This window comes from Oryzias latipes, chromosome 6 (assembly GCF_002234675.1).
Source record: "Oryzias latipes chromosome 6, ASM223467v1".
NCBI classification, from domain to species: Eukaryota; Metazoa; Chordata; class Actinopteri; order Beloniformes; family Adrianichthyidae; genus Oryzias; species Oryzias latipes.
Window position 1 is genome coordinate 3853038 of NC_019864.2, and position 71386 is coordinate 3924423.

The 71386-nt window shown below is 44.7% G+C and overlaps 3 protein-coding genes across 15 annotated transcripts in view; 1 reads left to right on the plus strand and 2 right to left on the minus strand.

Moving 5' to 3' along the window:
- Positions 1 to 1034: 1034 nt before the first annotated feature.
- Positions 1035 to 13574, minus strand: LOC101160391. Its single transcript, XM_004086218.4, has 3 exons — positions 13334 to 13574; positions 4603 to 5228; positions 1035 to 3164 (listed from the first exon to the last, which is right to left on the minus strand). The coding sequence occupies exons 2-3, from the start codon at positions 5131 to 5133 to the stop codon at positions 2577 to 2579; spliced, it is 1119 nt and encodes a 372-aa protein (XP_004086266.1). The 5' UTR covers positions 5134 to 5228; positions 13334 to 13574; the 3' UTR covers positions 1035 to 2576.
- Positions 13575 to 16568: 2994 nt separating this feature from the next.
- LOC101161031 (choline kinase alpha) lies at positions 16569 to 42261 on the plus strand. Of its 2 annotated transcripts, XM_023955487.1 has the most exons (12): positions 16569 to 17044; positions 17921 to 18029; positions 19118 to 19171; positions 31374 to 31487; positions 31669 to 31802; positions 32094 to 32198; positions 33197 to 33255; positions 33336 to 33423; positions 38612 to 38720; positions 38794 to 38900; positions 38977 to 39058; positions 39960 to 42261. In XM_023955487.1, exons 1-12 carry the CDS (start codon positions 16806 to 16808, stop codon positions 40017 to 40019), a joined length of 1260 nt encoding a protein of 419 aa, XP_023811255.1. In that variant the 5' UTR covers positions 16569 to 16805; the 3' UTR covers positions 40020 to 42261. The 2 variants fall into 2 exon arrangements, with proteins under 2 accessions (XP_023811255.1, XP_023811256.1); XM_023955488.1 differs by lacking the exon at positions 19118 to 19171.
- A 29094-nt stretch (positions 42262 to 71355) lies between these two features.
- Positions 71356 to 71386, minus strand: part of LOC101160145 (protein FAM169B) — an 11797-nt gene continuing 11766 nt past the window's right edge. For all 12 annotated transcript variants that reach the window (XR_002289671.2, XR_002289670.2, XR_002289669.2 and 9 more), the window contains one exon: positions 71356 to 71386. This exon is cut by the window's right edge and continues 217 nt beyond it. The gene's annotated coding sequence lies outside the window, so the exon portion shown is untranslated.

Consider the following 71386-nt stretch of genomic DNA (forward strand, 5'->3'; position numbering starts at 1 on the left):
CTGGGGTTTAATTTTGCAGCCTCACGGCTGTGAAGTGGACCCTGGTGTTGTCCCGGTCTGGGTTGGCGCTGTGGCCATGCTCCCGTGGGCGGGCTGGCTCCTGGTATGAAGAGATTCCCAAATGCCGTTTCCTCACAGCAGAGCCAAGCCTTGTTTGTTTGTTTGTTTGCTTGCTTTTTTATTTATTTATTCATTTATTTATTTATTCATTTATTTATTTATTTATTTATTTATTTTAACTTGTATTGGTAGTCAACATTCATTGTCGTGGGTCATGTGCTTTAATGGAGAGGAGTGGGAAGGGTGTAGGGTGGGTTGGGTTTTTACTGTAATGTTGTGTGTTTTTTGTTTTTAATGTTAAAGCGCTTCGAGCTGCACGAAATGCATGATAAGCGCTATTTTATAAATAAAGTTTGATTGATTGATTGATTTAAAATAAACAAATCTGATCTCTAAACATCCTCCGTGTCTTCAATGCAATGTAATGAGACACACACAGACAGAAATGGGAAGGTCTTAAAGCATCAGAATTTCAAATTGGAAAAATACCAGAAATCGTTACTGAGGGTCCAAATTAAAGGTGTGCTGAACAATTCTGTATACTTTAATTTGTTTACAATAATTTATATACAAGAAGAGTGTTCTATCCATGCATATAGCAGAAATCTTCTCTGAAGGACAAATATCTTCTTGTGTTTATCATGTATGCTGTTACCTGCTGTTGGATGAATGGTGAAATATTTAGTTCTTTCATTGTAAATCTGACTCCAGAGGAGTTGGTGCCTCACCAGCCATCAACCTCAACGCACGTCACTGATGTACAAACATAAATAATGTTTGGTTTGATTTGATTTGGAATACACTGGATTTACTAAAAAAACCTCAGGGATGAAAATCCTCCCAATCTCAGAAAACTTAGAATTAACGAAGGAAAAAAAACTGCAGCTTCAAACCACGTCTTCTCATGTTGTGCAACAACTTCCTGTTTGCACTCAGTGACCACACTCAAGCAAAAAGTAGCACACACACACAAGTGAAACAGAGAAGCCCGAGCCTTTTATTCTGTGGAGCATCTGTGTCACACGCTGGAGGTTTCACCTGAAGAGCACGCACGAGAAGTCGCACAGTTATTAACCCCACAAACCCCACCTCAGTCAGAGTTTTGGACATTCAGTGCAGTTTAAACCCAACCAGACCTAAATGGCGACAAATGTTTGAGAAGAACCCCCCCTACTGAGTGGGAGGGCAACTGCACTGAAGAACCTGGGGTCAAACAAAGCTGAAGTAACTGCAGGGATCATTTCAGCAACAAACAACTTTTAGTTAGAGCTAAGAAAATGTGCAAAAAGTTTGCAAACAAAGGAACGTTTGTGTATGACAGGCAGGTGAAGTAATGCAAACCCTCACGAGTTTACTGCTTCGGGACAATCAGCCTAAGAAATAAAAGCCCCCACCATTCAGCAAAACAGATGAAGCTGTGGAGCTCCTTGACATTTTGCATCGCTGGGAGGCTGGAATGACAGCAGTTTAGCACCGACCGTGTGGACCTCAATGATTTTCTGCATTTAAGACAGAAAGAAAAAACAAAACCCTTCACTTTTCCTCTTTTTGCTCCTGGATTATGTCTTTTTCTGCCACGGACAAACTGGCATTGAACTGTTCACTTCGGAGCCCTGGACATGACTTTAAAAAGTAATAAATTGTTCCCTTCAAATTAAGCATTTGTGGGCACATATTAACACTTATTAGCATTTTTGTGCACAAAATAGTAATTTGCTATTTTCGTTTCCTACTTAAATGCTCATTTGAGTCCACAAAATACTAATTTGTGTCCACAAAATCCTCATTCAGGGCCAGAAGTTATTAATTTGAGGGATCCTTATTTTTTAATTCCATGTTCAGGTCTCTGAAGTTTACAAGAGTGTTTTCTAAATGCAACACTTGTTGTGTGATTAATCCATCAAAGTATGCAGTGAACGTTTTTACAGATTCCTTGATTCCCACAGAACAAATCAAACGGATGATGATGCTTTCCTTTACAGTACGTGCTATTTTCCACAGTGAAGATCACGTTCTTCTAAAACCAACAAGAAAGGGAGAAACAAAACATTTCATTTCAATAGCCGACACATTAGGAAAATAAAAAAAAGCATTTTAAAGTTCTAAGAATTAAGACGCAATAAATTAAAAATATAAAAATTTCAATTGCCTCATTATTTGACAAAATTAAATCATTTTTGATTTAAACAATCATTTAAGAACACTTTTTTCAACCCTTTGATAAAACTGACTTCTGAGCTTTTGCATGTATCAGGATTTTTTTTTTGGGTACCTAAACTTTTGGGACATTTTTATCTTGGAGCGTTTTGTTGAAGACGGAAAGTCATGTTTATGTTCAGACATAAATGATGCTGTTCCTGCAGCATTCATCCACTGAAGCTGTGCCCCGTAACATGAATGAATCCCTGTGGCAGCAGATTTCCTCTGAAGCACTGGAAAGTTAGAGAGCGTCTCTGTTTATTTGTGACGTCAAAACCTTTTTCCTGGGTTCTACCCAAAGATAACTGGAGGGAGGGTCACCAAATCCAGCTGTCCAAGTGCTGAACACAGTAGCAGGACTGCTCCAGGAGGGCTTTCAGCTCCCTGTAGCTCTGCTCTCTCCATGTAGGCAGAAGCCTCTCGTTGTTGAGGGCCTGAAGCTTTGGCGTCCCCTCCCGGAGGACCTGGTACAGGCAGGGCCAGCGGCTCTGGATCTGCAACCTGGTCCTCTTGTCCAGAGTGATGCCACGCACGATCTTCTTAGCCCGGAACTCCCGCAAAGCTGGCAGGTTCAAGCAGGAGAAGACCAAGCCCCGGCTGGGTGAGACATCCAGGAACTCCAGAGACTGAGACTCCAGGGTGTAGGAGATGCCGGGGTTCCTCAGCGGCACCAGGATGTGTAACGTCAGAGACTTCAGGTTAGGCAGGGATTTGGTCAGCGCCTGCAGCGTGGAGGGAGTCACTCCTTTAAGGACCCAGAAGTATTTGAGCTCCAGGACGCGAAGCTGACGGAACTGCATGAGCATGCTGACCGACACTTCCGACCAGTCAAAATGGAGACGCATCTTGGAAATTCTGGGACAACTTTGGGTGAGCTTGCGCAGAAGTTCCTGGAAGCTGGCGACCTGTCAAATCAAAGACAAGAGTCCTTATTGATCTTTGGAGGTTTTCTGGATCTTTTTGTGATCTTTAAAGTCCCACTCTGAACATATTTTGATCTATTTTTCCCAGTGGTCCTTTCATTATATTGACACTGTTTTGAGCCAAAATCTAAAAACCTGTGCCGCTTTCTAGGACATAGTTTCTGCAGAGCGGCAGGAGTTCATTAGAAATTGACCTCTGATTGTTGACGTGGACAAACCCTGCCCCCTGACAGCGAATGCCTCAGAATTGGAGTGGAGCAGGGAGACTTTTTAAAACAAGCTTTTTCAAACAGCCTTTTTTCGTTTGCTCTTGATTCACAAATAGAAGAAATACTCAGAAATGCAGTTTTAATCTCTGGTCACTGGATCACCGGCTTCAAATGTGCTCAGTTATCTTCTCAACGTTGGGGTTCTCCACCCGTCCATCCATTTTCAGGACCACTCTTTATCGGTGACGGGGTTGCAGAAGCCTATCTCAGGTACTGTTGGGTGAAGGCGGGCTACACCCTGAACAGGTCAGCAGTCTGTCACAGAGCCACACACACACACACACATACGCCTAGGGGCCATTTAGAGTCACTAATGAACCTATGAAGCATGTTTTTGGACTGAACTGGAGAAAAGTAACTGGTACAAAAATGTTCAAGTCATTTTGGAGCGTATTCCCAGCCAGCAAGGCCAAGTGGGCCCCCAGATGGTTAAAAAGTGGGCAGAAAATGTGGGCCCCAGATGGGTTTCTCTGCAGTTTCCATGGTGGCCCCACCTGTGTTTCCCCACATTGGCTTAAGAGGGCACTAAGTGCTGTCCACTGCTGCTGTGGAGGAATGCTAGGCCCCCTGGTGAACAGCTCAGTTGTCCACCGAGCAGCTGGCTAGCGTAGTGAGCCAGCCCACTTAGTGCCCTCTTAAGCCAATGTGGGCAAACACAGGTGGGGCCACCATGGAAACTGCAGACAAACCCATCTGGGGTCCACTTGGCCTTGCTAGCTGGGATTTTCTCCCTTTTATGGTTTATTAAACCGGCTTTATTTTCATTCAAAACGGTGAGAAAAGCTTGGAAAAGGTTGTGCTGGAGACTTGAACAGTCGGGCTGACATTACTGCTGTGGCTGTGAAACACAGGAATCTGTTCACCGTCTGCTTTGGGGAAATTCTCTCAGCCCTTTAGTTCTCCATGGCAGGTAAACCTGCTGCTGTGGAGGGGCAGGAAGTAACTCCCTTCACACCCGGGGTTACAAGTGTGACGTCAAAATGTGCACTGGTCATATCTCCATAGAACTGAAGGTAATGGTTGCTCACTGTAGGTGACTGAAGGCAGAAGAAGTTTTGTTGGCGTTTTTACTGACATTTCCCTTCAAAATTAAAAAACATGCACAGTTAAAAAACTCTTGACTGAATCTTATGTCTGCTCCAAAGATTTACCTGATCCTTCTTGGTGATGTTCTCCTGGTGTGAACTGGACTTGGAGTGGACCCTGAGGTCCAGTGGCTCCAGCAGAGTGAAGGTCCAGTTCAGGTCCAGGTGACTGAGGTTTCTGCAGTGCACGTTGTCCAGCAGGTGGCTCAGCAGATCGCTCCACTTGTGGTAGCGATCCCCGAGGTCGAAGCTGGCTTTCAGAGTGAGCAGACTCGCCCGCCGGGAGATCAGGTGGTGGGTGTAATGGTGTACCCACGACTTCCACCTCTCAAACTCACGGTTGGAAACCAGCAGCCCCTCCTGACCCAGGTGGAAGACGCCGCGGCGGGAAAAGTCGGCCACTCTCCACAGCTTCCAGGAGCGGACCAGGCGGCTCCAGCTGAGGCAGACCAGAGCGCAGCTGCATTTGTCCACATCGCTCAGGAAGGACAGGATGTGCAGCTGGCACTCCACCGGCAGGAGGTTGAAGGGGAAGCATTCGTCCGCAGCTTTCCGCCGGCTGCTCACGGGGACCAGAGGTCGTTTCCGTGGAGACATGATGACCAATCACACTTCGCCTGAGGATGTCAGAATCTCCACCGGCTGGTCTTGTGGTCTGGCTTTGCCATAAACATTTCTGGCCAGCCAAACAGCTAAGGGGAGATTGAAAAAATGTTATGTTTGTATCATCAAATTGTGCTTGAAACACGACTTGTTCTACAGATACTCAGGTCCACAAATGCAAACAAACTATGAAAGGTTTCTAAAGAATATATACCATCAGAAAGTATGTTTACACTCAGAAATGAATTACTGTACACCACCCAGACATCCCTCCATCCATCCATTTTCTTATACTGCTTTAGGGGTCACGGGCTGCCGGAGCCCATCACGGCTATTGTTGGGGGAAGGAGGGGTCCCCAGCCTGTTGCAGGGCCACAAATCACACCCACATGCAGACCTATGGGCACCTTAGAGTAACCAGTTTACAGTGTTGGGGGTAACGGATTACAAAGTAAACTACTGTAATTTAACTACTTTTGTCAGTAATTGAGGAACATGATATGACATTTTCTCTCAGTTTAATGAAACGAAAATGAGGTTCATTTAAAAAAAGCAACACAACAACAACCGAGTTACTGGCGCATACGTGCAAGCAAAGGGTTGGGGATTGGTCAAAGTACAGAGATGCCTCATTGCTGCAGTCCCTTTGCTTTACAAAATGGCTCAATGATGAGACTAAAAGAGATGCTGCTAGGATTCTTTTCATCCCCGAGGAGCAGCAGGTGAGCAGCAGGTGAGCAGCAGGTGAGCAGCAGAGCATGCTGTAGTGTCGTTTGTGAGTGAAACAACTCTACAGTCGGCTCCTTCCTGGGAGTCATTTTTTTTTGCTATAATTCACCTTTCTGACTGTATTTTTCTGTCTAAGCTGCACGTGACGGCGTCTCTGGTCAATATGAGTTGGCGCTCAGTGCGCTCCGCAGAGGGGGGTAGGGGGGTAGGGGGTAGATTCGCAGCAGTACAGAACTGTGAACAAACCACAGACGTAGAGAGAGAGAATGTAATGGAAAACCTAAAGTCAGAGAAAATGAAGATGGAAGCATTAAATAGTTCTTTGTGTTTTCAAAAGACGGAGTTAGTTTCAGATTTGATAGATATGAATCTAACGTCATAGAAATCTTTTTCCACATCTCACTTTCAGCAGTGGCATTGACCACATATGTTGTCATTCTTTTTTGTGCCATTTTTCACACTGTTGTCTGAATTCAAATAAAACCAGGTCATGTCTTTAACCTTTGCACGAGTCCATTGCTTTAAAAAGAGAGTTACATGAAAGACAAAAAGATCTTTTTTTGTGCTGTTTTTCCCCTTGAGAATTTAAATATGAGGAAAAAAAGTAGAGTAGTCAATTACTTTTCAAAAAGGTAATGAGTGAAGTAACTTAATTACAATTTTGATCCAACTACTAAGTAATAAGTTATTTTTAGAAGTAATTTACTGGCAGTTAACCTGTGAAGCATGTTTTGGGGCGGAGGACCTGGAGAAAACCCCAGCATGCATGAGGAGAACGAGCAAACTCCACACAGAAAGGACCCAACTGGGATTCAAACCAGAGAAGAGCAGCCTTTCATGTTCTTTGCTTTGTAGTTAATGATAATAATAATGCATTTAATTTATATGCCGCCTTTCTGGACACCCAAGGTTGCCTTACAGATAGAGAACAATTATTAAATACAAGAATACAAGAATGAAACATTAGGTGAAAAAAACAAAACAATGCAATCATAAGTTAATTAGGGTGGATATGCTAGTCCAAAGAGGTGGGTTTAGAGATTTTTAGCTAACTGAGGGAGTGAGTCCATGATCCGTAAATCCGAGGGAAGTGAGGTCCAGAGCTGGGGGGCAGAGCGGCTGAATGCTCTGCCCCCCCATGGAGATGAGCCAAGAGGTTGGAGCGAGGAGGCAGACCTAAGGGAGCGGGTGGGAATGGCAACATGGATAAGTTCAGACGGATATGGATGGGGCGAGTTTATGGAGGGTTTTGAAGGTCAGAATAAGGATTTTAATCCGAATTAGCCCTGGTAGCCAGTGGAGCTTCTGTAGGACGGGTGTGCTGTGCATAGTGGAGGGGGGTTTGTGTTATGATCCGGGCAGCAGTTGTTAAAAAACTTTTGGACAAAACTTAGAAAACATCTGTTTTTTTGGTTTGTTACATTTTCATTTATTAATGTCAATTAATCTAATTGGATTTTACAAAATAGAAAATCTGGAAAAAAGAAAAACTTTAAAAAAAAAGCTACAATAGAGATACTAAAGTTTTCTAATGATGTTATCTTTCAAAAGAAAGTTTAAATGCAAACGTTTTGGTAAAGACGCTAAACTGAAAACACACTAAATAGCGTAAAGGAAAATCAATCCAATATTTTGTTTTTGTTTTACTTGTCCTGTCCAACAGCTGAGCAAGCAGATCAGAGCTGAGTGCCTCTTTTATTGGACAGATTTTATTGTTACAATTGGGGTTTATGGATCTTCAGACAGACTGAGAGTATATTTGTATAAACCCCTTTTGTATTTGAGGCTAAGCTTTTTTTATGAAAATTATATTTGTATGCATTCCTTGTTGGACCGGATGGAAAAATAAACAAAAGAGGAAAGAAAGAAACAGAGTGGGATGTCAGAGATGGGGGATAAGGGGTTAGAGTGGGGGGTAGTCGATATCACAAAGTTAAAACATAAAAGAAAATTAAATTACATAACTTAGTTCACACAGCAACAAAACAAACAAAACTACTTTCACAACTACTTACAGGTTAGAAGTATATTCATGCAGTAATCATAAATGATTTTTCTCCCAAGATTTCTGCACATAGACAGATACACCCAATATTCCTATTACCAATATTCATGAAGAGGGTTGTAGAAATAAATAAATAAATAAAAACAATATCCATGCCCGAATTTGTGCAAAGGTGAATAAGCGGGTGGGTTGAATGAAGGTGTGCCTCTTAGAGTGAACCTTGATCACACTGAATGCTCTAGCAAAGGCAGGGGGCCCCCCACCCCCACCCCAGAGCTAGGGGCAGACACTGCAGCAACCCTGCCGATCCAGTCATCAAAGAGCCTCACCGTCAGACAAAGATCCAGGAGCAACCCCCCTCCCGTACACCGTACCCCCACCACAGAAACGGAGACAGAGGTCAGGACCCATCAGCCTCCCGGTCGAGGAGTAGGAGGAACAGAGGACACACAGAGCCGGAGCCCCTGCCCGGCAAGGACCCGCCCCACCCCAAGGCGCACTGGGCCCATCCCCAATCCCCCGACCACTCGAGACCTACGCCGAGTTCTGCACTGCACTACGGCCAGACGAGAGGCCCGCCACCGCCCGGGAGTCCTGAGCCCCCACCTGCCCCCAACCCCAGAGGCAGGCCGGCACAGCCCATGGTCAGCCCACACTGCACACCCATGCAACCTGCCTGCCAGCCCCACCGAGGCCAAGAGGGGAGAAGCGGCAGATACTGTCCGCCCGAGTGGGAATGTGGATGCAGACGACCAGCGGAGGCCCCAGACAGGGCCAGGGGACGGTGAGCCTGAGGACCAGGCTCTTGTTGCCGTGAGCAACGCTGGAAAAGATTGGGGGCCCGGCAGCCCCAGGCAACCGGGTCCCCAATGGGAGCTTTGGTTCCCAGGCGCCTGAAACCCGGACCCATTAGACATCCCCCGCCGACCACCCCCATCCCCCCCGGGCAGCCGAGTGTTCCACCCCACACCAGCCCCGGCCAAGCCAACAAGAGGTTCCAGAAAGCAGGTTAGTTACCAAGGTAAGATGGAGGCTAAGGAATCAGATAAACTCAGCTTTCGGTTCTAGAAACAGAGGTATGTTTCAGGGTATGTCAAGTTGCCATAGCAACTCATGCTCTGAACATAACCTGGTCTGGAGCAGGTTTAGTTGAAGGTTAGTTTGTTTTCAGAGAGGTGAAGCAGCATGGCGTGTCCATTTGAAGATGATTTAGTGGATGAAGAAGCTCAGATAATACTTTTTCCACCATGAGAGGGTGATAAGACCACATATGGAAGTTGGAAAATTAAACTTTTTACATTGATCTAACTTAATTATTTGATTCAGTTAAGATAAATCATTTTTTAATTTAAGTCAGCTTAAAAATAACATGTAGTTTTCAGCGAGTTATTTTCCTTTCATTCAAATTAATTCAATTAAGTAGGTGTAACTTTGGTGCTGCTGTTAGATCGGCAACCCCAGGATTGTGGGATATCATTCTCTTTGCCTGTCTGGACGGATTTGGGTTAAGTGTGGGTTTTTGACCAAATGTGTTTAGTTGTTTAGCTGTTTTTGTGTAGTTATTTGTCCTGTTATGTTTAATTCTTTCTGCACCACGAGTGAGAGTGAAGGAGAGGAGGATGAGTTTATAGAGCACCCCTACCATGGGATACCATAATGACAATGTTGGAAAATTCCTTAAAGAATATATGTACTTTATGCATATTGTTTCATTCATTTTATTGTTATAAAAATGAGAATATCTGCCGGCTCAAACTTAGACATATAAGAGTTCAAGAATTATAATTCATTAAAAGGGAAAAAATATTAATTGAATTGGAGTAATATGATATTTAGTTAGATAAATAGGTAAATTTGAGTTGTATAAACAATTATTGAGTTTTATTGACGTAAGAAATTAGGTTGAGTAAATTTAACTCGTTTATTTAATACCAATAGAATTAATTCATTTAAGTTGGCAAAATTGGATAAGTTATATATATATGCGTCACAAGGATAATGTAAATAAGATCAGAAACTCGTGCGTTTACTTTGTCTGTTCTTCTACTACAAGCAGAAACTCTTTCTTTTGCTGATGCAGCCATATTACTTTTTTGATGGACGTATAATCTTCATACGGCGTCATTTAAATCTCAGACTCTGTCTCACTGAAGAATAGCGCTTTCTTTTTTTCTCCACGCGTTTCATTACTGACATACCCAGAGTAAGCAAGTTCAGGCGGATTTCGGCCAGAGTTCAGGCTTAAAGTCAGGCTAATTTAAAAATGCTTGAATACCCCCTGGTTATGTTCAGAGCATGAGTTGCCAGGGGGGTATTCCAGGAAGCATGTTTAAACTAGCCTGACTTTAACCCTGAACTCTGGCTGAAATCCGCCTGAACTTGTTTACTCTGGGTATGTCGGTTCCAAAAGACCGGAAATGAGTTAGCGTAATTAAGCTCGACTTGGTAACCCTGGGTTAATGCACGTGCTCAGCCACTACATAAAGACATTCTCAATGGATCGCAGATTTCTGGAGTCACCATGGAAATGCATGGAGAGAAAAAAAAGAAAACGCTGTACTTCAGTGAGACTGAGTCTGAGATTTTAATGACGGCGTAGGAAGATTATACATCCATCAAAAAGTAACAGGGCTGCATCATCAAAAGAAAGAGTTTCTGCGTGTAGAAAAAGAGCAGACAAAGTAATCGCACAAGTTTCTGATCTTGTTTCCATTTTCCTTGTGACGCGCATATATATATATATATATGCGCGTCATATATATATATATATATATAAAACGTATCCAATTTTGACAACTTAAATGAATTACTTCTATTGGTAACAAAAAATTGAGTTATTTTATTTATTCAACCTAATTTCTTACGTCTATAAAACTCAAATTTACATATTTATTTAACTAAATGTCATATTACTCCAATTCAATTAATCTTTTTTCCATCGTAATGAATTATAATTCTTGAACTCTCATATGTCTAAGTTTGAGCCGGCAGATATTCTCATTTTTATAAAAATAAAAAAGACGGGGGACAAAAAAAAAATCATTAAAGAATATTCCGTGATTGTCATTAACACAGTACACCGTAGGAGTGCTATATAAACTCATCATCCTCTCCTTCACTCTCACTCATGGTGCAGAGACGTAAGCATAGTAGGACAAAATAACTTGGCAAACCACAGTAAAACAGCTAAAACAACTAAACACATTTGGTCAAAAACCCACACTTAAACCCAAATCCGTCCAGACAGGCAAAGGGAATGATATCCCACAATTCCTTGCGGTGCCGATCTAACAGCAGCACCAAAGTTACACCTACTTAATTTAATTAATTTGAATGAAAGCAAAATAACTGTCTGGAAACTACGTGTTATTTTTAAACCGACTTACCAAAAAAAATGATTTGTCTTAACTGAAGCAAATAATTAAGTTAGATTAAAGTAAAAAAGTTTCTCTTTCCAACATCTATATGTGGTCTTATCACCCTCTCATGGTGGAAAAAGTATTATCTGAGCTTTTTCATCCACTAAATCATCTTCAAATGGACACCCCATGCTGCTTCACCTCTCTGAAAACAAACTAACCTTCAACTAAACCTGCTCCAGACCAGGGGGGTATTCCAGGAAGCATGTTTAAACTAGCCTGACTTTGAGCCTGAACTCTGGCTGAAATCCGCCTGAACTTGCTTACTCTGGGTATGTCGGTTCCAAAAGACCGGATATGAGTTGGCGTAATTACGCTCGACTTGGTAACCCTGGGATAATGCACGTGCACAGGAGGTACATAAAGACATTCTCAATGGATCGCAGATTTCTGGAGTCACCATGGAAACGCATGGAGAAAAAAAAAGAAAGCGCGACACTTGAGACAGAAGTGAGACGGAGTCTGAGATTTTAATGACGGCGGTTAAAAATTATAAGTCCATCAAAAAAGTAACACGGCTGAAAAATAATTTAAATAATTTAGTTAAATTTATTCAAACTCAATAATTGTTTATTCAACTCAAATTTACGTATTTATCTAACTAAATGTCACATTACTCCATTAATCTTTTTTCCATCTTAATTACTTATATTTCTTGAACTTTCATATGTCTAAGTTTGAGCCGGCAGATATGCTCATTTTTACAACAATAAAAAGAACGGAAAAAAAATGCACCGAGTGCAAAAACTCACTAAAGAATTTTCCGTCACTGTCATAACAGCACTAAGCGGTGGGGTGCTATATAAACTCATCATCCTATCCTTTACTCTCACTCATGGTGCAGAGACGCAAGCATAGTAGGACAAAATAGCTCGGCCAAACACGGTGAAACACAGTAAAACAGCTATTCAACTAAACACATTTGGTCAAAAACCCACACTTAAACCCAAATCCGTCCAGACGGGCAAAGGGAATGATATCCCAGAATCCCTTGCGATGCCGATCTAACAGCAGCATCAAAGTTACACCTACTTAATTGAATTAATTTGAACGAAAGGAAAACAACTGTCTGAAAACTACGTGTAATTTTTAACAAAAAAATTTCTAACAAAAAAAATGATTTATCTTAACTGAAGCAAATAATTACGTTAGATCAAAGTAAAAAAGTTTATCTTTCCAACATCCATATGTGGTCTTATCACCCTCTCATGGTGGAAAAAGTATTATCTGAGCTTTTTCATCCACTAAATCATCTTCAAATGGACACGCCATGCTGCTTCACCTCTCTGTAAACAAACTAAGCTTCAACTAAACCTGCTCCGGACCAGGTTATGTTCAGAGCATGAGTTGCCATGTTAACTTGACCTACCCTGAAACATACCTCCATTTCTGGAACCGAAAGCTGAGGTTATCAACTTTCTTAGCCTCAAACTTATCGTGGGAGCTAGCATAACCTGCTTTCTGGAATACCCCCCAGGTTATGTTCAGAGCATGAGTTGCTATGGTAACTTGACCAACCCTGAAACATACTTCCGTTTCTGGAACCGAAAGCTGAGGTTATCAACTTTCTTAGCCTCAAACTTACCGTGGGAGCTAGCATAACCCTGCTTTCTGGAATACCCCCCAGGAAAACTAAGCACACCCTGAAACACCTTTGTTTTTCTGCGGTGGTTGTAAACTTAGCCTCAAACTTAGCTAGCATAACCTGCTTTCTGGAATTCTTCCCTGGTTATGTTCAGAGCATGAGTTGCTATGGCAACTTGACATACCCTGAAACATACCTCCATTTTTGGAACTGAAAGCTGAGGATATCCGCTTTAGCCTCAAACTTACCGTGGAAGCTAGCATAACCTGCTTTCTGGAATACCCCCCAGTTACGCATGTTTTCGGACTGCAGGAAGAAATACACGCATGCACGAGGAGAACATGGAAACTCCACACAGGAAGGTCCCAGCCGGCATTTGAACCAGGGCCTTCTCGTTGTGACACGACAGTGCTGTAGTACATAACGGTAGTTTAAAAACGTAAATGTACTATTTACCTCCAGCTCCAACTGCGTCTTTGGTTTTAATGATAATGTGCTAACAGACCAAATCCTTCGAAGTGAACTGAAACGAACATAAGGGAACTTTCAGAGTAATAAAATATCTGTAAACACTAATGACGTCAGAGCTACAACTGAAACAACTCTTATATTTATAATGACTACCACTGCAGCTAGTTAGCTTCGTCAACAGCTGACCACTGTTGTTGTTTTGGTTGCGGCTCATGTTGATGTCGTCATCATCAAGCGCCCTCCAGAATGGGAAGTGCAGTTCAACGAGGCTCCGACAGATGGCGCTAGAAGCGAACTATTCTGATTATTTGTGTAAAATAAACAAAATATATCAGTAAAGTACGATCTAAAACGTTACTTCAGGCAAATCTTAAACTACGTTTGCAAATATATTATGACAAACAATGGATAAATGTCATGCACAATACTGTTAACGCTTTTTAAAAGGGTTTAAACTCATGACGTTTGAGTTGTAAGTAGTAAGTACCAGCAGGTGGCGCCCAACCTGTATCCAAAAGTTTGCTGTACATTTTTGAAGTAGTCTGTTTTAAGCAGGCCACAATTTATATGTTTTCTTTTTGGTGTCTTCTTCCTAAGTAAAAAAAATAATAATCTCACAAAATCACTGATGTCTCTAAAATTAGAGTCACAACAGACCGTCCCCACAAAGGGTTAACAATGTATTTTGTTCCGATTGAAACCTTTTTTTTAAATCTTTTTTCCCAGAAAGATGACTTGTTGCGGGAGGGGGCTTCCCGAAACCCCTCCTTCCTCAGTTGCAGCGAGCCCCGCAGATTCCTGCTTACGTGAGAGACGAGCGGGATGAGGACTCTGACATGCTGCATTCATGGACCGCTCGGAATCTCATCAAATCAGCAAGAAACCAGCTTTAGAAAAATACATAATTGTTGGCTGTTCTAATGACAATATGGGACCGGGCTTTTTTTATACTATAAAATATTTTGTTTTTGGAAAATTTGAATATTCATGAAAGGAAACGGTCGAACTCCAAACCTAATTTCCCACACATTTTGCTTTCACACTTCTGTTATGTTGTTTACAAATAACATTTATTGTAAAACCACTGATATGTTCAGTCTTCTCTAGGCACATTTGCGTTTGTTAATCAATTTGCATAACTTTGCCATTTATAGACAAGCTATAGCAACTAGGAACACAACCTGACTATAACACCAAGTTTTCTTCTGTACTTAGACTGATGAGGAACAACCAAGCAGGGCTCTCAGTCAGTATGATGGGCTGAAACACCTCTAAGACAATAAAGCTGCTGTTTGTTCATAACAGTACAAGCAAACAGCTGAATCCCTCTCAACTCAAACCCTTGACTTAGTAAAACAGTTTCTAACCGAGCGTGAGTCATGGTTTACAACCGTTTGAAAAAAATCCAAATATATAATAATGAATAATGAAATAATGGAATTTTCTTTTTTAAACTACTGAATTCCAAATGCGCACTTTAAAATTCTTTTGTATCAAAAGTTTCAAATGATAGTTTTTTTTTCCAACGATTACTTTATTAATGCAATGAAGTTCCGAGTGTCTGTAGTTACTAACTGACTTCCTGGTTCTTTTGATTTCAGAAACACGGGTTATCTTTTTTGACATACCTGACATGTTTGGACGGACACATTCCGTCTTCGTCAGAGTCATCATCAGGTGGTTGTGCGTGACATTCATAAAACTACCTGATGGCGACTTTGACGAAGACGGAATGTGTCCGTCATGTAAGGGATATTGAAAGATACCTCTGTCTGATATCAAAAGAACTAAGAAGGCAGTTACTTTATTACTTTTACTGGAGTAATAATTTAAACGAAAAGGTTATACTTCAGCTTGAAGAATCAATAAATCTAGAGCAAAGGCTGAATTGAGCAATTTTGATAATACATATAACATAAGAGTTTATAGATGAGACTCTGTCATAACATTGAACCAGGACCGGATGGCCCTTGCAGCCCGCTGGCCCCCCTAGGTGGTCCACCCCCTCCCCATTTCCTGGCCTGTTCCTTCCTCAGTCTGCATCAGGATTACATTTATTTGACCCATTGTAACCTCAGTGTAACCTTGCCAGAGACCACTGCCATCCAATTCCAGCTTGGTGGCCTCCTGTTGCTTCGAATGTGTTCCGTGCCATTGAAGCGGGACAAGGCTCCAATGACAGGTCAACTTCCATGACATCACACACATTGCAGAAAAATGATGATGTCATATTATTCAAGTCCAGCGAAGCTTCAGTGTTTGCCAGTTTTTACGGGTAATCTAGTGTAGAAGAAAACTCGGCAAACACGCCATGGCGACCCCCTTTTGGTAACTTCTGTTGGCAACTGACCCATATTGAGGCTCAAAAGGTTCCAAACTGTTGGTTAAAAGCACAACTCGACGTTAATAGCTCAGTCGTTGGCATTTATGACTTTAAAAGATCAAAGGTAAAGCAAATTAATTTCTATTGGCTACCTTACCTGGAGACCGTGTGTACCAAGTTTAGTCTCGATAAATCAAAGTTTAGTTGTGATGTCACATTTAGCCAATTGCATCCCACCGCTGGTTGTCGGTCAAACTCCACAAAACATTTAAATCTTTTTCAGGATATGCTTGACACAATTCTAATAGTTTAACATTTTAGTTCTTAGTTGAAGTTAATTTTATGAAGTATACTTAAGCTAAAGTACACCGAATTGAATTTAAGTATACAATATTAGTATAAGTATGGCACGTCTACAACAGACCATGTATGATTTTATGTGTAGTGTGGGGAAATAATTGAATACTTTTTTAGACTAAATTGGAACATTTTAAGTTTACAATAGTATATAAAAAGTCAATTTGAAGTATACTGCCTCACTTTTAGCATAGACTAAGTATATATATGTAGTGCACTTAAATTGACGACTTTTTGCTCGAACAAGCTTAACAGTGTGATTATTCAAAATTTTTAAGGGCACCAAAGGGGTCAATTTTGCTTTCAAAGAGACGAGAAGAAGTGATCTGAATAATAATCATACCGATTACTTCATGATTCCTCGCTCACTTTCTGGGCCCGCGCCTCGTGAGTTTTTCTGTCTATTGTCACCTGAAAGTTCTATGGTCCGTGAAGGCACCATTAGGATTGTTGTGATCTAATAGGGTTGTGTTTCCAATCAGCCAATCAGAGAGGAGAAGGGCTGCGCCTGTCCCCGCCCACTGCCCCGCCCACTGCCCCCTCAGATGCTGCGCATCCTCAGACGTGATTCATTCCCTGCCAGAAAACGGACGTCTTCGCGCTTCTTACCCGCCTTCAGAGCCAAACAAAAACGGAAATAAAGAGAAAAGCCACCAGCAGGAACTGAATTATTCTGCTCCGAGAACATTTACTGACAGAAACGGTCGAAATCTCATCTGCGACACAGCTGCAGTCGACGCTTTCCCCTCTTTGTTTGACACGTTCCTAAATTTAAAGATGAAAACCAAATTCATCAACGGGGTTTCCTCCTCCCCGTCTATGTCTCTGGGTCTGCTGGTGACCGAACACGCCCTGCAGGTCCAGCCCGACATCCCGGAGGACTGCAAGGAGCTGGCCCGCCCCAGCGACCAGGCGGACCAGGACACCCGCCGAAAGGCCTTCCTGTGGTGCCGGGAGTTCCTGCACGGAGCCTGGAAGGAGCTGACCGAGGAGGACTTCCAGATCACCGTCATCAGGTCAGCTTCAGGCAGCCGTGGTTCTGCTCAGCCCGGTGATCCATCCAGGCCTGGATGCTCGGTTCTGCTGGGATCTCTCCAGAACCTGCTGTTTGTCTGACGAAAGCCTCCTGTTTTGCACCGTGGGGTTGTTTGTCCTCACTGTTGTGTCTTCGAGTCACATAGAGACCTTCAGGCAAAGATTCATGTCAACATTTAGAGATTTTCACTGAAGAGCATGTGCTGTTTCTGCTCCAAAATGTCATCAATTTTTTTATACAGTTCTCTTTAAATTTGTCATAAAATCTTATTTTAAAAAGAAGATAAATTTGAAGCTATGTATCTAATAATGTCAAAATATTCTTTTAAAAACCGTCTTTTCTCTGAAATAATCTCTCAAAATGTTCTACGGTTTTCTCCAAAATGTCATCCATTCTTCTCAAACATGTCTCTCAGACCCACTGTAGAGGTTTGGATGCAGCTCCTCGGTTCTGATCCCGGCTCCAGCCTCACATTTGTCTGGAGTTCACCTGTCTTGGCCCAAATCATCACCCAGCCACTCCCATGCCTGAGAGTTGGTCTGAGGTGAAGGCTGCAGAATGTGGAATACTGCATAGCTTTGGGTTTGATCGTCCACCATGTCAGCCATTTGGCAGCTTTGGACTGCATGGGTTCATCGGGGGGGGGGGGGGGGGGGGCTTTCATCCATTTGGACCCCTCATCAGATGCTGCTGCTGCTGGGTTTAAACCAGCACGGCTACATGGGAGTGGCAGCAGCGTGGGAGTTATTCTGAAAAGAGGGGCTCTCCCTGAAGCTGCAGGCATCATAATCAGGAAGACCCTGAAGCCCGCCAGCGGGTTCTAACAGTTTGTGTGTGTGTGTGTGTTTGTCCTCAGGGGTGGTCTGAGCAACAAGCTCTTCCTGTGCAGCCTCCCTGACAGCCTGGACTCTGTCGGGGACGAGCCGCGGAGCGTCCTGCTGCGCCTCTATGGGGCCATCCTGCAGGTGGGAACCCCTTTCTTCTGCCTCACACAAGCCTGAGAAAGCAGCTCCTGCTGTTAGGGGGGATTCAGTTAGCAGCAGAGATGTTCGAGCCGTCCCGTCTGCCTTCGTCACGGAGGAGACACGCGGCTCATCGGGGTGTCACGTGTGCTGCTCATACGCTCATGCTAGAGTATGCATGCTTGAGTAGTGATGCCCTCATGTGTGTGTGTGAGTGTTAGCCATTGTTGTACATGATGTACCCCCATAGCTGTACATGCATGTGTTCTTTGCCGTAGGCTTCCCAAAGGAGCGTGCCTTGGGCACTCTTGTTCCCAGGTGAACCCGCCAAAAATCACGGTACAGTATGAGATCTCTGAAATCTCAGCCTAATGCAAAGATGTCACACACACTCACGATGCACGAACCTGGAAGACACAGTGCGGGGCAAAGCAGAGCAGGTGCTTCCGCCCTTTCAGCTTTAGCTCGCTGCTGCTGCAGCAGCATATCTTCTCATTTATCTTGTATGGTGACTTGGCTGCTGAGTGTAAAGTCCAGCCGAGGCCTGTGACCCCCCCCCCCCACTAAAGTTTCACTACCAGGAGAAAATCCGGCAGCTCATCAGCATCACGCATTCAGAGCAGGGATGTGAGCCACATAAGCCGCTGTAAAGCGATTATTGTTCAGGTGTGCACCAACAGATGCGACCTGCCTCAGGCTTTGAGGAGGGAGGGGGGGGGGGTAGCTTCTAATGGCTGTGCAAACAGCCGGAGCAGAGTCCTTCGCCACGGCAACCGGGCCATCTCTGTGGTGACGCCGCCGCCCCTCAGGAGGAATTCTCCAGGTCCGATCAGACACTAATGTGATTAAAGAATGCAGAGTAAGGTCGGAGCGCAGGGATGTTAATGATCAAACCCACTCCAACATGGAAAGAGGCGCCGTTTCTCAGCAGTGCAGACATGCAGCCAGCCACCCGCCTCTGTGTGCTGGAACCGGTACTGTCCTGTTAGGGTGTGCAGGGGGGGGGGGCATGCTCAGGTTTGCTGTTGAAGCTTCTGGATGCTTTTGGCTTTTATTCATGGTTAGGTCTTTCCTCTCTTTCTTGTTGATAGATGTCCTGTAATAAAGGAGATTCTGGGCAGTCAAACAAAGAAAATCACTTCCAAGTAAGTAACTGACGTTACTGCATCTTTGCCCCCCCCCCCCTCCCCACGCACACACACACACTCATGCACACCTGTCCTCTAACACCTTTGGAACCTCTGAGAATGTCATCCAGGACCCCCCCTCCCCACACACACACACTTTCAAAGCTGAATTAGTAAATGTCCTCATGTCCCCCCCTCATTTTAATACACGCCGTGGAGTCACTGACGCATGTATGGTGACACCCCCCCTCCCTCCCTCCCCCCAACACACACATCAGATGCTCTAAAATATTACAAATATTCACAAAATGTTTTTATCACAAATTTCCAGAGTTAAACTGGAATAAATCTTTTATTCTTAAACATGCAAGAAGAAGCGGGGGGGGTCCGTTTTCACCATTGACAGTAAACGAGAACTGGACTGAGTGGCCCCTCCCCCTTTAGGTTCTAAACAGGAAGTACCCGCTGGCCACAAGAAGCCAAAATCCCATAGACTTCTATAGAGAAATAATCAGTTATCACTCACTCATGCTCCTGGTCACAATAACCATTGTGTTTTTTTTTTTACATGTTCTTGATGATCCTTATTTATTTTCCACATTTTTGTCTGTAGCTCAAGTTCTAAACTGACCAATCAGATGCCTCAATAGAACTATGGGGTCTCACGTCAGACATTCAAAATGTTTGACAAATTTTGTGTAGCCCACTTTCGAGTGGTAGGGGTGTGGCTTTCCAACAAGCTTACTCCTGATTGGTGAGACTGGTTGCCATGGAGACTCCGAGTCAGACCCACGCGGACCAATCACTGCTTACTGACGTGTCTGGCTCCAATATGTTGGTGTCCATATCGCAAAAAAAGCTGGGGTCTGCATTGACTTCTTCTGGTTGGAGTCAGAGGTAAACCATTGTCTATGAGCGACGTCACACTCGCTCAGTCCAGGTCTCATTTACAGTCAAGGGTTGTTGGCGCATTCAAGAACCCGCGTGTTCATATTCTTGATCGCACGTCTTGTGCCCGGAGTAAACCTGTGATGCAGAAATGCTCTCAGGTTTTTCCATTAATGACGTTTATCATCTGAGAAAAGACTCGGATAAAATGCTCTGGAAAGAGAAAAGAACAAGTTTCTGCTGGATTTTACTCTCATTCTTCCTTCAAACTAATAGTTTACCCATCAACATGTCATGTGATATTGGAGCTCCATACTACAAGGATGAGTGGCTTCCTGTCACAAGGCTGGGATGAGGTCATCAGCCAGGCAGCTCATGTCTTCCTGAAGACCTGAGCTCCTCCTCACAGCTAACCCGGTCAGCAGTGAGGCTAAGCGGGCTGAGCCGGGTCAGCGCCTATGGCCTAAATTCAGCCTCCAAACAATGCCGTCTGCTTCCTGCAGATCCCACTTGATTAGCAGAACTGTCATGGGTGGACGTGTCACACATGGTTAAGTAAACACAAGAGCCAAACAGTTTTTAGCTACGGAAGACAAACAGCCAGAAAAACATTACTGATTATTTTTGTCTGTCTAATAAACTCAATAAGTAATTCATTAAGAAAAAAATACATAAAGTATAAACAGCTGATCATTGCTCAGATTTTCTCACTCAAAGCTATTTATGTTTCAAACAGTTCATCTACACCAGGGGTCGGCAACCCAAAATGTTGAAAGAGCCAAATTGGACAAAAAAAACAAATGTGTCTGGAGCCGCAAAATATTAAAAGCCCTATTTAAGCCTTATAATGAAGGCAACACATGCAATATGTATCTATATTAGCTATATTAGCCTACTATCAAAATGACTGAATTGCTACAAATACATAATGAGCATTAACGATTAAACGTTTATTTGCCATGCAGTGCATTCAGCGGAGAACGACGCTTCACGTGACTGCTCTGTTGTGAAAGTTAAACTTCATTACAATATTGAGACGACCCAGCCGGGACGTCACTTCAGCGGGGAAGATAATGCCTAACAGCAAGCGTAGTGGCTTCATTGAAAAGCTCTCCATGTGCAAAATGCTGCACGACCCCAGATAGTCTCAAGCAAAAATAAGCAGGCAGTGCATCGACATTGTTTTTCAGGATCACGCCCGTATGTGAATGCACATAAACAGCTAAAAGGCAAGGCAAGGCAAGTTTATTTGTATAGCACAATTCGTACACAAAGTAATTCAAGGTGCTTCACAAAACAGAAAAATGCATTAAAATCACAATACATCATAGAAATAATCAACATAAAATTTACTTTAAAAGAAAAGGAAAAAAAAGATTTAAAAAGAAAGGAAGGAAAGAAAAGTGCAGATAGGACCTTTCAGTCATATACACGGCTAAACAGAAATGTTTTAAGTCTAGATTTGAACATGAACACAGAAGAGGCCTGTCTCACGACTTCAGGGAGGCTGTTCCAGATTTTAGCTGCAGAATATTGAAACGCTGATTCCCCTTGTTTAGTTCTGACTCTGGGAATCAACAGGAGGCCGGTCCCTGAGGTCCTCAGAGTACGAGATGGTTCATATGGCACTAACATGTCAGAGATGTACTTTGGTGCTCGGCCATGGAGAGACTTGTACACAAGCAGAGCTGCTTTGAAGTCTATTCTTTGAGGTACAGGGAGCCAGTGCAGAGACCTGAGCACAGGACTAATGTGATCATACTTCCTGGTTCTGGTCAGGACTCGAGCAGCAGCATTCTGGATGTACTGAAGCTGTTTTACAGCTCGTTTGGAGAGGCCGGTGAGCAGGCCGTTACAGTAGTCTAACCTACTGGAGACAAATGCATGAATAAGTATCTCCAGGTCTGGCTTTAACATTATGTTTTTGATTTTTGGCAATGTTTTTCAGGTGGTAAAATGCCGCTGATGTTACTGACTTGATATGGCTGTTAAAGTTCAGGTCAGAGTCCATGATTACCCCTAGATTTCTGACTTGATTTGAGGGTTTGAGAGACAGAGAATGAAGGTAGCTGCTGACAATTTCTCTTTGTTTCTGTGGGCCAAAAACAATAACTTCGGTCTTGTCTGAGTTTAGCTGGAGAAAGTTGTTCTGCATCCACGCGCTGATCTGTTGGAGGCAGTGGTTGAGAGAATCCACCGGCCCATATTCACCTGTTGTCAGTGACACATAGATCAGGGTATCATCTGCATAGTTGTGATAAGATATGTTATTACTGCATATTAACTGCCCTAGTGGCAGCATGTAGAGGTTGAACAGAAGGGGTCCCAGGATCGATCCCTGGGGCACACCACAATTCAAGCCCATGTAGTCTGAGACACAACTCCCAATTTCAACAAAATATTTCCTGTCTTCTAGATAAGACTTGAGCCAACTTAGGGCAGATCCAGAGATGCCAACCCAGTCTTGGAGTCTGTGCAAAAGGATCCCATGATCAACAGTATCAAAGGCAGCGCTCAGGTCTAGCAGGATTAAGACAGAGACTTTTCCATCATCAGTGTTCAGGCGGATGTCATTGGTTACCTTGATAAGAGCAGTTTCTGTGCTATGATGGGGTCTAAAACCTGACTGGAAAACATCAAACGAATTGTTTAATAAGAGAAAGTCAGTGAGCTGTTGGTAGACAACTTTTTCAAGGACTTTTCCTAAAAATGGCAGATTAGAGATAGGTCTGTAATTATTCAGTACAGTGGGATCAAGACCGCTCTTTTTCAGGAGGGGTTTAATGACTGCAGTTTTTAAGGCCTCTGGAAATATTCCAGATTGAAGAGACATGTTAACTATTTGAGTAATTGATGGCAACACACTGTTCAAGACAGACTTTAGAAATCTAGTGGGTAACACATCAAGGCAGCATGTAGACAAGCTCAGACGGGTGATGGTCTCTTGGACAGTTTGGTCAGTGACAGGTATAAAGTGAGTCAGCTTAGAGTGAGTAGGTGGCCGTTCGATAGTTATATGTGTTGTGGAGTTGATGGCTTTTTTAATGCCCTGAACCTTGTCATTGAAAAATACAGCAAACTCATTACATTTAGGTGTACAAACCAATTCTATTGGTAGCTGGGTTGGAGGGTTAGTTAATCTGTTAACTGTTGTGAACAGGATACGAGAGTTGCTGCTGCAACTTCCAATTATTTCAGAGAAGTACCTTTCCCTTGTTCTGCATAAGATCTGGTTGTAAGCGTACAACTCCGCCTTATATATTCCATAATGAACCTGGAGTTTTGACTTGCGCCACTTTCGCTCGGCTCTGCGGCACTGTTGTTTCTGTGCCCTGACTAGATCATCGTTCCTCCAGGGAGCTTCCTGTCTATGTTTTCTCAATTGAACTTTCATAGGGGCAATGGCATCCAGAACGTTCAAGATGCTAGAAGTAACAGAATTCAGCATTTCATCAACATTGGCACCAGAGACGTTTTCAGGGTTTATCATTTCTACAAACTGTGCCCTAGTGCTCTCATTTATTTGTCTCCTTTGGACAACTGCAGGGCCAGGCGGTGGTTTGGGAGCAACAGACAGGTCAAAGAATACACAGAAATGATCAGAGAGGGCGACATCAACCACACTGACATTGTAAATAGTAACCCCCCTTGTGATGAGCAGGTCCAGAGTGTGCCTTCTGCTGTGGGTGGGGCAACTTACATGCTGAATTAGACCAAAGGTTTCAAGGACAGCATTGAGCTCTTTTGCATTTCTGTCATTGACATTATCAACATGAACATTAAAATCACCTGTAATGACTAGACCATCAAAGTCTGTGCACACAACTGAGAGCATTTCAGTGAAATCATCAGTGAAACTTTGGCTGTGCTGAGGAGGTTTGTACATAACTATGCAGAGTAAGGGAGGAGTTTGTTTTAGCTCAATCTTAAAGGACACATACTCAAATGATGAAAACACACCAAATGCGGGTTGCAATATTATCTCTAAACAGTGCAGAAACGCCTCCACCCTTTTTATTTTCTCGTATTTCCGATTCATGTTTGTAGTTGGGGGGAGTTGATTCGACTAGAACTATGTTTCCTGTGTTTTTGTCAAGCCATGTTTCAGTTAAAAACATAAAATCAAGATTAAAAGAAGAGATAAGATTATTGATTAAAAATGATTTGTTGCATAAAGATCTGACATTGAGTGCAACAAGTTTGAGATTAGTTTCCTTGGGACTGGTCAAAACCTTCTTGCAAGGGATGTGAACTAGATTTCTTTGATTGGACAGTCTAACTGCCCTTTTTTGCATTCTACGTGGTGCAACTACAGGTATACAGCTACAGAAGGAAGCTGTTCATCACAGGGCCCCAGTTTGACATAACCTTTCCTAGGACACTGGGGGCCCGTTTCATCCTAGCTCCGGGGAATAGCACCTCTAGAGGCGCGCAGGAGAGGTTGAGTTGAGGGTAGTTTGGGTGATGGACCGGGAGGAGTGGGAGCTGGACGGGATTTGGGTGAACGACGGAGGGGGCGTGTTGGAGGGGGTTTGGATGAAGGCCGTGTTGGAGGGACTTTGGGTGAAGGATGAGGAGGGGGCGCTGGAGGGGAAGGAGAGCTCCTGTGCGGTGTGAGGCTCACAGGTGTTAGGGGAGCCATCTTAATTCCTGACTTAATGAGGCTATCAAAATGGCTAGGTAGGGCCATGGGTGAAAGTGGGGGGGACGAAAAGGAAAGTGAGTCTTCACTGGGAGTAGATGTAGCAGGGGGCGCCCACAGCTGGTCAGATGGTGGAATTTCTGGGGCCAAATCTGGTGGTTGTTGTTGTGGTTCTGCAGCTGGGTCCTTAGCTGGCGGTAGTTGTTGTGGTGCTGGTGCAGGTGAGTCCTTAGATGGAGGTGGTTGCTGTAATGCTGGTGGAGCTGAGTCCTTAAAACGGCATGGAAGTCACTTCAATTCACAACACTCTCACTCAAGGTTTTATCCCGAAACTCCCCACTTCCCATGATCCTTAGGGGCTGAAGGCGGGGCTAACCCCCAGGTCGCTACAATATCAATGAATTATGTTTCATTGCTTTGATAAAATTAAAGAAATGTAATAAAGAAATCCGATTTTTGATGTCAGTTTTATTTTGAGGATTCGAACAAAAGAATGCTCCCCTGGCATATCTGAAGTTTAATTTGTAAATTTGTGTTTTTTATTGTACTTTCGTTTTGTACAATAAAGTAAAAAAATGTAATATTGTAGTGGCGGTCATGCGCATTTTAGGTCTGTTAGCAGCAGGGGATTGTGGGACGCCTTCTTTTGATCTAATTAGGGCTCAGCATGAGCGTTTCTGTTTGCCCACGTTTCTTTTCATATGGCAGTTTTGTTGTTCCACCTTAGTTTATTCTTCCTGTTATGTTGGTTCTTTATGTTGCACCATGAGTGTGGGAGGGGGAGTGGTTGATGACTCCTGTGCAATGTTCGATGTGGTGCGTGTTTTAAATGAAGGGGCTTGTAATGACAGTAAGGAGATTATGCTCGCAGCTAAGCTTTTTGCCTGCTCCTCTCTGAAACTGCCCGGAAACGTACTTTATATGGGTCATGGTCTTTTCCCCAGCGCAGCCAATTGATTGACAGCTCAACTTCCAGGCAGCTTGGCTCCCGTTTTGCCCTCTGCAAGCGATGTACCTGCTTGGCGTTACAACGTTTTTTCTACATTCTTACAGCATTGGAAAATGTTAAAAAAATGTTTGTGTCTTTTTTTTTTCCTCCTACAGAAACCATATTAAAACAAAAAATATATTTCTCTCCCCCATCTTTTTACATTTTCGAACATTTTTGAAAATGCTCCAAGGAGCCACTAGGGCAGCGCTAAAGAGCAACATGCGGCTCCTGGGCCGCAGGTTGCCGACCCCCGATCTACAATCAGTCACTTAATTAGGTCCACCTTTCTAGTATCGGGTTAGACCCCCTTTTGCCTTTAGAATTGCCTAAATCCTTGGTGGCACAAATTCAACAAAGTACTGGAAACATTCCTCAGAGAGTTTGGTCCATATTGACATGATGGCATCACAGCTGCTGCAGATTTCTCAGCTGAACATCCATGATGCCAATCTTCCGTTCCACCACATCCCAAAGGTTCTCTATTGGGTTGAGATCTGGTGACTCTGGAGGTCATTTGAGTCCAGAGATCTCATTGTCATGTCCAAGAAAACAGTCTGAGATGATTCCAGCTTTATGACATGCCGCCTTATCCTGCTGGAAGTAGCCATCAGAAGATATTACACTGTGGTCATGAAGGGATGGACATGGTCAGCAACATTACTCAGGTAGACTGTGGCGTTGGAACCATGTTCAGTTGGTACTAAGGGGTCTAAAGTGTTCCAAGAAAACATCCCCCACATTATTACACCACCACCAGCAGTCTGACCGTTGATACCATGCAGGATGGATCCATTCTTTCATGGCGTTGATGCCAAATTCTGACCCTACCATCTGAATATGGCATCAGAAATGGAGACTCGTCAGACCAGACAACTTTTTTAAATATTCTGTTGTCCAGTTTTGGTGAGTCTGTGTGAATTGTAGCTTCAGTTTCCTGTTCTTAGCTGACAGCAGTGACACCCAGTGTGGTCTTCTGCTGCTGTAGACCTTCTGGCTCCAGGTTGGACGTGTTCTGCATTCAGAGATGCTCTCCTGCAGACATTGGGTGTAACCAATAGTTATTGGAGTTACTAGTGTCTTTCTAATAGCTGGAACCAGTCTGGTCATTTTTCTCTGACCTTTGGCATCAACAAGACATCACCCCCACAGAACTGCTGTTTCTCTCTTTTTCTGACCATTCTCTGGAAACACTAGAGATGGTCCTGGGTGAAAATCCCAGTAGATTGGTTGATTAGACATTTGTCTTAATGAGCAGTTGGACAGGTGTGCCTCAAATAGTGGCCACTGATTGAATATTAGAATGGTAAAATATGCAGCTTCATTGGACAAAACTAAGCTTAATTAGGCCATCCTCCCATGTCCCATCCTTAAAATTCACACGTCCCGCACCTGTAGCTCACTTGTTCCATCTCAGAGTAGAAGAGCAGCTTCAGACCTGAAATCAGTGAAAGGAGGAACATTAATTGGGTTCAAATAGCGTAGGACACAGAAATCTGTGCAGGAAGTTCTGTTTCCAGTGGAAGTGAGACATTTTTCAGGAATGTTTGGGGAGCCGGATCTATCCAAATATTCAGGTTAGATTCTGAACTCCATATAAAATGTCCACCAACAAAAGGCATGCAGTTTGTGATTATAACACAAGATAATCTCTGCTTTCACGTCATTTTTCTTCATTTTCTTTCCGAATAAGCATTATTTAACATTTAAAACAAAAAAGCGAAACTTTAGAAACCAGCATGAAAACTTATAAATATAATTTTATCCGTAAGATTGGCTCACTGTCTGTGTGTGGTTGATGTAAGGTGAGTAACACTTGCATGAGGCCAGGTTTGAAGAAACATTAGAGTTCTTCTTCATGGACACAGATGAGCTGAAAGTATTTTCCTGTTTCATGGAAGAGAAAACATGGTAATCTGCACCAGAACGCTTCAGGTGTTTTCACAAAACCCAGAAAAGGCGTTTGTTTGTTTTAGACATGAACTTTGGCTTCCGTCCTGCTGCTATCGCTCTGGAATTACCACCTGACAAAACATCCAGACTGGCCTGATACAGCTCCACATCTCCGAGCCCCAACTGTGCGCTTCAGAGGTCTCAAATTCAGGGCCATTTTTCAAAATCCAGTAATTCTTGGTGTAATCGTCAACCGTAATGAATGAGAATGCTGAGTTATGTTCAAATGACTGAACCTTTGTTGAGATGTCTGCTTTTGGAGATGTGGTGCTAGAGACAGGCAGACAGAACGTTTAAGTTTTTCCTGAATAAACAGGAAACTGCATTTAAATCACAGTGCAGGGAAAAAGAAACAACTTTTTTGCGAAAAACAGAATTTCAGGAAAATTCTTATCTGAATTTGTTCTTTAGCCTCAGATTTAGTCTAAAAAATAGTCTTTATGTTAATCCTCTTTACTCTCAGAATCAATGAGAGCCCAAGTGTGTAAAGAGACAGGAAACATTGGGCAGGACTACAGGAGGTGGTTGACATGCTCGGAAAAACACTTGGGAGCATGGTGGTGGAAGCATGAGGATTTGCGTTCAAATTTTACAGTTGAAATTTGAAAGAAAAAAAAGATTTAACTGAATCATGTCTAAAGGGAAAAAAGCTAAATCAGACCCGGAGAGTCGGTAGTTTGACTTCCACAGTCTTCAGGAGTCAAAGAGCTCTACGCTTTTATTTACCTGATAAAGTGATATTTCTTGTGATTTTACCCAGAAGGAAAACCTCTTGGTCTGTGATAGTGGCCAATCAATGATCAATTTGAATGGGACACCAATTGAGCTCAAACGGTGAAGCTGAGAAGAACTGGATGAAGATAAAAAGTTAAAGGAAGTTTGGACTCAGACTTTAGACTCCTCCTTCTTTTAAGGATTAAACCTTTGTAGTGATGAATAGTGCTAATATGGATAATTCCTTTTGGAGTGTTGAGACGGTCTGATAGGCGTTCTGGGGTGTTACGTAAGCATGGGGTGAACTAATGTCAGCACTGGACTCTGTTCAGGATCTCCAAGAGTTCAGATGTTTCAAAGAAGTTTCCTGGTTTCCCAGGGAAGGTGCTGGATTTGGGAAATACATGGTGGAGCTGGGGGTTTAACTGTCAGAAACCTCTGGCCTCCAACAGGCTGCTCTTAGGTAAACCAGGAGAGGACACAGAAGTTACAGTCAAGTTCTCTGCAGAGTTCTATCAACCAAACACTGTCTGCTCACAGCTGAGGTTAGCAGCCTCCTCCCACCCATCAGAGCCGGCTCCACCTCTGCGCTACAGTGTCTGTTTGAGCCTTAGAGCTCGTGGGTTTGAGTCCACTGTTGGCTTACGGCAAAGATTCCAAAGTTGGGACCCAGTGGCTCCCTGCTGGACTTAGGGAGGGTTGAACCACCAAAGCGGTGCAGCTCAGCGTTCTCCAGGAAAGGGGGCTGTTTGGTCAGTTTGAGAGTATATTTGATCTGATTTAGCTTTAGCTGCTCATCATCTGTTTGCTTAAATACCAACTCCAATGAAAATGGTGTTTAAATTAAGCTTAGAATTGTGTTTCTGAGAATTTCTCTATTCAAATCGTGAATCAGGAGCTGATGAAAAGATGCTGTTTGATATAGATCAGATTTGTGATGATGTTGGGCAGGCCAAAGTCTCCCTGCTCCACTCCAATTCTGACTCATCCACTTTCAGTGAAATAGATCCATGAACGTCTTTGTTTTCCTGGTCTAAGCTGGAATCTGGATCTAAACTGTACAGCTGGACAGTTCTGATATTGCTTGCCATTTTTGTTGCACGGGCAATAGGGGGTGCAAGGGGCTGTAAGCTAGCAGGAGAGAGTGTAAACAGATGGATGAATGCAAGTGGGGTTGGGGTGCCGCCATGAACTCCGAGGTACATTTCTAATGAACTCCTGGTGCTCTGTAGAAACTGTGTTCTAGAAAACGACACAGGTTTTTGGATTTGATCTAAAATGGCAGAATCAGGATCAAACAACCCTGGAAACACTTTAAGAATAGATCCAAAGAGGATCAGAGTGAGTCTTTAAGAAACCACGTCTGCAGCAAAGTTCCAGTAGAAATGTGAGTTTTATAGGTAGATATGAAAGGGATTATGCTTCATCTCCAGAGGCGTGTGTCTGGATTAGGATTCATCAGCTTTTTCTGTGGCCATGTGTGTGAAATAAGGCTGGACTTGGGATCATCCAACAGATGAAGCTCCATGCTCTGAATTTCCCACAACATAGACGCCTCTGCTGCTCCTAATAAACAGTCCTTCGGTCAGCGGCCTCCTGCCTATTTGGAGCGGAGCCCACATTTCTTTCTTACAAAGGGTGGAGGTGAATCAACATCAGCGCTGCTGTGAGAGGAGGTCTCCTTGTTGGCTCAGAGTCCCCGCTGAGCTCCTCGCCAGGGTTTTTTATGTTTGCTATATACAGTGAGAAAGGTGAGGCCGTCTCCTCAGCGGCTCCAACTGAGTCGAGGAGAAAACCGAATCCTCCTCCTAAGTTCTAACCGCTCTGACAGGCAAACTCGGTGAACCCGGCCATTCCCATTCAATCCCCTCACTCGGGTTCCTCCTTCTTTCTCCTCCTTCTCCAAAGCCGTATTTGTACACGAAGGTCACTCCGTTAAAGACGCTGCCCTCCTTATTGACTCAGCAAAATCCCATTGACGTCCTGAAAGGTTCATAATAGAAAAATACCAGACAGGTTTTTTACTTTGCTTTTAAAAATGTGATGTTTTTGTTTTTCCTCTTTTCTAGAGATAATTTTTACAGCAACAAATATTTGTATTGGTAATCTAATGGTGACCCCCCCCCACCCCCAGTTCTCCCCATCCCTCAGCTAAAATAGAAGGATCTTTGTGTTTTATCTTAAATTAAGCCAAAATTAAGATTTTATATTGTTTACAGCGAAACACGGAGGTGGCAGTATCATGCTGGAAATGATGATCCTCTTCAAACGTCGTTCAGTTCTTACTGTCATTTTCATTGTTGGAAACTTTCAACACTGACCTGATTTTATTTTATTTTTATCAATAACTTTTCTTATTAGAATAACTCTAACATCTCTTGCACAGGCTTGTTGATCCTGACTAAGTTTGTGGGAAAAAGACTTTGAATTCTCTAAAACAGCAGAACATCTGTTTCCATCTTTCATCAAATCGGCTTCCTGACTGCATTGGAAGAATCTGTGATGTTGTGATAAAGGAGTTTTTTGTGAAATGTGTCATTTATTTTGTTTTTCTCATGAAGGTTTGGATAATTTAACATTTTGGTCAGTAAATTTCTTTCTGAGGATGTCTGAACTTTTTTTGGAGCTGAGTTTCTCTGACGAATTTCTGATTCCATTTACATCACAATTCAACATGGATTCATTTCAGAATCACTTTTTTTTAAGTTATTGGAAACGGTTTTCATAAAAACATGTATCTGAAAAGAACACAGGTTGAACTTTCTTTAGGAAAAGTATGAATTCTTACAGTAAAACTATCAGAAAAAGTGTTTTTGCTTAAAAAATACAAAACATTGCTTTGATGAAAAATCATTTAATGGTTTTATGAAATTATAGATACATTCTAATCATGTTTTTATACCCAGCTCCGCTTTCTTGTTTTTTAACATTTGCTTTATGTGTAAAATTAGCCATAAATAACTCATGTCTGGAGACTCAATGCAGCAGAAGCCTGTGTCATTATTGTGTGATGTATTCTAATATTGTGTTTGTAGGGTGCAGAGGCCATGGTGCTGGAGAGCGTCATGTTTGCCATCTTGGCTGAGAGGGAGCTTGGACCCAAACTCTATGGCATTTTCCCTCAAGGACGCCTGGAGCAGTATGTTCCTGTAAGTGAGCCTCTGCCCTGTGATCTCCTGTGATCACTTATGATCTCAGGAGATCCAACTCTGACTTGGACTTCTTTGTGCCTCAGACGTCACATGTATTACAGTCAGCCTCAGACGGTAACAAACAGAAACAGCCGTCCAGAATGGCGTATATTGAACCTGGAAGATGTGTCTTTAACAGAGCCGTAAACTGGACACCTGGGAGCTGAGTGAACCCAGCATCTCTGCTGAGGTCGCAGAGAAGATGGCCCGCTTCCATGCCATGAGGATGCCCTTCAACAAGGAGCCAAAGTGGCTCTTTGGAACCATGGAGAAGTAAGTGAAACCTTACCTAAACTCCACTGATAAGTTATCCATCCGCCTGTGGTCAGCTGACAGCTTATCAGGCTGCATTTCCGTTTGTCTTTGGGTTGCACAACGCGTCCTAACAGCCGTTGTAGCATTTCATTGACCTCCTCTGAAGGCTTTTCTTATTGTCTTCTGTGATGTCTATAAATGAAACCCTGGTATCTTTGGTAGCTTCATGTAATGCCGACTTATTGACTGGCATTAAAAAAGATAAAATAACCTTAAAGATCATAAGGAGAATCTATTTTGCTTCCACAGGTACCTGAGCCAAGTTATGAGGCTGAACTTCACCAGAGAGACCCACCTGCGCCGCTTTAACCGCCTGCTGGCCCTCAACCTACCACAGGAGATGGAAATGCTCAAGTACGTTCCTGCCCCTCAGCACTGCCACAGTCAGCACACATGATCATTTCCCAGAGGTCTGTTGTGTAACACATGGGACACAACCACTGCGCATTCCACATGAAAACGACATGAATGGACTTGAATGGACGACGGTCATGTGATGGTCACAGACCAAAGTCCAACAGAACTCATATTTAAGGTTCATTACCATTCAAATTCACACTTCTATCATCTTTTGATCTATTTCCAAAGTGTTCCCAGTGGCTGTTTTTAGCCAGAAAGAACTGTTCTTTTTTAGGACATATTTACTGCAGAGCGGCCGGAATTCAAATGAAATTCACCTCTGAGTTGTGGGCGGGACCAATAAGCAACCCCGCCTCACCCCCTTCCCCCTCCCTGTTGCTGAGAGCTTGGAGCAGGGAGCTTGTGGCCCCCCCAGAGTATCCTTCACATTACAAATAAGCTCTTTTTTCCAACTGCATTTTTCTATCTTCTCCCATTTCATGATTTAAAAAAGAAATACTCAGACATGGAGTTTCAGTCTTACGTTTTTTTTATAATTCTCCTCCATTGTGAGAAAAAGGAACATGTTAAAAACGCCTCCATGAGCTTAGATTTGGTCTCATTTATTATTTGCCCTTAGTCTAAAATTTCATTGAAGATTTTTTCTTTTTCTTTAGGATTTCTCACACTTTCTCACTATTTTCCATACCTTTTTATTGCTCCTTATTGTCCACCCCTCTAGAACGCTCTGTTCCTTTAAGAACAACCCCTCCCTGTCTCTCTGATAAGTCAGGTGACTTAGAAGGTCTGATCGTTTTTCGGTGCCGAAACACCACATGGCAGGTTCATAATAGTGTTGTGATCAAACCCAAGAAGAGAAGCATAAATTAAGCATTTTAGGAAACTATTTCTGTGGGCGGGCCTGACCTTGAGCACCTTTACATTAAAAAGTGTTTTCATTTTTCTATTTGATGAAGACTTGTTGAATCTGATTGGTGGATGTGTCTGCTTAGGTCACTACTGGAGTCCACCAACTCTCCTGTGGTGTTCTGTCACAACGACTGTCAAGAAGGTAAAGAAAACTCAAAAAGTGACGTTTCCCCTGAATAAAACAGCTGTTTATGCATGAATTCATATTTTTGTTGCTCTTAGGTAACATCCTGCTGTTGAAGGGCCGACAGAGTTCTGACAAACAGAAGCTGATGCTCATCGACTTTGAATACAGCAGCTACAACTACAGGTACTAGAGCCGCATTCCTCACTCTGTACACACAACAAAGCCTTTGCAGGCTGTGGGGGTGACCCACCCGGGTGACGTGGACATGCCGGGACCAAAGGGCACTTTCACACTGACCCGGTTGGTTTAGACCCGGACCGCTTTTCTTTCTGGGAAACCTCCCCTAAACTCTGAGGAGGACCGAACAGATGAAGCCTTACGGATGATTCCACGCGCGGAAGGGAAATAAAAACAGGAAATGACGTAATGTTGTGTTTGGAAAAATGTCAACACTGCAAAACTATAAGAGTAGGACTCGAGAAACAAAAAAGAAGTCCGTTTACCAGAGTGTCTGATTTTAGACACTCTGGGTAGGCATTTATAACTTGTCTACTTCTGTCCTTCTGAAAGCGTCATGTGTAAAAACAACCCAAATCAGATGGAGGTGTGAGCATTTTCAGCATTTGGCGTGTTCAAGCCGGGAGCCCAAATGAGCTGCTGAAAGTGGTTCCACATCCTTATAGACCTATTTTAACATGTTCTTGTGGCATTTTTCTGTTGATGGAGGACATGTGTAAAGAAAATTCAGCTGAAAATTGCATTTGTATGTTTTCAAATGGTTGTTAATCCAGGGGCAGATGGAAAAAACTCTATTTGAAAATAGTATTTGTATTTGTCATGTAGAAAATAGAATGGGCGTGCTACAGTCTCCCTGCTCTGCTCCATTCTGATCATCCACTGTCAGACAAATAGATCCATGAACGTCTTTGTTTTCCTGGTCTGAGCTGGAATCTGGATCAGAACTGTACGGCTGGATAGATCTGATATTGCTCTCCACTTTTGTGGCACTGGTGTTATGTTGGGGGCTATAAGCTAGTGGGAGAGCGCGTAAACAGATAGGTGACGGGAAGAGGGGGCAGGTTTACTCCACGTCAACAGTCCCACCCACAACTCAGATGTGAACTTCTAATGAACTCTTGCCGCTAGAAAACGACACAAGTTTTGGAATTTTTTTCTAAAAACAGAATCATCATGATGAAAAGAGGCCAGGGAAAGCTTTGAGAGGCGATCCAAACACAACCAGAGTGGGACTCTAGGGGTTTTGAAGACCAGATCAAGCAGAAGAGGATTCAGAATACGTTTATGGTTTTAATCCTCCTAAAGAGAAAAGAGAAGGTGATTGAAAGAAGACTGGGGCGGATCTTTCTCTGCAGTTTTATTGCCTCGATCAGATGAATTGGGGAAGTGCAACCTGAAGACAAAAGGAAGGAAGCTGACTGTTTGCTTTGGCTGCACTTCTTTTTGCCTTCACAGAAACTCAGCACGTGTTGTTGTAAGTAAGCAGTGGGACCGTAGACTGGAACTGTCTTCACGGGACTGCTTCAAAGCTTTTTCTCTGTGGCTCTCACTCTCGCAGGCATTGTAAATGTCTTTACAACTGTTTCAAGACAGATTGTCTTTGAAAGCAGGGGCATTTCGTGGTTCTCCAGCAGTCCTCAAAGCATTTTTGGATGTGGTTTTTACCAATCAGGAAGCACGGCCTTTGTATCTCACTGAGCTGCACATCCTTTGAGCCAATTGAATAAAAACAAAATGAAAGACAATAAGTTTTTGCTCAAATATTGTTCTTTTGAAAACGCATATTAATAAAGCTACATGATAATTTAGCCTAAAGTTTCAGCTTCACACATGTCTGATGAAGAATGTTAATGTGACGTTTGCACAGAGAAAGTTTCCCACTTTGCTTTTACAGCAGAAAGATTTTAGTTTGAGAGCGAACCAAGATAAAAAAAAAACCTCGTGTTTGAGACGATCTTCAGGCACTGCTTTGTTTTTCAGCTGCTCCTGTAGGGGGCGCTACAGTGAATCAGCTGTGTCTAACCTTCTCCTCTACACCCTCCTCCTTCGTTCCAACCAGCTTCCTGTCCTTCTCTGCATCCATGAGCCTCCTCTCTGTTCGTCATCTAGACCAGTGTTTTCAACCTTTTTTTTTAGCCACGGCACACTTTAACCTTGACCAAAATCCCGCGGCACACCAGCATCCAAAAATGTATAAAAAAAAAGAAAAGCTCCTAGTCTGTATTGATCTACAGTCCCTCCAATCTCACATGCATTGTTGTGATAATTGTGACAGAAAAAGCTGGAAGCTGCAGCTGTTTTTTCTAAAAGATGTAATAAAAGTTAAGTTAGAAGATTTAAAAACTGTTTGATGTGTGTTCGCTGTGGTTTCAAGACGTTAGGAGGAGAGACTCATTGTGCGCCGAGACGCTGTCACTTTAACCCAATGCATCATGGGAGATGTAGTGCTAACTTCCACAGATGGCAGACAGACTCTCTTCTCTGAGCTTCATGGTTTTGTTCACTTGTTCCACGGTCTGACACCGGACTCTGTGGAAAGCTACACCGCTAAAGACGAGATTTAGCTGGTATTTTTGTTAGAACTGAGAGACTTTATGAGCAGAATCACGACAAGGAAGTGATTAAGCCTCCAAGAATGATTGGTGGAGACAGTTGAAGGGGCGGGACTTTTCAGAAAACGTCTGTAGCTACGGCTAAGTCGCTGTACGTCATTCTTATCAAAATGTCTTTGATAGAATCAAATAAACACAAATAAAAATGTATTGATATGATCTTTCATATTCCTAACTACTCAGTGTTTTATCAGGACCTGTTTGGATGAACACAGAGCTGATATCCTGGAGATGATGAATGTTTTTAGATCAGTTAATGAGGGACATTTCCCACAGCACACTGGTTGAAAAACACTGCTCTAGACCTCTGTCCTGTTTCTTTGCCTTCATTTTTGATGACTCTCTATGGTCATACATCACCCCTAAACCTTCCCCAACCCATTTCAACCTGCTTGTAAACTCTTCTCCGCCTCTTTTCCTCACTTCCTGTTCTGGACTCTTGACCTTTATGCTACACTGCCCTCAGCGACGCGCTTTCAAGTAACCACTTTCAATGAAAAGTCTACGTAAATGCGTGATTCGGGTTTAAACTCCTGCATTCACTCATCTCTACACACGTTTTTAAGACCGTTTCTAGGCTTTGCGTACGTATCATGCAGCCATTGCATGTGCTGAAAGTTAAACCAGGTGACTTGGATTTGGTAGTGGTAAATGAATGGCGTCCTTTTCAAAACATGTTTGTAAATTGATCTTGGAGGAGAAATTAACAACTGCGGTTTGTGCCTAGCTGGAAAAAACAAGTATTTCATATATTGGAAAAAAGTTGTGAAAGAGAAAGTCTGGAGCAAGAATGAGGAGATTTGTACCACTTTGATATTTTGGACCAAGCCTCTTCTACCTGTAGGTAAATGTGCTAGTAGTGGGTAGCATCAGTCCATTGTGAACACTGTACGCTAAAAGCATGTTCAAGAACCTGTGTTCAGCGCGGTCGCAAAGGCGCCACACATGCCCAGTTTGAATGTAGCATAAGTCCTCCACCTTCTCCACCTGTTCCCTGCTCTCACCGCAGATCACAGTGTCATCTGCAAACATCATGATCAACAGAAATTCCAGGAATTCAACTCCTCTGCTTCACCTCCAGAACATCTCACCTGTGTCTTCCAGCTCTCATCCATGTCCTGAACAACTCCAACCTTCTTCTCTGTCACTGCAAACCACAGCTGCTGTCTCTGCATCATCCTGTCATAGACTTTCTCTGAAACTACAAAGACACGATGCTGCTCCTTCTGATCTTCTCCAGAAACATCTTCAAAGCAAAGAAAGCATCTGTGGTTCTCTGCATGAAATGTCACTAAATGATTCCCTGCATGTTTTTTATCTGCGTAAAAGTTCAACTCTTTTAGTGGTTGAGTTGCTGCTGCTGCTGCATCACCATCACTCATTACTTTTCCCATAATTCACCCCAATCCATACTCCCTGAACACCACATGGGGGGTGGGGGGGGGGGGTTTAAAAAAACGGAGCATTTTCTCTCTTTTGTTGTGTGGATGTTTGGGAAAGCCAGTGTGATTTATGGAGGCGGGCTGAAGGGGGGCATTCCTTAGAGGTTCATGTTTGGAAAAGAAAGCGGATCAGGATGAACACCCCCCCCCCCTCAGTTTCCTTGTGCGTGGCCCCTTTAAGTCTTTCCCAATCTCACATCCAAACATGTGACTTCAGGCTGCAGCCCCCCTCCAGCTCACACCCCCACACGTGCAGCCCTTGTTTTGGTGGGTTTTTCTTTTTTCTGCGCCGAAGTTGATTGGCTGCAGGGGGAACAAATGAGGGGGCAAGCCCAGGGTGCAGCCCCCCCCTTCCAGACACAGGGAGGGTTTTGTTGAAAACAGTCTGCAGTAACTGATAAACGGTGTGGGAAACTCCCCCTCCCGATGTTACTCCAGGACAACAGATGTAGTCCCCGTTTAGGAGCTGCAGCACCTTACTGCAGACTCTACGGCGACCTTTGAACCCCCTTCAGACAGAGAGAACTTTCAGCATGTTTCACATGAAGTTGGTCCGTCTAAATGATGGTGGTTTCTCACATGGAGACGGGAAAAGATGTGGCTGAACGTACAAGGAGGAGGAGAAAAACATCAGAATCGTCCAGGAAGTCATTAAAAAAGCAGAAGCAGGTGGAAAGAAGGTCAGGGCTCAGCTGACATAGGTCAAAGTTCACCATCCAAGCGCCAGATAGAGACTTTAGGACAATCATGGATCCATGAGAGAATTCAATGAGAAAGATGCTGCTGAGCAACAAAAACACAGAGGAACATCTGGATGATCCACAACAGAAAAAAAATCACTTTTTGTGTCTAAACAACTAAAGTCAAAAATCTGATCTGTTGCATAAATGTCTGTTTAACATTTCTACCTGTAGATGAACTTTAGGTAGAAATGCTGTTTGGGGTTTTCTTCCCATTCTGTACTTTTATCAGTCATCTGTGGATCTTTATTGAAGGTAATAAACAATAGAATAGAAATCACCATCATTCTTCACACAGGAGTTTGATTCTCAGCAAACACAATGAAGTACGCATGTGACTGCTGAATGTTGCTCAGAGGAGTCGGCCTCACATGAGTTTGTGTTTGTGCGTTTCGCTGTGCTAACATGAAGGAGGCAGTACAGCCATAAACGGGGGAAATGATGGCTTATATAACCAGTTGTTGTACACATTAATAACTGTGGACAGTAAAGGGTTTAATAACTGAAATCAATAAAGAGATTCCATCCAACTGGAATTTGTTCTGTGTTTTTTTTTTAGGGGCTTCGACATCGGCAACCATTTCTGTGAGTGGATGTATGACTACAGCTGTGAGGAGCACCCCTTCTTCAGAGCTGATGCTCAGAAGTACCCCTCAAAGACCCAGCAGGTGAGCACCGGCACGTCCCTTAGAGCCCCCCTCCCAACCAACCCATCAGTAACCACCACATGTCTGTGTGCAGCTTCACTTCATTGAAAGCTACCTGCGGGAGTCTGACGGCGGCTTCGACAACCTGAGCTCCGCCGACCAAATGAAGCTGAAGGAGGAGTTGTTTGTGGAGGTGAACAGGTGAGTTCAGGTGCAGCGGCGACTCCAGCGGCACTCGGAGGACATGCAGGCTAACAGCTTTGTGTTTGTGGTGCAGGTTTGCCATGGCGTCCCACTTCTTCTGGGGCTTGTGGTCCCTCATCCAGGCCCGTCTGTCCACCATCGAGTTTGGATACCTGGTGAGCTTCCTGTTTTCAGTCTCTTCATTCACGTCAGGATGCAGAGTCAATATTTGGTCCCGGGTCAAAGGTTGATGGAGGTTAGGCTGACATGACCAGAGCGCAGATTAAACCAGCCGGAGAACTTTCACTGATACCTGTCCTGCTGAAAAGACACAGGGACTTGTTTCTTTTGGATCAGTGATTTTGAGAAGGAGGGGCTTACTGGAACGACAAACAAAGTGTCCCCGCCCCCAAAACACAGATGTCATACCTCAGGACTGTCAGAATCCAGGCCTCGAGGATCGGTGTCCTTCATGTTTTCCAACCAACCTGCCATTGAAGCTCCTTATTGGCTACCTGATCCAGGTAACCCGCAGCAGATGGGGCAGAATTTCTGACGAACCAGCAGGAGGCCGGCCCTCCAGGCCTGGAGTCTGACACCCCTGTCACGGGTGCTCTGCAGCAAACAACACAAAAACGGTCCAGATTCAGGACTTAAAGTACTGCTCCGGTCATCTTTTGATCCATTGAAAGTAAATCATCTTGTAAAGTCAGTTTATTATAAATGTGGCTGCAGTGCGTTAACATGTATAACATGCCTGGCAATGTTTATGACAAAAAACCAGCTGCAGCTCTATAGTAGTTCACAGAAACCTGGAAGTCCACACAGAAAAAAAGGCTGCTAAATAAACCTAAATGCGACTTAAATTTTGATGTAACAGCATATAAATACGCTATTTTAGCAGCATCCCACACTAATAAGAGTCTAAACTCATAATTTTCTTATCACATTTCAAAATAAAAGCCTGTCCTTGGAGGTAACTGGGTTATACTTTCCGCGTTTGTACCAAACATTTCAGCTTTGCAATAACATTTTCTGCATTTTTGCACCGTTTGAACTTGTGAAACTGTTTTGCAGGAGTACGCCAAAGCCAGGTTTGAGGCTTACTTCCAGCAGAAAAAGATCTGGGCGGCCTAAAGGACCAGGAGCATCGGCTGGTTTGACATTGAGCCCACACGTCTTGAAGCGGGACGTAGAGGCCAAAAACCATTCCGCCATCCATGCTTTCCTTCCACACCCCCTTCAGGGGATTTGCTGTCTGCTGCTGACAGCTAAACTGGGTGCTTAAAGGATGCGCCTCTGTCCGCTGCAGCTCAGAGTTTTCTCTGTGCCAGCACAGACTTTTACTAACCTTCATCAGCAGCCAGAAGCGCTCTGCTTCTGCTTTGTTCAAACCACACGGCTAACACGATGCTTTAGTGGGACCGCTGTGCAAAACGCTGCTAGATTGGAAACTGACATTGCATCGATGTGTGTCTGTAGATCCTCTGTCTATTGGAAACCAACCAAAATGAATCTTTGGGTCGTCTCACTCGCGGTTCGCCGTGTATGTAGCAAACACGCGTCAGGGAGGCCGCCCTGCCTGTTGGCGACCGGCTGATTCTGTAAACATCTTTAAAAAAACTTTTAAAAAAAAATTTTAAAGGAGGGCTTTGACACATTCAGGCCAAGGACGAAACAAATTTTTTAAATGACAAAAATGTGATTATTTTTCAGGGTGGCTTCACTAAATGACATGGAATAGCAAAGAAAAGCCGTCCTGGATAAATTAATGATGATGTATTGATTGTGAGCACTGTGAAGAGCTACACCAGGCCACGCTTCTGAATGGGACAAGTCTCCCATTGACTCTGAATAGGCGATGGTTGGAAATGGTGGATGTCACCTGTGCCTCACTATGACCATGACCCCAGCCATCACTCAGCACGATTGAGTTTTACAAAGTTGTAATTGCAGTAAAACTCTGACTTAGGGTTCAAACGTGGGATCCAGCTTGGTGATGGAAAATGTTTACATTTTTAAAATGAGAGAAGAAAGCTGTGACCTATTCAACATTCAGACAACGAAGCACCAAAAACAAGACATCAAAATTCCCTAATTATCACCTCCAGTTTCAATGCAGTAAATTACCTAAATTATTTAAAGCTAAAAGATAATTTCCCTTCATGGTTCAACCCATTCAACAACGACAGCACTAGAACCCTTTTTACTTCAAACTTGGTTTAGTTAATCAATTGACTCCTATAAATATTCCGTTTTAAAGCTTATTTGACATCTTTGAAGGTGTGGTTTCATCTAATCATGTTTCAGAGTAACACACTTGCTAACTAGCCTCACAAACTAAAGCTGTAATCTTTGTACATTTTAAGTTTCTGTCACACTAAATATTTATTTCATCGTGTTTTTTTTAAATTAAATCTAGATTCATCATCAGTGTTAATGTTTGCCTAAAAATGCAGCTGGAGAACTCGTACTGCTGTGAAGACTGCATTACAAGTAACCACTGCTTCAGTTCTGCACTTATTGGTTCTTTTATCAGGTCAGAGTGCCATACGCACACACACACACACACACACACACACACACACACACACACACACACACATATGTCAGTGCACTGCTGTGAATAAAAGCTGTGTAAACCCGTCAGAGGCACATGAAGGCTGGTTTCCTCTGTGGTCATATGGGTCTTATGTGAGCTGCTGCTTCAGCTGTGAAACCTCTTCAGTACTGAGCAGGACCGCCTGAAACTGGTCCCTGAACCGGGTCCTGATCTGGAACCACTTTTAGGTGTTTGAATGTGACACTTTTGCAGACTGAAAATGGATGAAAGGGTGTTAGAACTGTGACTATGACCTTCCTGAAAGTGTTACTTTAACTGCACATGCTGGTGAAGCCTATTTATGTGAAGTTTTGTCTGTGGTGGACTGAAGGGCCATCAGCAGCTTTTACTGCAGACGGTTAGCTTCTCTGGTACATCTCTACAGGCTGGATTTTTCTTTTTGTACTTATTGAGGTCATTTTTGTAATGCTGTTTTTTTATTTGTCATCTGTTCATTTTTGATCCTTTGTTTCTGAGTAATGACCTCCTTCCAGCCTGTTGGACCGAGAAGCTCCAGCAGAATTGTATTCCCCATTTGGAACAAACACATCCTGTTTCTGTTCGATGCTAAACTCACTAACAGACCTGTAGAAGAAGTTCTCGTCAAATAAAGTCATAGCAGATGTTCTTTTTGTTGAGTTGATGCTGCGTTGGGTCAGAAATGCTCGGCAGTGACGGCTTTGCAGAAGGCGGAGCTTGTACTCGTCGAGGTGCTGGATGATCCTGGCTGTAAATGTATCGCTTTGCACAAATAAAACATTGAAAGTTATAAAACTCCTTTCTGTCTTGATGTGTTCTGCGTGATTGTAGATCTGGAGGGCAAACAGACTCTTTCCAAAACATTGGAAAACCATGTTTAAGTGGATTCACTTCTATAACTCTATTTAAAAGAAATAAACGTTCATAGAATATAGATTCAGGGCCCACTGTCTGATTGATTTCAAGTATTTGTTTACTTTTACATACAAGGTTTATTTATGTAATCATTTGTTTTTTGTTCTTGTTTTAAATATATTTAAATTTTTATTGTATTTGTTTTCCATTTTAGTTGTAACTCCAGTGTTTTCCTCAGAGGGATCCTCCACATCAGTGACTGACCTTCTCAGTGAACGGGGTCACTGCAGTGGGATCTACCGGGTCTGATCTGTTGATCAGACATGGGGGGTCACTGATGTGGACATGTCCCCAAAATATCGTTTCCCCAATTCCGTACAAAGCCAGATTTCTACATTGCATCATTTTATCACTTTTTTATCATGGTGTGTGTGTGTGGTGTGTGTGTGGGGGGGGGGGGCAGCATTGTGCAGGTTTAAAACAAAACATTTGTTGGTCCTGTCATTTTGTTTTTAAATTTGACTATTTTTTTGCAAAGCACTTTGAGTGACCCATGTTTTAAAACTGCTAAATAAATAACCCTTGTGCTATCTTAGATGACCCCCCCCCCTTACTTTGACGTGTTCTCCCTACCATGACAAAGGTGGATAAAGGTGGAAAGATTTCATGTAATCCATGGACACCAGTGAAGATCACAAATCATTGAAGAAAAAGGGTTCAGAGCACTGTCTAGTGGGTCTAGATGACCCAACTCCCAATGTTACAGTGCCTAGGATAACACAAGGGATAAATAAAGTTTTTTTGTTTTTTTTTTTAACTTGTCCTGTCCAACAGCTGGGCAGACAGATGAGAGCTGAGGGCCTCTTGTGTTGGACATATTTTACTTTAACAAGAGGGGTTATTAATCTTCTGACAAACCAAAGGTATGTCTGAATAAACCCCTTTTGTAATCGAGGCCAAACTTTATTAATTTCAATCATGTCTGAAAATCTTTGGTGATGGACCGGACGGAAAAGGAAAGAGGGGAAGAAGAGAGAGGGATGTTAGAGAGAGGGGGGGTAGGGGGTGATAATAGGAGGGGAAGGGGGATAAGACCATGAAGCAGCATAAAGCAACAAGTTTACTGGTTGTTAATCATTATGGTAAGGTTCAAATGCAGTACAAAAAGGGCGGGGCCTGTCCACACACACACTCAAATGTTATAAACACACCTGCTAGCTGCAAAAATGTCCACCTGTCGACATGTACACAAAACAGATAGTGTTCACACACGCATACTTATGCCTTAAAACCAACTAGTGTGAAATATTTCAGTCATTCAGTCATGCAAACTGTTAGTGCAAAGGTGAGCTAACACCAGTGCTCAGGTGAGTGTTTATGTTCTTCTAAAATGGATGGTGGAACATGAAAAGGAGGAGGGAGAGTGCCCAGCCATCCCCACCCCAAGACCCCCACCGCAGCAGCAGCGGCAGCCGGAATCCCCCCAACGCCACACGGGAACCGGCAGGGAACAACCGCCGCCCGGGCGACCAAGCCCGCCACCCAGGCCAGGGCCAGCAGGGCCGCCGCAAGGCCCCCAGAGCCAGAGAGCAGGGAGGCACGGAGGGAAAGAGAGCGCCGCCCCAGCCCAACCAGGAGAGCAGCCCCCCCGCCGCGCCGGGAGAACCCAACGCAGGGCCCCACCGGAGAAGGACGCCCACAGCCCCAGACGAGCACCCCACCACCACCCAGGAGTTCCGGGCATCCCCCCGCCCCAACCCCAGGTACGAGCCAGGACCCCCCAAGGGAGACCCGCTCCGCACTCCAGGCAGCCATCCGCCCGGCCCACGGTTGGTCCAGGGAGGAGCGAGGCAGGGGCCCGCCGCCCCCGCCCAGGAGGGGGGAACCCCGGGGAAAAAAGAGGGCCCACAAGGGGTGTTGTAAATATGGCCCGACCAGGCTCGGCCACAGTTGGAAATTTGGCGGGGCCCAGCACTCAGGAGCAAGGACCAGAACCCACCCCACAGGGACACGAACACCCCCGGCTCAGATGTAATGTGAACCCCCCCACCGCGCGGAGAGAGCACCGCTGGGCCCAGGAAGCCGGCACCCCGGGGACACGGCCGCCGTTGCAAAGGGGCCCGTACCCCCCACCAGGGAAGAGGCAGGGGACAGATGGTCCTAGGTCCCACCTTCCTTGCAAAATGTGTGTGCGTGTATGTGTGTTTGAGAGGATGTGTGTGTGTTTATGTTGGGATGTATATATTGAGGGGGGAGGGTTTGTGTGTACTAAGGGGGGTGCAGTTAAAATTGGCGGGTAGGGCACTAAGGGGACATCTCCTGATTACTCACAGTGACGTCCCCTCACCCTCCCCACCAAGGGGCCCTAAATGTCTAAGGTGCGGTTAAAATTGGCGGGTAGGGTGCTAGGAGGACATCCGCTGCTTGCTGGCAGTGATGTCCAATCACCCCCCCTACCAAGGGCCCTACATGTCTAAGGTGCAAATAAAACGAGGGGGGGCCCACTCCATACGGCAACCATAGGAGGGGGACCACTGCCTAGTAAACCCCCCCCCAAGGCTCATCGCAGGCTAAGCCCCCCACCCCCTCACCCTATTATGAGGTTATATGAGGAAGGGGGTAAGTTGGGGACAGCTGATAGACTGTCCCCCGGTGGTCAAACAGCTGTCCCCCGCCCCCCCCCCAACAAGGGGGCCAGGCCCACCCAGCCCAGGGGCCCCACCCCCGGAGGCGCCGACACCCCAGGCCCAGCACCACCACCCCCACACAGAGAGAGAGGAGCCAGAAAGCGTTGGCCCCCCCCGGAGCAAGCCCAGGCCCCCACCCCCAAACGCCGGCCCTAGAAGAGCTCTGGTCAGGCCTCGACGGGACCGAGGCAGCCAACCGGCCGGGGAAACCGCCGATGGCCTCAGTGGAGACCCAGACCCGTCAACCCCCCCTGCCCCGTACCAATAGTGCCCCCCCCCCTCCCCAGAATGCCCCCCCACAGGACAGGGTCTAAAAGCAGATATAGCTCTACTGCAGGAGACCCATTTATCAAATTCTTTGGATCACCTTATGTGCTGCTTACAATTTCCAGTTATATACTCTGCCAGTTACAACTCCAAACAACGAGGAGTTGCTGTTTTAATTAATAAAAATCTTAATTTTACTCATAAGGATACAGTTACTGACCCAGAAGGCAGATTTGTAATCATTAATATATCCATTCAGAATAAGGACTTTTGTATAGTGAGTATTTATGGTCCCAATGTTGACGACTCTTCCTTCTTTCACAGATTCTTCACCTCACTCTCAGTTCACTCTGACTCCACAATCATTATAGGAGGAGACTTCAACCTTGTTTTGGACCCTGAACTTGACAGACTCAGCACAGCAGCAAATCAGCGTACATGGCGATCTGCAAGTATTCTAAAGCAGTACATGAATGATCTGGGTCTCTGCGACGCGTGGCGCTCATGTCACCCAAACACTAAAGGGTTCACCTTTTTTTCTCCAGTTCACTATTCACACTCCCGTTTGGACTATTTATTAATCAGTAACTCTCTTTTAAAAAATACTCAAAGCTCCAATATCCATCCAATTATTATCAGTGATCATGCACCAGTCTCTGTAAACATTTCTAGGGAAAAATCCACACCCTCTGGTACAACCTGGAGGGTTAATACGTCTCTGTTAAAGGACCAGGAATTTCTTGAATTCTTTAAAAAAGAGTGGGCAACCTTCTTAGACTTCAACAATACTCCAGACATCCCACCGTGCGTTCTTTGGGAAACAGCAAAGGCAGTCATGAGAGGGAAAATCATTTCTTATTCAACGCACAAAAAACGCAAAGAGAAAGCAGATTTATTAGAATTAGAAAATAAAATCAAAACCCTGGAGACTGCTTATGCTGCTTCTGCACAGGAACGCATTCTGGGAGATCTGAAAAATTTAAAGCTGCAGTTAAATGACATCATCAATAAACAAACACAATTTCAAATACAAAGGCTACGACTTGAAAGATTTGAAAACTCTAATAAATCTGGCAAATTTCTGGCTAATCAGCTTAAAATTAACAGAGAAAAATCATCAATCACCTCTATTATGGACCAAACAGGAAATGTCACCCATGACCCGGTCAAAATTAATAACGCATTTGAAAACTTTTATAAAAACCTGTACACACCGCAGATCAATCCGTCAGAGCAAAGTATTGACTCATTTCTTACTAATGTAAACCTACCCAGGCTAAATGAGGATCAAATCACAAACTTAGATTCTCCGCTCTCGCCGTCTGAACTTCATGAAGCTCTGTTACTTATGCCCAATGGTAAAGCACCAGGGCCTGACGGCTTTCCTGCTGAGTTTTATAAAGAATTCTGGGAACAACTGGCACCAACATTTTATAAAACTGTCACATCTATTAATGAGAGCCAATCAATGCCACCTAACATGAACTCAGCCAACATAATTGTTCTTCTAAAACCAGACAAAGATCCCACTAGTCCTTCAAGCTATCGCCCTATTTCTCTAATCAATGCAGATGTAAAAATTATCTGCAAAGCACTAGCACAGAGAATAGAAAAAAATCACTCCTCACATAATTCACTTCGACCAGACTGGATTCATCAAAGGCAGACACTCGGATGATAATGTCCGTAGACTAGTTAATATAATAGACTTTGCCACCATTAAAAACCAGGAAATGACGGTACTATCGCTGGATGCTGAAAAAGCCTTTGACAGAGTTAATTGGAAGTTCCTTATTGCTGCCCTCCAGAAGTTTGGTTTTGGAGAAGCATTCATCAATTGGATCAAAATATTATATCACAACCCCAATGCATCAGTTAGAACTAATAAACAGACTTCAAACAGGTTTTTTCTTGGAAGAGGAACCAGACAGGGCTGCCCACTCTCTCCTTCTCTTTTTGCTATATTCATTGAGCCTTTAGCTGCAGCAATAAGACAGAATGAGAGCATTATAGGAATAAAAACCAAACACAGCCATCATAAAATTAGTCTTTATGCGGATGACATATTACTGTTTTTAAGGAATTTACATTCTGTAAATGAAACAGCAATGATCATAAATGAATTCTCCTCCATATCAGACTATTCCATTAATTGGAATAAGTCTGTTTTATTACCACTCAACAGGAATATGGAACAAAGACTCACAATTCCAGTTAAAACAGGAAATATCAAATATCTGGGTATCTACTTTTCCCCCAAACTATCAGAATTGGTGCAGCTAAACCACACCCCATTACTGAAAAGCATACAGGACGATCTAACACGCTGGACCAACCTGCCTTTGTCCCTTATGGGCAAGGTAGCCACGGTTAAAATGAAAATCTTACCCAAGGTTAATTATCTCTTCTCAATGATTCCCACACAACCGCCATTAAAATGGTTCAAAACATTAGACTCATCCATATCAAGCTTTCTATGGAACAACAAACCTGCAAGAATTAGTCTAAAAACTTTAAAATCTGCAAAAAACTGTGGAGGATTAGAATTACCTAACTTCCACAAATACTTTCTTGCAAATAGATTACAATACATCTTAAAATGGTTAAAAAATAATCCAGAAACCAACTCATGGTTAGACTTGGAACAGGCGTTATGTGGAAAGATCAACCTGTCACAGCTACCATTTATTAGCCAAACAGTTAAAAAACAGGATTGTTTCAAAAGCATTAATATAAATGCCACCTTAACAGCCTGGTGGGAATTTCTCAAAATATCAAAATCATCAATTCAACCGTGCAAAATGACACCCATCTGGAACAACCCGGACATCCTTATTAACAAAAAAATGATTCACTTCCCAGCTTGGCAAGCAGGGGGCATAAAACAACTAGAGCACGTAATTATTGATAGAAGATTCATAACCCCCCAGGAACTTCAAGACAAACATGGAATAAATAACTTCTTGGAATATCAGCAACTTAAATCAAGTATTACTAAAAAGTATAAAATTAAAGACGACGATTTAAAGCTACCAGATGTAGTTACCACTCTGATTAATTTTTCAATGAATAGAACTCTCTCCAAAATATACAAACTTTTATGTAATTTAGATAACAATATTGCCCTTCCAACAAAAAAATGGGATGCAGATTTGAGCATCAGCACAGATGAAAGCTTCTGGTCAGAACTTTGTCTAAACACCTTTAAACTGACAAAAAGTCCAAATCTGCAGCTAATCCATCTCAAAACTCTTCACAGAATTTACTACACTGGACAGAGGATGTTCAAGATGGGTCTCAGTAACTCAGACATTTGCGAGCACTGTGATAATAATCTACCCGACAGCTACATGCACGCACTGTGGTTCTGCACGCCTGTCCAGGCTCTCTGGCAGCAGGTATGTGCCGATTTATCAGTCTGGCTTAAGGTTTCAATCACTGCCTCACCGTCACTTTGTGTGCTTGGTGACATGAGTGCCATCGATATAGAAGAAGGATTAGCTTCTATCATTTTCATAACTCTTTGTATTGCCAAAAAAACTATTTTAATAAATTGGAAAAACAAGAAAAATATAAACATAAGTCAACACAGAAATCTGCTGTTTGATCATATCAGCTTGGAAAAAATGTCAGCCCAAAGCTCAAGTAACTTTGAAAGAATTCAGTCTCTCTGGTCTCCTGTGGTTGACTCCATGACTTAGGGGGTGGGGGGCTTGGTCGTCGCTGCTCCTTGCCCTTCTGCCGTGGTTTGGGGTGGGGGTCGGGGCTTCCGGTGCCTGGCGGGGGCGGTGGGGGGCTCCGTTGGTCGGGGGGTCGGGTCCGGTGCCTGGGTGGGGCGGGCTGGGGCGCTGCGTGGTCCTCTGGGCTTGGGTGTGGGGGTGCGTGGTGGGGGGGTGGTCTGGCTTGGCTTGGGGGGGTGGTCCCTTTGCCTGTGCTGGGGGGGGTTGGCGGGGGGCCCTGCTCGGGTGGGGGGGGCCCAGCGGCGCCGGATGGGCTGCCCATCTGCACCTGGGGCTGGGATCGGCCCTTCCCTGGCTCTGGGGCGGGACGGGACAACCCTCTCGGGGCCCCCGGTCGCTCTGGGTGTCGCCCGCTTCGGCTGCGGGGTCTGGGGTGGGGTGGGGTGGGGGGCTTGTCGGGGGGCCCATTATTAGTACGGGTCGGGGGGGCTAGCGGGTCGGGGTCTCCGCTGAGGCAATCAGTGGTTGCCTCGGCCGGTTGGCCTCCTCGGTCCCGTCGAGGCCTGACCAGAGCTCTTCTAGGGCCGGCGTCTGGGGGTGGGGGCCTGGGCTTGCTCCGGGGGGGGGCGACGCTTTCTGGCTCCTCTCTCTCTGTGTGGGGTGGGTGGTGCCGGGCCTGGGGTGTCGGCGCCTCCGGGGGTGGGCCCCTGGGCTGGGTGGCCCTGGCCCCTTTGCTGGGGGTGGGCTGGGGGACGGCTGTTTGACCACCGGGGGACAGTCTACCAGCTGTCCCCAACTTACCCCCTTCCTTATATAACCTCATATTAGGGTGAGGGGGTGGGGGGTCTAGCCTGCGATGCGCCTTGGGGGGGGGCTACTTGGGAGTGGCCCCCCTCCTATGGTTGCCGTATGGAGTGGGCCCCCCCTCTTTCGGTTTTATTTGCACCTTAGACATGTAGGGTCCTTGGTAGGGGGGGTGCTTGGACATCACTGCAAGCAAGCAGCTGATGTCCTCCTGGCACCCTACCCGCCAATTTTAACCGCACCTTAGACATTTAGGGCCCCTTGGTGTGGAGGGTGAGGGGACATCACTGTGAGTAATCAGGAGATGTCCCCTTAGTGCCCTACTCGCCAATTTTAACTGCACCCCCCTTAGTACACACACCCCTCCCCCTTCAATATATACATTCAAACATAAACACACACACATGCACACAAACACCCTCTCAAACACCCATACACGCACACACATTTTACAAGGAAGGTGGGACCTGGGTCCATCTGTCCCCTACCCCTTCCCTGGTGGGGGGTGTGGGCCCCTTGGCGATGGCGGCCGTGTCCCTTGGGTGCCGGCTCCCTGGGCCCGGCGGTGCTCTCTCCGCACGGTGGGGGGGTTCATATTACACCTGAGCCGGGGGTGTTCGTGTCCCTGGGGGGTGGGTCCTGGTCCTTGCCCCTGGGCGCTGGGCCCCGCCAAACTTCCAACATGGCCGAGCCTGGTCGGGCCATATTTATAACATCCCTTGTGGGCCGCCCTTTTTTCCCCGGGGTTCCCCCCTCCTGGGCGGGGGCGGCGGGCCCCTGCCTTGCTCCTACCTGGACCAACCGTGGGCCGGGTGGGTGGCTGCCTGGAGTGCGGAACGGGTCTCCCTTGGGGGGTCCTGGCTCGTACCTGGGGTCGGGGCGGGGGGATGCCCGGAACTCCTGGGTGGTGGTGGGGTGCTCGTCTGGGGCTGTGGGCGTCCCTCTCCGGTGGGGCCCTGCGTTGGGCTCTTCCGGCGCGGCGGGGGGCTGCTTTCCTGGCTGGGCTGGGGCGGCGCTCTCTTTCCCTCTGCGCCTCCCTGCTCTCTGGCTCTGGGGGCCTCGCGGCGGTCCGGCTGGCCCTGGCCTGGGTGGCGGTCTTGGTCGCCCGGGGGGCGGTTGTTCCCTGCCTGTTCCCGTGTGGCGTTGGTGGAATTCCGGCTGCCGCTGCTGCTGCGGCGGGGGTATGGGTGTGGGGGTGGCTGGGCGCTCCTCCTCCTTCTTTTCACATTCCACCATCCATTTTAGAAGAACATAAACACTCACCTGAGCACAGGTGTTAGCTCACCTTTGCACTAATAGTTTGCATGATTGAATGAATGAAAGATTTCACACTAGTTGGTTTAAAGGCATAGGTATGCGTTCGTGAACACTATCTGTTTTGTGTGCATGTTGACATGTGGACATTTTTGCGGCTAGCAGGTGTGTTGATAATATTTGAGTGTGTGTGAACAGGCCCCGCCCTTTTTGTACTACATTTGAACCGTACCGTAACGATAAACAACCAGTAAACCTGTCTGCTCTATGCTGCTTCATGGTCTTACCCCCCTTCCCCTCCTATTATCACCCTCCTACCCCCCCCTCTCTCTAACGTCCCTCTCTCTTCTTCCCCTCTTTCCTTTTCCGTCCGGTCCAACACCAAAGATTTTCAAACATGATTGAAATTAATAAATTTTGGCCTCAATTACAAAAGGGGTTTATTCAGACATACCTTTGGTTTGTCTGAAGATGAATAACCCCTCTTGTTAAAATAAAATATGTCCAACACAAGAGGCCCTCAGCTCTCATCTGTTTGCCTAGCTGTTGGACAGGACAAGTTAAAAAAAAAAAAAAAAAAAAAAAAAAAAAAAAGGACAGGGCCGACAAGACCCCCCACCCCACCCCCCCCAGACCCCGCAACCGAAGCGGATGACACCCAGAGCGACCGGGGGCCCCAAGAGGGTTGTCCCGTCCCGCCCCAGAGCCAGGGAAGGGCCGATCCCAGCCCCAGGCGCAGATGGGAAGCCCATCCAGCGCCGCTGGGCCCCCCCCGAGCAGCGCCCCCCGCCAACCCCCCCCAGCACAGGCAAAGGGACCACCCCCCCAAGCCAAGCCAGACCACCCCCCCCCCCCCACCACGCACCCCCACACCCAAGCCCAGAGGACCACGCAGCGCCCCAGCCCGCCCCACCCAGGCGCCGGACCCGACCCCCCGACCAACGGAGCCCCCGCCAGGCACCGGAGGCCCCGACCCCCACCCCAAACCACGGCAGAAGGGCAAGGAGCAGCGACGACCAGCCCCCCCCCACCCCCCCCCCCCACCCCCTAAGTCACGGAGTTAGCTATGGGAGACCAGAGAGACCGAATTCTTTCAAAGTTACTTGAACTTTGGGCTGACATTTTTTCCAAGCTGATATGATCAAGCAGCAGATTTCTGTGTTGACTTATATTTATATTTTTTTTGCTTTTCCAATTTATTAAAATAGTTTTTTTAGCAAAGAGTTATGAAAATGATAGAGCCTAATCCTCCTTCAACATCGATGGCACTCATGTCACCAAGCACACAAAGTGACGGTGAAGCTGTGATTGAAACCTTAAGCCAGACTGATAGATCGGCACATACCTGCTGCCAGAGAGCCTGGACAGGTGTGCAGAACCACAGTGCGTGCATGTAGCTGTCGGGTAGATTACTGTCACAGTGCTCGCAAATGTCTGAGTTACTGAAACCCATCTTGAACATCCTCTGTCCAGTGTAGTAAATTCTGTGTAGAGTTTTGAAATGGATTAGCTGCAGATTTGGACTTTTTGTCATTTTAAAGGTGTTTAGACAAAGTTCTGACCAAAAACTTTCATCTGTGCTGATGCTCAAATCCGCATCCCATTTTGTTTCTCGGAAGTGAAATATTTTTATCTAAATTACATAAAAGTTTGTATATTTTGGAGAGAGTTTTATTCTTTGAGAAATTGATCAGAGTGGTAACTACATCTGGTAGCTTTATCGTTGTCTCTGTATTTAAACTTTTTAGTAATAATTGATTTAAGTTGCTGATATTCCAAGAAGTTATATATTCCATGTTTGTCTTGAAGTTCCTGGGGAGTAATGAATCTTCTATCAATAATTATGTGCTCTAGTTGTTTTATGCCCCCTGCTTGCCAAGCTGGGAAGTGGATAATTTTTTTGTTTATGAGGATGTCTGGGTTGTTCCAGATGGGTGTCATTTTGCACGGTTGAATTGATGAATTTGATATTTTGAGAAATTCCCACCAGGCTGTTAAAGTGGCGTTTATATTAATACTTTTGAAACAATCCTGTTTTTTAACTATTTGGCTAATAAATGGAAGATCTGACAGGTTGATCTTTCCACATAACGCCTTTTCCAAGTCTAACCATGAGTTGGTTTCTGGATTATTTTTTAACCATTTTAAGATGTATTGTAATCTATTTGCAAGAAAGTAATTGTGGAAGTTAGGTAATTCTAAACCTCCACAGCTTTTTGCAGATTTTAAAGTTTTTAGACTGATTCTTGCAGGTTTATTGTTCCATAGAAAGCTTGATATGGATGAGTCTAATGTTTTGAACCATTTTAATGGCGGTTGTGTGGGAATCATTGAGAAGAGATAATTAACTTTGGGTAAGATTTTCATTTTTACCGTGGCTACCTTGCCCATAAGGGACAAAGGCAGGTTGGTCCAGCGTGTTAGATCGTCCTGTATGTTTTTCAGTAATGGGGTGTAGTTTAGCTGCACCAGTTCTGATATTTTGGGGGAAAAATAAATACCTAGATATTTTATATTTCCTGATTTAACTGGTATTGTGAGTCCTTTCTCCGCATTACTGTTCAGTGGTAATAAAACAGATTTATTCCAATTAATGGAATAGTCTGATATAGAAGAGAATTCATTAATGATTGTTGCCGTTTCATTTACAGAATGTATATTACTTAAAAACTAGGGGTGCTCCGATCAGGATTTTTGGGGCCGATCACCGATTGCTGGAAGCTGTATCACCCGATACCGATACCGATCACCGATTACAGGGTCTATTTGAAGCCTTCTATTTATCATGTAGCATAATTTTTTAAACAATATTTAACAACAATGCACATTAAGTATTACAATTAAGAGAAGACAACGCATCATGAATTGACAACTGTGTATTTATTTGGAAGCAACATTTCCAACAAATTAACTTAGCAGCATGTGTTTGGTTATTAGGAACAACTTAGGACTTGACTAATACAACTTTCCTGGAGAATATATAAATAAAATAAGATAAGACATAACATCTGAGTCTTTAAATTTAGCTTTAGGCTACTTTTAAAACTGCAACAAAAAAGGCTATAGCCAAAATATTGTTTTAAGTCAGTCAGACATTGGTTATTGTAAAAGACCATTTCAAGGAGCACAGGTAGTAAAGTGCACAGCAACAAAACATTCTAATAACTAACAACTTCCATATCTGTATATCTATAACAGCTTTCTGAGATACTCATTCAGATTTTGTGGGCATTTAGGGAGGTAGAGAGAGGTAGAAAAAGAGAGAGGGGGGATAGAGATTATTAGATTGCCCAAAGCTTACTTAAGCATCAATGGCAGATTTTTCTTTATAAATATAAGCATCTCTGCATTTTTGGCTGACAGCTTGTTCCTCTTCTCATCAATAATATTCCCTGCTGTGCTAAAAAGTCATTCGCTATCAACACTTGTACACGGTGCACAGAGGTAGGTGCGTGCTGCTTGTGCGAGAGCGGGAAAGCGGCTTTTATTGTTCTGCCAGTAAACAAGTGGCTGTCCACTTTGAGCGATAACTGGCTCTGACAGGTAGAAATTCAATTGCAATGATGCTGAGCTGGTGTTTTCACTGCTACCACATTCCTGATCTCCACCCAACAACTCAGCATACATAGCATGCAAGGAGCCGGTTCGTGGTACTTTCTCTGGGGGTCCGGACCCGCTTGCAGCCAAACTCGCCTCACCATCCTGCTGCTCCAATCCAGTGGCCAGGACATTAGAAAGCAGTCCACGTATCTGGGTCTTGACTGCGTCAGAAAAATATCTGTCTTTGTACCTTTAATTTACAAGAAAACAAAACATTCATTAATTTATTTAAATTGAATTTGAATTTGTCAAAAATCAGAATCAAAAATACTTTAATTATTGGGTTACAGTTGCTCCATGTTAGAAAAGAAATATGTAACAGCACAGAGAAATTACAAGAAAAATGGAAAATCTATACTAAGAAAATGTTCTATTATTTAATTTTGAAGGTTATGATTGGCTCTTGCTATGATTAGTCAGCCTAGCATACTCCAAAAAATATGCTTTTTTATTATTATTATTAATCTTATTAATAACTCTTCTAAATGCTCATGTTTACAGCAAATTTAACAGAATTTGAAGGAAATACCAGCCTACCCAAAATAACACAATTACACTATTTCAGTAATAATAGCTTCTTGTATCAATCATTTAGACCAAATATGCCTATACTTGCTATATGAATTAAGGAGCTTACTAGAATAGTCAAAAATATATATATTTTTATCAGTTATGAATTAAAACGTTTGAAATACTCATTTGCATGCTCTTTAATACGCTCTGACGCGCGCGCGCACACACTCACACAAACAAATGTGTAAAATAAGATTTCTCACCTCGGATCGAGGATTGTAGCAATGCTATACAGGCGCTCACATTCAATGTCACGGAATCTTTTCTGGACCGCTTCCAACAACGTGGCTTTTGAAGTTTTTACACCGTGGTCAGTCTCTGCTGTCTTCTCAAGAAGACGAGTTAAAGCTCTGATGGATGGTATAACATCTGCAGCCGATGCAGTGGATGAGCTGATCTGCTGCGTGAGCTCTTCAAATGGGGCGAGTAGCGAAATCATATTTTCAGCTAATTTCCACTGGCTACTGGTGAACATGGAGGAGGGTAAGTCATAGTCGGCTACATAAGCACACAGGGCACGTTTCTGTTCCAGCAGACTCTGCAGCATGTATACAGTACTGTTCCACCTGGTAGGTACATCTTGCTGTAGTCTCTTGATAGGCTGGCCCAGTTGTTTCTGAATACTTTGAAGTCGTGAGTAAGCAAGCGGGGAGTGTTTGAAATGACCGACGATGCGTCTTCCAGAAGCGATTATATCAGCGATGCTGCGTTGTGACATGACTCCCTCGGTCACGGCGAGCTGGAGTGAATGCGCCATGCACGGCAGGCTGGGTAGATGGGCATCCCTCATGGCCTTTTCCATGTTCTTTGCGTTATCCCTTAGAATAACATGCACTTTTTCCTTCGGGATTCCCCATGCTTGAAACATGTCGCTGAATGCAGCAACAAGAGCCTCTGCGGTGTGTGACCCTGAAAACTCTTGAGAATGTAGAACAACTTTTTGTAGTTCGAAGTTTTGATTAATGAACTGCGCAGTGAGGCTCAACATGGACATGGGGCATACACTCGCACTCCAAATGTCACTAGTGAAACCAATCGATGTTATGGTGTCCTTCATAAGGCTGTCGACATATGTAAACACGGTTTGGTATAACTGCGGCAGGCACACATCAGTGAAATATTTACGCCCTGGCAGAGTGTAACGTGAATCTAAATAGGACATGAGTCGCTGGAACCCTTCGTCTTCCACAACAGACAGAGGCTGGTGATCTAGGCAAATGAATTCCATTATTTTGTCTGATATCTCTTTATGCTTCTTACTGTCCCTGCTGTAGGGTTGCTTTCTTTGAAATGTCTCTGTTACTGACAGCTGAGTGAGTGGCGCTTGAGTTGCTGAACTGTCTCGCTCTCTCTTTGCACTAGCTAACTTTGAAAACTGCTCATATTCCTTTACGTGACTAACCTTCAAATGTCTGATGAGGTTGGTGGTGTTAAAATGTTTTGCGTGCTTTCCGCCTCGTGGGATTTGCTTGGTACACACGTTGCAGATTGCTAATGTATTATCTTTTTCGCACACCACGTAGAATTGCCAGACCGGTGAAGCCATTTTTAGCAGCGCGTAAAAAAATCGTCTCGCGAGTTTTGCGTCATCTGATCGGCTTTTCTGGATCGGCCTTTATAGAGACGGCCGATCAGACATCCCAAAGCTATAATCGGCCGATTATGATTGGCGACCGATCAATCGGAGCACCCTTATTAAAAACAGTAATATGTCATCTGCATAGAGACTAATTTTATGATGGCTGTGTTTGGTTTTAATTCCTTTAATACTCTCATTCTGTCTTATTGCTGCAGCTAGAGGCTCGATAAATATTGCAAAAAGAGAGGGGGAGAGTGGGCAACCCTGTCTAGTTCCTCTTCCAAGAAAAAACCTGTTGGAAGTCTGTTTATTAGTTCTAACTGATGCATTGGGGTTGTGATATAATATTTTGATCCAATTGATGAATGATTCTCCAAACCCAAACTTATGGAGGGCAGCAATGAGGAACTTCCAATTTACTCTATCAAAGGCTTTTTCAGCATCCAGTGATAGTATAGTCATTTCCTGGTTTTTGATGGTGGCAAAGTCTATTATGTTAACGTGTCTGCGGACATTGTCATCCGAGTGTCTGCCTTTGATGAATCCAGTTTGATCAAAGTCAATTATGTGAGGAGTGACTTTTTCTATTCTCTGTGCTAGTGCTTTGCAGATAATTTTTACATCTGCATTAATTAAAGAAATGGGGCGATAGCTTGAAGGACTCGTGGGGTCTTTGTCTGGTTTTAGAAGAAGGATAATGTTGGCAGAGTTCATGTTAGGTGGCATTGATTGGCTTTCATTGATAAATTTTACCGTTTTATAAAACGTTGGTGCCAGTTGTTCCCAGAATTCCTTATAAAACTCTGCAGGAAAGCCGTCAGGCCCTGGTGCTTTACCATTAGGCATAAGTGACAGAGCTTCATGAAGCTCAGACAACGAGAGCGGAGAGTCTAAATTTGTGATTTGATCTTCGTTTAACTTGGGCAGGTTTATATTGTTGAGAAATGAGTTGATGCTTTGTTCTGATGGATTGATCTGTGGAGTGTATAAGTTTTGATAAAAGTCTTTAAACGCATTATTAATTTTTACCGGGTCATGGGTGACATTCCCTGTTTGGTCCATAATAGAAGTGATTGTTGATTTTTCTTTATTAATTTTAAGCTGATTAGCTAGAAATTTGCCAGATTTATTTGAGTTTTCGTATCTTTCCAGTCGAAGCCTTTGTATCTGGAATTGTGTTTGTTTATTGATGATGTCATTTAACTGTAGCTTTAAATTTATCATGTCGCCCAGAATGTGTTCCTGTGCAGAAGCAGCATAAGCAGTCTCCAGAGTTTTTATTTTATTTTCTAATTCTAATAAATCTGCTTTCTCTTTGCGTTTTTTATGCGTTGAATAAGAAATGATTTTCCCTCTCATGACTGCTTTTGCTGCTTCCCAAAGAATACTTGGTGATATTTCAGAAGTATTGTTGAATTCTAAGAAGGTTGCCCACTCTTTTTTAAAGAATTCAATAAATTCCTGGTCTTTTAACAGAGACGTATTAAACCTCCAGATTGAACCCGAGGGTGTGGGTACTTCCCTTGAAATAGTAACAGAAACTGGTGCATGGTCACTGATAATAATTGGATGAATGTTGGAACTTTTAATTTTTTTCAAAAGGGAGTTACTGACTAATAAATAATCTAAACGGGAGTGTGAATGATGAACTGGAGAAAAAAAGGTGAACCCCTTAGTGCTTGGATGACATGAGCGCCACGCGTCGCAGAGACCCAAATCATTCATGTACTGCTTTAGAATACTTGCAGATCGCCATGTACGCTGGTTTGCTGCTGCGCTGAGTCTGTCAAGTTCAGGGTCCAAAACAAGGTTGAAGTCTCCTCCTATAATGATTGTGGAGTCAGAGTGAGCTGAGAGTGAGGTGAAGAATCTGTGAAAGAAGGAAGAGTCGTCAACATTAGGGCCATAGACACTCGCTATGCAAAATTCCTTATTCTGAATGGATATATTAATGATTACAAATCTGCCTTCTGGGTCAGTAACTGTATCCTTATGAGTAAATGTAACATTTTTATTAATCAAAACTGCAACCCCTCTTTGTTTGGAGTTGAAACTGGCAGAATACATAACTGGATACTGGGAACAGCACAGGAGTTGACCAGCTGATAAAGATAAATGGGTCTCCTGCAGCAAAGCTATATCTGCTTTAAGATCATTCAGGTGATTTAACACTTTCAATCTCTTTGGCCCAGAGCCAAGTCCACGCACATTCCAGCTAACGATGTTAAGACTGTTCATAGCTGTTCTAACCGGGAGAGTGCAAGGCTAAATAGTGCGTGTGCCCGTCCGTGTGCGCGTGCACGCTGTGCGTTCCTGCTACACTGACAAGCGCTGTGCGTTGTGGGTGAACGTGTCTTGGCTATGAGCTGCATGTTGCGTGCGTCCTGTGTGAGCCTAAGTGAGGTTTTTGCAGTTTATCAACGTGTGTGTGCGGGATCGCGTGTGCATGCTCTTATGCGCGCTAGTATGCGCGCGCGCCCGTTCCTTGCATAAATAAATACTCACCGTGGTTGCGTTGACTTTACCTGATTCACATATGAGGACATGGGAAGGGGGGGGGACAAGAGAAAAGAGAGAGGGAAAGAGAAAGAACAAAAAACAAAAACAACGAAACAACAACAGAAACATGAATGTGAGAGAAAGAAAAAACACTTTTCCTGAGAGGTGTGGATTATTGATGATCCGATTATTTCCTATTCAATTAAATAAGTTTGCGGGTTTCTTCTGGGCGGCGCAGATGTCAGTGCGCCTCTGAAAGCCTTCAGCACAGCCAGGGTGTTACCTCTGGGTCCCGGAACAGCTTGCCGTTCACAAAAAGTTTATCAACGGCAACCACCGCGCGTGCTCCAGCAGACAGGTGCTTCCTCCTCAGCGGGAAGAGGATTTTCCGCCGGCGGAGGATCTCGCCTGGAAACTGATCATTAACACTGTAATGTGTGTCTTTCAGCTCTCGCCCTCTGCTTTTTACCTGCATCTTTTGTTTGTAATGTTCAAATTTAGCAACAATAGGACGGGGACGCTGATTGTCCGGCCTTTTTCCTCCGAGCCGGTGAACCCTGTGGAAGGAGATCTTCTGGACTTCTTCCTTGGGGAGCTTCAGGTGGACCTCTATGAAGGACTTAACAATGTTCTCCGGGTCTTCTCCTGCCTCTTCTGGAATCCCTGCGAACACTAGATTGTCCCTCATGCTCCTGAAGATCCAGGAGGGTTTCTTTGATGGATCGGTTTTCCTCGGAAAGACGGGCGGTGTCATTGCCCAGAGTCTTGACGGTCTCTCTGAGGGCCTGGTTCTCCGCTGCGAGCTCCTGCACCTGCTGCTGGCTGAACTCCAGAGACTCTCGCAGACCTTGGAATTCCTTATGGAGGATCTCCAGCAGATTTAAACGGCAATCAAGGCTGGAGAGCTTTTTATCAATTGAATCCAGGATATCACTCATGTTGCTGCCTGGGGAGGAGGCAGCCCCCGGGGAGTCTTCGGGGCGGCCTCGTTTGGTGGACGGAGTGGCGGTGCTGGATTTCTTCATGACGCAGGTATTGAAACACTCGTCGATGTAATTCTCCAGATCCTCCAGGTCGTCCAGGCTGACAAATGCTTGACAAACTTTTTCAGATTTTTATTTTTTAACTTATGGGATCAAAAATGTTTGTTCACAACTTACGCGCCGCCAAGTAAACTCACCACACTCCTCCCGTCGGCTCTCGCGATACTACAGCATCACGTGCCCTCCGGGATAAATAAAACTTGATTTGATTTGATTTGGGTTCCAACCCAACAAAACAGGATTTTAATAAATGTGAAAACTGCAGAAATCACCATCTATTTCTCAGTTTTTGCAGTAAGATAAAGACAGAGATGATGCTCACATCAAACGTACTTTCATAATGATCTTCAATTCTTCAATAGTCTGGACAGAGACCAGGTCCTGCTGGAAGATGGAGTTTGCATCTCCATCCAGATCCTCAGCAGAAGGAATCCTGAAGTCCTCTACAACCTTCTGCTAGACTGTTGCAGGGATTTAGGATTGAAGAAAGCAGAGTTTACCAACACCAGTGCTGGACATTACAGTCCAAATCCTGACTGACTGGAGATTTCACTCTGGACCTTCAGCAGCTTGGGTTCTGCTCCTCACCAGTCTTCCTCCAAACCCTTAGACCCTGATCCCTAAATGAAAGACACACTTTCCTTTCATCAGAACACAAGACCTTTGACCCCTGGTCAACAGTCGTTCTTCTCTTTGGCCCAGTTGACTTTTCCTCCCTTGGTCCAGGCTCAGAGGTTTCTTGACACGAGGAACCAGACAGTTGGAGTCCATCTCCCGAATGCTTTTCAATGTGGTTCTTGAAGCTGTTCCTCCATCTCCTTCCACTCTTCTGGATGTCTCCAGGTTCTTCAATCTTGTCCTTTTAATAATCCTTTGAAGTCTACGGTTGCTGGTGCATCTTCTCCGGACGCTTTTGTCCAAACATTAGACTTTCAGTTGATCTGAGAACAGCCAGCCTCTAAGCTAGGAACCAGGCTATAATTCATATTATTAAAAACAACAACACATATACGTGAGTTCAATTAAACAGTGGACCCTGAATCTAAAATCTATGAAAATTAAATTTTTGAATGGAATTATGGAAATAAATACACTATTCCACAATTTTGTGGCAATTGTCTGCATATCAGCTGACAAGTTCTCAAGGTTCATCACAAGCTCATGTCCAGCATAAAACAGCTGAAGTGGCTGTAGGTGTCATCAGCTCATTTCTGGAGCTACACAAACACACCAAACAGTTTTGAGGACTTCATTCCTCCAGGATGATCCCATGGCAGAACATTTTAAAAAAAGGTTGACTTGATTTTTTGTAGTTCAGAGTGAAAATTCTGAGTCCTGAAGAGCATTTTAAGAATTTTTTTTCCCTGCAAAAGTATAAAAAGTGAAAATAAAGTCTTAAACTGTGAGTGATAAACAGTTTGACCTTGATTCCCAGGGCGACAGGAGTACGTGGAGCCCATCCCAGCTGCTACCACTATGTTATAAATGTTACAACCCTAGTATCTGTAGTATTCAGACACTAGGGTTGTAAAAATTGCAGGCCTGACCTGACCTGACCTGACCTGACCTGACCTGACCTGCTGAAACAGCTGAGGCCTCTGAAGCTAAGCGGTTTTGTTGGTTAGGACTGACACAGACAACCTTTTGAGGGAAAGCTGAAGCTGTTCCAGGTCGATTACTCTCATCTCTGTGACTTCAGCTCCACACAGATTCTCTGTATATCTTTGGAAATGTGACGTTAGCAGATGAAGAAGTCCCATTCAGCCCTGGTAAATGACTGTATGTTCAGACTGCAGCTAAACTGACTGCAGCTGTGAGTTTTTCTGCAGGTTTCTTCCAGCTCCACAGCGGCCAACCCTTGGACTCAGTCATGACAGATATTTATGGAAGCTCATCAGGATAATGCAGTCTTGCACTGATGGATGCGATGAGTCACGTTTGGCCTCCTGGAGAAAAGCTTCATCCAAATTCATGAAGGATTTGAAACGAGGCAGCTCTGCTGACTCAGCAGGCTGAGACTTCCTCACCTTTCAGCAAGAACGGTTTCAAAAATGGCCTAAGCCAACCATCTCTGTGACTGGAAAACTCCAGCCTGGCTCCTGTCTTCTTATCAGGGTTGCATAACAAAGCGGTAAAAAGCGTGTCTGCTCTGAAAGGGTCGGATGTCAGCCTACGGATCATTATCAGCTGCTGTCTTTGTACTTTACTCTGTTACTAAACACATGCATTAAGTAACAGATGAAGGACTTATTAAGCCCTTTTATTTTGGTGTCAGAGTCCATCCGGAAGGAGCTGCAAAGTGGCATAATGGTTAGAACTGTCACCTCCATCGAAGGCTCTGGTTCAAATCCGATCTAGGTCCTTTCTGTATGGAGCTTGTATGTCTACCTGCTGCTCCAGTTTCTCCCAACAGCTCAGAGTTTCGCTTGGTGATTCTTTGCTGTCCCTCAGCTGTGAAGGACATCTCCAGAACAGCCTCAGCCCAGTTAGGTTCCGCTGACCCTGCAGGGGACACACAGGCCAGATGGATGAAGTGTCAACCAGCAGAGCTAAACACTTTTTACATGTAAATAATTGACAGAGTTCAGAAGTGTGACGGAGTCCAGATCATGTGACGGGCCTGTCAGAGAGACAGGGTCATAAGTGTCAAACAAACGGGAGAAAAAACAAAGTCTCTTTGCCTCCATGATGGATGTACTACAGGTCCCTTTGGACCGGTCTCATCCATTCCAAACCAGTCCGCTTTTAGCTACTAAATAATAAAAACAGATTTTGCTGGAAATACTGAATAGTCAGTGTATTGTGTGACACGCCCCCTAGTGGGTACCCAGTGAACTCGGCTGGCTCCACTTAGTTTCATTTTGAAGAAAACCATAAGCTCCATAACATGACAAACCTGTACATGTTGATAGACATACAGAAACTAAAGTAAACAGAAAGTTATTTGTCTCCAATCAGTAAAGTTCACAGGACGGGCGGGTCTCCTCTTTTCCTTCCCCCTGTAACTTTAAACAGGCTGATGGATCGCAGCTCTTCAGACACCTGTTTGTGATCCTGACCTGAGGTAACACCTCCGGTCAGCATCCCAAACAGGTGTCTATGGTCAACCGGTTGTAAACGTGTCTGAGTTTTCTAGACATAGTTCCTATAGAGCAGCAGTAGTTCATTAGAAACTGACCTCTGAGTTGTGGGCAGGACCTTTGGCACAGAGTAAGCTTGGTACTACTTCCCATCATTCATCTGTTTAGGTGCTCTTCTGGTAGCTTACAGCATCTTACACCCCCACACTAACATTACCGGTGCCACAAAAATGGTGAATAATATCAGAGCCATCAATCCGTCCAGTTTAGATCCAGATTCCAGCTCAGACCAGGAAAAAAAAGACGTTCATGGATCTATTTATCTGCAGGTGGATGATCAGAATGGAGCAGAGCAGGAAGACTTTGGCCCGTCCAGCGTATTACAAAGCTTATCACCAATAAGATCTTTTTCAATGTCTTGTTTCAAGAACAAGTTAAAACCCCCTCAAACATGATTTTCATGGGAGCGGGTCTTTATATGAATGGGGGTGGGGGGGGTGGGGGGGTTGCAGCTTAACTTGAGTTTGTGGTAGTCATACAGAGACCTTGGTTCCCACAGATGAAACATGGCAAGAATGTGCTGCAGAGGAATGCTAATAGAGGAAGGAGCTGGTATGGGGGTGCTGTTTTCATTTTTGTATCTCAGTCCACCTTCTTCTCATAAATAATGATGCAGCTGACATGCATGTACATCCCTGAAACCTTCCAATTTGATCTTTTTTCTCCTGGACTTGCTAAATAACTTAAAAAAGCTGAATTTCAGGATGAGCACAGAGCTGCTTCCTTTATCAACAGATGCATTGAAGGCAGTCTGCTAAACCGATAGAGAAGAAGTCTGATGGAGAAATGGATGAGAGCTATTTCTAGTAAAATAAAGCAGAAAACAGATTTTATAAACAGACTGTTCATCTGAAATGTTTCCCTTAAACCAACAGTGCCCCCTACTGGTGGAGAAATTTCATGAACTTCAATTCAGATCTCAGGGCTGCAATAATCAAGACTGTTTTACCTTTATCCAAGTTTTGTTCCCATGAAAAAGTTTCTTTTTTAAAACAGTTAAAAAAAACAATGATAGATGAAAGAACACAGAACCAATGTGAAGCACTAGGAAATCAAAACCGACTAAAAAGTTCATTTCCAGAAGAACAAATAAGCTCAAATTAAAAATCCTGGCCTCCAGTTTCAGCCACGCTTTAAACCAGACTTTTTCCAGTTTAACATTTACGGACACTTATTTTGTTTCAATTGTGAACAATGTAAAGAATTACCGTTAAAACTATGTTGATCTTGAGGAGCTCAAAGGGAAGAAACAGTGAAGGTAGAAATATTCTAGAAAACAGAAACCTATAAAAGCCCATATTTAACTAGAATTCATAAAATAAAATCTGTAACCTCTAAATAAATATAGACAAAAACAAAAGTGAATGTGGATTTCTGTTCCTCTCAAGCTCTCAAGCATGTCTACAAAGTAAAAACCAGTCTGGTTCTTCAGTACATCAAACACGTCCCTCCTTCATTTATGAAAGATCTTGCAACATGTACGGTAGATCAATATCCACATGTTTGCATCTTTCTAGACTCACAGGGATTTTGGCTAAAGGGATAGTTTTTTGTATGTCCTCATAGTCTGTACATGTTTGCAATCATCCAGCCCTTCCAATAGCTGCTCTATATAAATGCTCTCTTGGGGGCTAAAGCCACATGGATGAATATATATAGATGGTTCTGCTGCTTCTCGACACTAAAGAAAAGTTCTTGCAGATCCTCATGTCGATCCCTGCAAAGCCTTAAGTCTGTGGCATTACCTATCCAGTCTGCCTCAGTATCCAGGGGTGTCAGAATCAAGGGGGGGTATTCCAGAAAGCAGGTTATGTGAGTTACTACGGTAGGATAAGAAAGTGGATAACCTCAGCTTTTAGTTCCAGAAATGGAGGTATGTCAAGTTGCCATAGCAACTCATGCTCTGAACATAACCTGGTCTGGAGCAGGTTTAGTTGAAGGTTAGTTTGTTTACAGAGAGGTGAAGCAGCATGGCGTGTCCATTTGAAGACGATTTAGTGGATGAAGAAGCTCAGATAATACTTTTTCCACCATGAGAGGGTGATAAGACCACATATGGATGTTGGAAAGATAAACTTTTTACTTTGATCTAACTTAATTATTTGCTTCAGTTAAGATAAATCATTTTTTTAGTTAAGTCAGTTTAAAAATAACACATAGTTTTCAGACATTTATTTTCCTTTCATTCAAATTAATTCAATTAAGTAGGTGTAACTTTGGTGCTGCTGTTAGATCTGCACCGAAAGGAATTGTGGGATACCATTCCCTTTGCCTGTCTGGACGGATTTGGGTTTAAGTGTGGGTTTTTGACCAAATGTGTTTAGTTGTTTAGCTGTTTTACTGTGTTTTGTCGAGTTATTTGTCCTGTTATGTTTAATTCTTTCTGCACCATGAGTGAGAAGGAGGAAGAGGAGGATGATGAGTTTATTTAGCACCCCAGTGTGACAGTGTTGAATAAGAACTGATGTTACAGTCAGAGTAATGATAATGACATGTATGGTACAATATGAACCCACTCTGCATTCATTCTTTTTAGTTTTATAAAAATGAGAATATCTGCAGCCTCTAACTTAGACATTTGAGAGTTCAAGAAGTACAATAAATGAAGATGGAAAGACATTTAATTGAATTGGAGTAATATGACATTTAGTTAGATAAATATGTACATTTGAGTTGTAAAAACAACTATTGAACCATTGAAGCTTCTTATTGGCTAAACAGACCTGATCCAGGTAATCAGCAGCAGATAAGGCGGGCTTCTGGAAAACCAGCAGGAGGCCGGCCCTCAAGGTTTGGATTTGGACAGCCCTGCATTAGACTGAGCTTCACACTATGTTTTTTTTCTAAACTACAGCTTTTTGTTTGCAGTTCTTCTGAGGCATCTGAACACATACTGAATCTTTCCACCTTTATCCACCTTTGTCATGTTAGGGAGAACACGTCAATGTAAGGGGGGGGGGTCATCTAAGACAGCACAAAGGTTTAAACAATTCAGTTGTTACTGTTAATCATAAATAGAAACATTAACTCTTATGCTTACATAATTTGACACATGACACTATTAACTATGTCAAAATAAGCTACATTAACTGCTTTTAATTGAGTTGGAGGAAGCAAACTTATGTAATCCAATCCCTGTATTTACGGTTTTCACATCCCTTTGTGCTGCTTATCAGCACTCTTCTGCTTGTTGGCTGTTATGAAGAACCGTTTGGCATTACTTACCTGCATCGGCATATTTTTTTTTTTTTTTTTTTTTTAACTTGTCCTGTCCAACAGCTGGGCAGACAGACGAGAGCTGAGGGCCTCTTGTGTTGGACATATTTTGCTTTAACAAGAGGGGTTATTAATCTTCTGACAAACCAAAGGTATGTCTGAATAAACCCCTTTTGTAATTGAGGCCAAACTTTATTAATTTCAATCATGTCTGAAAATCTTTGGTGTTGGACCGGACGGAAAAGGAAAGAGGGGAAGAAGAGAGAGGGACGTTAGAGAGAGAGGGGGGGGGGGGGGGGGGGGGGGGGGAGGGTGATAATAGGAGGGGAAGGGGGATAAGACCATGAAGCAGCATACAGCAACAGGTTTACTGGTTGTTAATCATTATGGTAAGGTTCAAATGCAGTACAAAAAGGGCGGGGCCCGTCCACACACACACTCAAATGTTATAAACACACCTGCTATAGCTGCAAAAATGTCCACCTGTCGACATGTACACAAAACAGATAGTGTTCACACGCATACTTATGCCTGATAACCAACTAGTGTGAAATATTTCAGTCATTCGGTCATGCAAGCTATTAGTGCAAAGGTGAGCTAACACCAGTGCTCAGGTGAGGTTTTATGTTCTTCTAAAATGGATGGTGGAACGTGAAAAGAAGGAGGGAGAGTGCCCAGCCATCCCCACCCCAAGACCCCCACCGCAGCAGCAGCGGCAGCCGGAATCCCCCCAACGCCACACGGGAACCGGCAGGGAACAACCGCCGCCCGGGCGACCAAGCCCGCCACCCAGGCCAGGGCCAGCAGGGCCGCCGCAAGGCCCCCAGAGCCAGAGGCCAGGGAAGCACGGAGGGAAATAGAGCGCCGCCCCAGCCCAACCAGGAGAGCAGCCCCCCCGCCGCGCCGGGAGAACCCAACGCAGAGCCCCACCGGAGAAGGACGCCCACAGCCCCAAACGAGCACCCCACCACCACCCAGGAGTTCCGGGCATCCCCCCGCCCCAACCCCAGGTACGAGCCAGGACCCCCCAAGGGAGACCCGCTCCGCACTCCAGGCAGCCATCCGCCCGGCCCACGGTTGGTCCAGGGAGGAGCGAGGCAGGGGGCCCGCCGCCCCCGCCCAGAAGGTGGGAACCCCGGGGAAAAAAAGAGGGCCCACAAGGGGTGTTATAAATATGGCCCGACCAGGCTCGGCCACAGTTGGAAATTTGGTGGGGCCCAGCACTCAGGAGCAAGGACCAGAACCCACCCCCCAGGGACCAGACACCCCCGGCTCAGATGTAATGTGAACTCCCCCACCGCGCGGAGAGAGCACCGCCGGGCCCAGGAAGCCGGCACCCCGGGGACACGGCCGCCGTTGCAAAGGGGGGCCCGCACCCCCCACCAGGGAAGAGGCAGGGGACAGATGGACCCAGGTCCCACCTTCCTTGCAAAATGTGTGTGCGTGTATGTGTGTTTGAGATGGTGTGTGTGTGCATGTGTGTGTGTTTTTGTTGGGATGTATATATTGAGGGGGGAGGGGTGTGTGTACTAAGGGGGGTGCAGTTAAAATTGGCGGGTAGGGCACTAAGGGGACATCTCCTGATTACTCACAGTGACGTCCCCTCACCCTCCCCACCAAGGGGCCCTAAATGTCTAAGGTGCGGTTAAAATTGGCGGGTAGGGTGCTAGGAGGACATCCGCTGCTTGCTGGCAGTGATGTCCAAGCACCCCCCCTACCAAGGGCCCTACATGTCTAAGGTGCAAATAAAACCGAAAGAGGGGGGGCCCACTCCATACGGCAACCATAGGAGGGGGGCCACTGCCTAGTAAACCCCCCCCCAAGGCTCATCGCAGGCTAAGCCCCCCACCCCCTCACCCTATTATGAGGTTATATGAGGAAGGGGGTAAGTTGGGGACAGCTGATAGACTGTCCCCCGGTGGTCAAACAGCTGTCCCCCGCCCCCCCCCCCAGCAAGGGGGCCAGGCCCACCCAGCCCAGGGGCCCCAGCCCAGGGGCCCCACCCCCGGAGGCGCCGACACCCCAGGCCCAGCACCAACCCCCCCACACAGAGAGAGAGGAGCCAGAAAGCGCCGGCCCCCCCCGGAGCAAGCCCAGGCCCCCACCCCCAAACGCCGGCCCTAGAAGAGCTCTGGTCAGGCCTCGACGGGACCGAGGCAGCCAACCGGCCGGGGAAACCGCCGATGGCCTCAGCGGAGACCCCGACCCGTCAACCCCCCCTGCCCCGTACCAATAGTGGACCCCCCCCCCTCCCCCAGAATGCCCCCCCACAGGTCAGGGCCGACAAGACCCCCCACCCCACCCCACCCCCAGACCCCGCAGCCGAAGCGGAGGACACCCAGAGCGACCGGGGGCCCCAAGAGGGTTGTCCTCCCGTCCCGCCCCAGAGCCAGGGAAGTGCCGATCCCAGCCCCAGGCGTAAATGGGAAGCCCATCCAGCGCCGCTGGGCCCCCCCCCCCCCCGAGCAGCGCCCCCCGCCAACCCCCCCAGCACAGGCAAAGGGACCACCCCCCCAAGCCAGGCCAGACCACCACCCCACCCCCCCACCACGCACCCCCACACCCAAGCCCAAAGGACCACGCAGCGCCCCAGCCCGCCCCACCCAGGCGCCGGACCCGATCCCCCGACCAACGGAGCCCCCAACAACCCCCGCCAGGCACCGGAGGCCCCGACCCCCACCCCGGCCCACGGCAGAAGGGCAAGGAGCAGCGACGACCAGGCCCCCCCCACCCCCTAAGTCACGGAGTTAGCTATGGGAGACCAGAGAGACCGAATTCTTTCGAAGTTACTTGAACTTTGGGCTGACATTTTTTCCAAGCTGATATGATCAAGCAGCAGATTTCTGTGTTGACTTATATTTATATTTTTCTTGCTTTTCCAATTTATTAAAATAGTTTTTTTAGCAATGCAAAGAGTTATGAAAATGATAGATGCTAATCCTCCTTCTACATCGATGGCACTCATGTCACCAAGCACACAAAGTGACGGTGAAGCTGTGATTGAAACCTTAAGCCAGACTGATAAATCGGCACATACCTGCTGCCAGAGAGCCTGGACAGGCGTGCAGAACCATAGTGCATGCATGTAATTGTCGGGTAGATTACTGTCACAGTGCTGACAAATGTCTGAGTTACTGAGACCCATCTTGAACATCCTCTGTCCAGTGTAGTAAATTCTGTGAAGAGTTTTGAAATGGATTAGCTGCAGATTTGGACTTTTTGTCATTTTAAAGGTGTTTAGACAAAGTTCTGACCAAAAACTTTCATCTGTGCTGATGCTCAAATCCGCATCCCATTTTGTTGTCGGAAGTGAAATATTGTTATCTAAATTACATAAAAGCATCCATCGGCATATTTTCTGGTTGCATGGGCAGAGTAATGGGGGGGTGCTCTCCACAAGGGGGCCCAATACCCCCTGTGGAGGTTAATTTCTTATCCAAACTGCATTTTTCTGATAAACCCCTCCTGATGTTTAGCCTGTCCAACCACCAGCAGACACCTTTGCATCACTTCCATCAGAATCAGAATCCTGTAATATCATTGTACACAAGAGGCTTGTTACAATGACATTTCTGGTGCTTTCCAGCTGCTTGAGCAAAAATAAAATAAATATTATATTAGAATAAAATGGATAATAGAAATGATGTGGAACTATGGATATATACATTTTTACAACTTACATACATGTATTGCACGTAACTTTTTTTGCACTTCCAGACTGTTAGATATTGCACGTGATTGGTATACAGATGTTACCGTGTTACCATTTTTGGTTCACATTTTGTTCAGGACGTTGACTGCTCTGGGAAAAAAACTGTGTTTAGTCTATTTGTGCGTGCTCTGTGTGTTCTGTACCGCCGGCCTGACGGTAGCAGTTGGGACAGGTGGTGGTTGGGATGGTGGGAGTCCTTGATGATTTGTTTGGCTCTGCTCGTGTAGCGAGAGCTAGCAATGTCCTCTAGGCTGGCCAGGGGGGAGCCGGTGATTTTCTGGGCCGTTTTGATCACCCTCTGCAGTGCTTTCCTGTCTGCGGCCGAGCATCCTGCATACCAGGCTGTGATGCAGTACGTCAGGATGCTCTCTATGGTGAAGTTCAGCAGCAGCAGCTTCTTCTCCAGGTTGTTCCTCCTGAGTATTTTTAGAAAGTGGAGAGGCTGCTGGGTCATCCCTACTGCCGCAGATGCAGATGTGTAGAGCGTGAAGAGTGGGCTCAGTACACATGCTTGTGGTGATCTGGAGCTGAGGGTTATTGTAGAGGAGAGGTGGGGGCCGAGTCTGACAGACTGGGCGTTCTGACAGAAAGTCTTTAATCCATGTGCAGATGGGGGAAGAAAGACCCAGGTGGAGCAGTTTCTCTGTCAGGATGTCTGGGATGATGTTGTTGAAGGCTGAGCTGAAATCCAAAAACAGCAGCCTTCTTGTCAGGGCCACAGATGCCCCACCCCCTTTGTGATGTCAGAACTCCTCTTTCTCCAGACAGTCTTCAGCACAGCACAGTAGCATCAGATCAGGTAGAAACGAACGGATCTGCAGGAGCTGTGAGAACAGATCATCTAAAAACATAAACTGGATTGCATTTGTGTTCCACAGCAGTGGATGTACCCTCACCCTGAAGCAGCTAGGATAGGCCCCAGCAGCCCCCATGACCATTGGCAGGCATGCGCAGGCTCTGAAGATGGAGGAATGAGCTGCAGGACCGCAAACTTCTCATTTATTTATTGACACT

What these genes read in the sequence shown, in the direction of transcription:
- LOC101160391 (XM_004086218.4), bottom strand. Translation starts at nt 5,133, where the DNA reads ATGTCTCCACGGAAACGACCTCTGGTCCCCGTGAGCAGCCGGCGGAAA. An exon ending in ACATCACCAAGAAGGATCAG is followed by an intron (nt 3,165 to 4,602) that starts GTAAATCTTTGG and finishes TTGATTTGACAG; the next exon opens with GTCGCCAGCTTCCAGGAACT.
- LOC101161031 (XM_023955487.1), top strand. Translation starts at nt 16,806, where the DNA reads ATGAAAACCAAATTCATCAACGGGGTTTCCTCCTCCCCGTCTATGTCT. An exon ending in ACAAAGAAAATCACTTCCAA is followed by an intron (nt 19,172 to 31,373) that starts GTAAGTAACTGA and finishes TTGTGTTTGTAG; the next exon opens with GGTGCAGAGGCCATGGTGCT. An exon ending in TTGTTTGTGGAGGTGAACAG is followed by an intron (nt 38,901 to 38,976) that starts GTGAGTTCAGGT and finishes TTTGTGGTGCAG; the next exon opens with GTTTGCCATGGCGTCCCACT.